Source organism: Nothobranchius furzeri, chromosome 11 (assembly GCF_043380555.1).
Source record: "Nothobranchius furzeri strain GRZ-AD chromosome 11, NfurGRZ-RIMD1, whole genome shotgun sequence".
NCBI lineage: Eukaryota > Metazoa > Chordata > Actinopteri > Cyprinodontiformes > Nothobranchiidae > Nothobranchius > Nothobranchius furzeri.
Window position 1 is genome coordinate 49,149,135 of NC_091751.1, and position 72,089 is coordinate 49,221,223.

General features: G+C 40.7%; 3 protein-coding genes, 1 long non-coding RNA gene and 1 pseudogene across 5 annotated transcripts in view; 1 reads left to right on the forward strand and 4 right to left on the reverse strand.

Annotated features, from left to right (window-relative positions):
* The window catches only part of thoc1 (THO complex 1), a 4,872-nt gene extending 3,249 nt beyond the window's left edge, over nucleotides 1-1,623 (reverse strand). For both annotated transcript variants that reach the window (XM_054741386.1, XM_015956674.2), the window contains exons 1-7: nucleotides 1,527-1,623; nucleotides 800-873; nucleotides 660-720; nucleotides 520-589; nucleotides 246-364; nucleotides 97-145; nucleotides 1-7 (exon numbers count right to left, since the gene is read on the reverse strand). The exon at nucleotides 1-7 is cut by the window's left edge and continues 89 nt beyond it. In XM_054741386.1, coding sequence (XP_054597361.1) covers nucleotides 1-7; nucleotides 97-145; nucleotides 246-364; nucleotides 520-589; nucleotides 660-720; nucleotides 800-873; nucleotides 1,527-1,574 — 428 coding nt within the window. In that variant the 5' untranslated portion in view covers nucleotides 1,575-1,623. The remainder of the gene's footprint in view (nucleotides 8-96; nucleotides 146-245; nucleotides 365-519; nucleotides 590-659; nucleotides 721-799; nucleotides 874-1,526) is intronic.
* A 10,784-nt stretch (nucleotides 1,624-12,407) lies between these two features.
* LOC107384425 (aquaporin-1) lies at nucleotides 12,408-15,995 on the reverse strand. Its single transcript, XM_070541882.1, has 6 exons — nucleotides 15,934-15,995; nucleotides 13,502-13,713; nucleotides 13,086-13,144; nucleotides 13,007-13,018; nucleotides 12,788-12,862; nucleotides 12,408-12,702 (listed from the first exon to the last, which is right to left on the reverse strand). The coding sequence occupies exons 1-6, from the start codon at nucleotides 15,993-15,995 to the stop codon at nucleotides 12,520-12,522; spliced, it is 603 nt and encodes a 200-aa protein (XP_070397983.1). The 3' UTR covers nucleotides 12,408-12,519.
* Nucleotides 15,996-20,155: 4,160 nt separating this feature from the next.
* LOC107383844 (aquaporin FA-CHIP) lies at nucleotides 20,156-22,116 on the reverse strand. The gene is made up of 4 exons (XM_015956676.3): nucleotides 21,670-22,116; nucleotides 21,063-21,224; nucleotides 20,847-20,927; nucleotides 20,156-20,635 (listed from the first exon to the last, which is right to left on the reverse strand). The coding sequence occupies exons 1-4, from the start codon at nucleotides 22,030-22,032 to the stop codon at nucleotides 20,456-20,458; spliced, it is 786 nt and encodes a 261-aa protein (XP_015812162.1). The 5' UTR covers nucleotides 22,033-22,116; the 3' UTR covers nucleotides 20,156-20,455.
* A 13,118-nt stretch (nucleotides 22,117-35,234) lies between these two features.
* Nucleotides 35,235-35,933, reverse strand: LOC129163509 (uncharacterized). The gene is made up of 3 exons (XR_008563377.2): nucleotides 35,845-35,933; nucleotides 35,568-35,661; nucleotides 35,235-35,446 (listed from the first exon to the last, which is right to left on the reverse strand). It is a non-coding gene; the product is annotated as an uncharacterized lncRNA (long non-coding RNA).
* Nucleotides 35,934-63,653: 27,720 nt separating this feature from the next.
* LOC139061937 (uncharacterized) lies at nucleotides 63,654-66,725 on the forward strand (annotated as a pseudogene).
* Nucleotides 66,726-72,089: the final 5,364 nt, after the last annotated feature.

The window sequence follows — 72,089 nt, forward strand, 5'->3', positions numbered from 1 at the left end:
AAAAGATCTGTACAGATGAAACAAAAGTCACTTGCACCTGAACTTTCTGAGAATAGAAAGTCTTTTGGATGACAGAGAAAAAGACAAGATTTTTACCGTTACACATTCTCAACAAATAGTTCTTTCCTGCTGTGTAAAAAGAGCTCTGGAAGAAAGAAACAACACAGGTACAATAATGAAACCTTCTAACAAAAACAGAGAAATATTTTTGTTGCCTTTACAAAAAAAAATGCCTGTAATTATACCGATTTCCAGGTAGAGACATTTTCTTCAACAAAAGAGAATATTTTGTCACACAAGTCAAGGGGAAGGCAATCCAGAACGTCTCCCAGCAGGACAAAAGGAGTCGTAGCAGAACAGATACCTGCATTAAAAACAGAATAAATGTTACACTGTCATTTGTTTTAAGAGACGTTTTACCAAAACTTATATCAAAGCGATCCTTTCAACATGTATGTTTAAAATCCAAAATCATCTAATCTAAAATAAATATCCACCTCAGCAGTAGTGATAACATACCCTCAGTAACAGCATTGATGCTCTGGTAGATTAGAGACAGATAGTCATCACAGCATGATTTCTGCTCAAGCTAGAGAGAAACAATCATTAGCGATTCTCACATATTTTCAAATTTAAATTAACTAACTTATTAAACTTACAATCTGGTCACCAAGAACACTCCTCAAAGCCTGATCCAGTGTGGTCTTCTTTTCCGTCTCACTGACAAAAACACACAAGTAGTAAATTTGTATTTCTGGATTATTTTGATCTGGAACCTCGACCCAGGAGCACAACTTACTTGCCGGGGAGTTGGTTAAACACGGCGATTAGGGGTTTGCAGGTTTTACCAGCTAGTGCTTGTGTGCTTGCAGCCTACGGTTGGGTGAGCATGGGAAAGGACATAATGAGAAACAAAAGACGATGCAGAAGTTTGCTTCCGTTTTCAAGCTTCCGATTCGGGAAATGGCTAAGGCCAAGGCCACTCTCAATTTTTATATACGGTGACCATCTTTAATCTGCTTCATCTTAAAAACTACAATACCTAGACAGTTCAAACCTGGACGGGATTATTCTAGACTAATAGCAAATTCCATAAAACAGTTTGTGATTTGTGAAACTTCAAAATCTGCCTATTTTAAGTTTCACAAATCTGAAAAAGGTTTCACAAATCACAAACTATGCTTTATGGAATCTGCTATTAGTCTAGAATATTCCAGTCCCGGTTTGAACTGTCTAGGCATTGTAGTTTTTTTAAATAGAGCAGATTAAAGATGGTCATAGTAAATAAAATTGAGTGCAAATGCTCTTTAGCCAATTTCCAAATCGGAAGCTAACTTCAACCTCGTAAACAACAGGACCGTTCAGAAGCGTTTACTTTAGCTTAGCTTCTTTGGCTAACTACTACACTAGTACAACAAGCACAACCATAAAGTAGTGAAGTTAAGATTTTTTACGGTTTTATCAACAAGTTGTCTTACATACAAATATATTATGGATGGAAATGACAGAAAGAAGCCACTTCTCACCGAAAATTTCTCTTTAGCGTCGACAAAATTAAATGAGGACAGAGACATCTTTACGCTTCTGAAACCGGAACCGCCAACGAATCACTTCCGGTTATGAAGTGGCGTTTTTGTACGTAAAGGGAATTATCTGACAAAATTATACATTAATACATATTATCTATAAACGGAGTTAGGATAAAACTAACTTTGTATTTTTTAATTTAGTTTCAAATAGTTCAGTCAGTCACATTTTTATTTCCATTTTGGATGAAAAATGGAAATAAACCGTAGCATAGCAATCTTGACCACACGATGGCAGTGTTGTACACCATTGTTGCTGTTAAAGTTTTTCATTATTTTTTAATTTGCTTACATTCATCAAACTCTGAGTGGCTGTAAGTGATGGATGCATGGAAACCTTCTTCAAATGGTGAGTTAAAATTAGTATTTCTACTTCCTGAAAATAACAGTATTAATATTTATTTTAATCCTAATTTCCCCACTGTATGGTTTAGTTTGCCTTTTGGCCAGGACTCACTTAAAAAAATCTTACACTTGATTTTTATTTTAAAGAGTCATGTTCCAAACTTTCTTTATAATAATAATTACAACAACAACAACAACAACAATAATAATAATAATAATAATAAGTTGTGTCAGCCATTGAATACTTGTAAAATAACGTCACTCTGTTTATATTGTATGCATTTCAAAGTTATATTTATTTTAACGGAAAGAGCGAAATAATTTTTGTCCTTTCTTGTTAATAAATATTTGACTTTGACAGGTCACAATGCACAGCAGTTGTAATGTGTTTGTTTTGCATGTGTGCCTGTCTTGGTGTGCACTTCCACATGTTCTAATCATGCAAATGAACATTCAGCTATGTGCTGCAGGCCTTGAATCCTTTGATACCATCTGCTTGTCTAACAATGTCCGATTTGACATTAGAATAACCGCTCCATTACCCTGAGACAACAATCATTAAACTAAAGATTTACTCAACCCATGTGAGAACACTGAAGCTTGTTTTGATCCAGGTCAAGACCTCTAGGATTTACATACAAGGATGATCCTTTTCAGCTCCTTTTGATGGGTGTTTGTAACCTTTTTGTGACAGTGTTTTGGTGGCTGTGCTGATGTTAAGAGAAGAACAATGACTTTGTGAAGTGGAGGCGTTTAGTGTCACATGGAAGCAGGAGAGGCTCTATTTCCTTCACGTGTGTGGTTGTAGTGTTCATGAAAAAGGGAAGTGAGGAGTGATTTACTAATACCTATTTTCTCCCATCCCTTATCTTACTCAGAGTTCATCAGATTGTTGCCAAAAACTGATGAAGAGCAGAAAGGGAGTAAGCACGATGAGAAACTTGGAGATTGTGCTGGGAGGCACTCTTAAAAGTGATTTGTGCGTGGTTTGAGGTTGTGATTAGGGCAAGAAGATTGAGAAATCTTCTACATTCTACCTAAAATGGGTGATTTAATTAATTAATTAAATAATTTATTTATTTTGTTCAATTAAACTTCCCTAGATAATTTGTTCAGCTTTTATGCAACGAGTTTTCAAAAATATACCTCCAATTGCACCAAAAAGTAAAATGAACAAATATATTTAGGTTGCATGCTGAGGCTTAGTTCCATGTTTGCGAGGCACGCTCATCCCGCTGTCCGTGCCTGTAACTTCTACAACCTTTGACATAGTTTTGATAAGACACTGGTCCATATAGTCTAACTTTGTGGAAAAGATAAGACGGTCAGACTAGAAAAGGAATGAAATAGGGAAAAATATTTGATTGAGCTGCCATGGAGCAAAGATTGAAGAGGTCCTTCGCCCATGTTTGTAATACATTTGCAGTGGTCTATTGTAGGAACAAATGCCTTGTAAGTTGTACTCTGGGGGAAAAAAGCTCCGGTGCACCTGTTTCAGCTCAGAGAATTCAGCCAGAGGAGAAAGTAGGTTCAGACGACAGGAATGTGAGTCTTATTTCCTGATATTGGGACATCTCTCCTCTGATTGGCTAACAGCAACATGACCTTACCACTGACTCTGCTCTGCAACATTGATTGTTTCATCTCCACAATCCTGTAGGAGTTCTGCTGTGTTGTAGAGTTGCTAATGCTAATGGTTAGCTTCTGCTAGCTGAGGCGTTCTCTACTCTCTCCTCAACAACAGCCTTCCCCTTTCTGAGCCGAGATGAGTGAGTGAATGAATGCTACCTGACAACATAGATCTGACTGGCTTTTCTAATCCGAGGCTTTCCTCATTCATTTTCTATCGACGGCTAATGCATGAAATAAAATTAAAGAACTATTTACACGTTGGCGTGAAACTCCTTGTAGCCGTACATATTTTAAAAACAACAAGTAAACGGTTTATCAGTGAACTGGCTCTTTAAATAGATTATCTGAGATAAAGAAAAATGTTTGCAAAACTTTGACACTTTTTGATAAAATGACTAGTTTGCGCCACAAAATGAATTTAAACTAGTTCAAGTTCCTCACGTGTTTACTTTTCCCAGATGAAGATAATGAGAGGTCCACCGACAGCTCTTTTCTGCCGAGTTACAGACCAATCAGTCAGGATGAGAGCCAAATAATTTGATGAACACTCAGACAAAATGACCGAGGGGCAACAAAGAGAGCATTGTCTGTAGAGACAAACTTGTAAACAAGAGGCAAAACACAATGCCCTGACCCCTGAGGTCAAACACACAAAGGAAGGAGTTTTTGGACTGCCTGCTGTCACGTGGTTTCCTCTGAGACTCCACTTTATAAAACATATAACGAAGACTTATTTTATTGTTAGGAAGATGAAAGTAAACACATATGAATGAGTGAACATTCTGATTAAGGTTATTACTAAATTCAGCCACACGTCACATTTAAATTAGACCTTTTTTCATCCCTTCAATGCTTTTTCAATTTTTTGCTTCAAATAAAAATGTCCCCACATGGATTACATTCCTAATACTGTATTAAAGTTAGTTAATTTATTCATCTATGTCAGGTGACAAAATGCAAATCTCAGTTGTGTCACAGGTCATCATAAAAATTATTTGGGACATTTTGCTGACGATTTTTTTCAGAGGACAACACATTGGGGATGCAGTGATTATCCTGACTTGTCTTGAAGACAGCTGGGACTTCTGTGTATTCAAACAGCCTTGGTTGCATTTCTTTGGTGATAAATGCTCGATTATGCAGTTTAAAGTCATTTGACAGATATGCAATGATTAGCTAAGGGTGTGGAGGCCATCAAATACCCACGAGCCATAAAACTGGACGTGAAACAGCCAGGCCACGTGTGCAGATGGAGAAGCAGCATTCTTGTGACGGAGCCAAAAAGGAAATCTCCATCATGACCATCTTGTCTAATCATCACGATCTTTTATTGGAGATTGTTTGTGTGCAATTACCCGATTTACATCCTGCTGTTTTAAAACAAAACAGAAAAGAAAAACATTCTTTTTAAATTAAACTAATCATTTATAGCATGTCATGTAAAAATAAAAAATGAATTGAATCACAAAATTCATGCAAAACTATAAAAAATGATTCTGATTCATTCAGATTAATTTATTAATGACCACACAAAAAGTTGGTGGAATTTGTTTCCGGTGCAGCATGACATGCTCACAACTCTGTTTACACATGATGTAACAAAAAATAAACAGACAGAAACATTAGGCAGTTAATTGATTTAGTGTCAGTATAGCTGTTGGGAAAAATCTGTTTTTGAATCTAGTTGATTTTGTTTGTAAGGACCTGTAGTGTCTTCCAGAAGGCAATAGTCTGGACAGATGACGTGCAGGGTGAGAGGGGTCCAAGGTGACCTGTTGTATGATGTGTCTACGGTACAGCAGCTGCTGATTCCGCTGTGGGCCAGCAGTGGCGCTATTTCACCATCTTGTAACTGCCAGCCACCAACAAGAAAAAGGTGACGTCATTTGCCTTGTCCAGTCATACTCACAAAGCATCGGTAAGCCTAGCTGCTAGCCTGCCACGTAGCAGGTCTGTTCTCCAGCATGTGTTACTATGGTGAATACAGTAGCGGTTTTAGGCACGGGCAGACAGGGCAGTTGCCCGGGGCGGCATTTTTTCATGACACAAAAGGGGCGCACAAGCGCGGAGTAAAAAAAAAAAAAGGAAATCTGCGCCGCAGCGAGGTTTTCTATTATCTGTCATATGACAGTGTCTGGATTGGAAACAGCAAGTTGGCGCCCCCTGCAGTTGCAGGCGCTCCTGCTGACTGAGAACGTTCACGTGCACCGTGTGTCTATGAAGAACAGGAAGGGGAGGGGTGCGGCGGGGGAATTCACCTCTGCGTCTTTCCCAAATGAATGAGCGTGCAGGGGCTGAATCAACTGTATTAGCATTGCTAAAGTCAATCACATCTTAACGTTCTTCCATATTTCATTCATAATATCATAAACACAGGCCTATAATTCTTTCAGGTTTCTCTGAATTGTGTGAAATGGCCGAATAAAAAAAGGAAAAACAAAACGATTTTGTGGTCACCCCCCATCAAGGTCAAATTGATTAGTCCTGACTAAAGGAAACTTACTGAGTCAGGAGACAAACAGAAGAGATGAACATAAAAAGGCTAAAACCACCAGGTGCCCCATTCAGGGGAAAAAAAGAAAAAAGAGCAGAAAGATAAAGGTATGTAGCTCTCATGATGCATGTTTTCAATTTTTTGAACCAGTTAACTGGGATTTTAACGGTTAAATGCGGTCAACTAATTGCTAACAGAGCTAATAGGGCTGAAATATTTAAACGAATATTCAAATGGTTTGAAAAAAGTCCTTGAATCGTTTTTTACTGATTCAAACTAGGATTTGTTAAATGCTCACTGCAGCTTGTGGCCTGCCTGAACAACAACAAACACATGTTGATCATGTTCACATAATAATAAATAAAACAACTCTTCAAGCAGAAGAAAACTCCCCAGTCACCACTAACTATCCTGTTTATTTATTGCAGATGGCTGCACTGATTATTTTTTACATGATTTGTTCTGTAAAAGTTGGCATTTTTGGTAGTCTACAGTTTTTTATGTCAGTTTAAATTACAATTTCAGAGGCAATTCTAAAATATTATGGATCATGATAAAGATCTATTGGAGATCTACCCCAACTTTTGGACTGCTCTGCCAGTCACTGTGGCTCCAGCTGAGAGGAGCTTTTCAAAACTTGATCAAGTCATACCTGAGGTCACCTATGTTTCAGGGGCGGCTCACTAACCTGGCTCTGATTAGTATCAATCACTCAGTAGGGGAGCAGATTTCATGTGATGACATTATTGATGACTTTGCATCAAGGTTAGGTTTTAATTTTAGTTTGTGTTTTCTATTCTAAGTGCAATGCTGTAGTGATTACCTTTAGTTTGTTACGTGTGAAATATTTTTGCTATTTAGAATATTTATTATCTATTATGTTCATATATTCTTAATATTTAGTTATTGTTTGTTTTTGTATATTTGATTCTATATATTTTGATACAGTATATAATGTATAGTGCTTTACATTCTGACAACTTCATAGTAATTAATGTAAATATGTGCAACTTAGAAAAATGAATGTTCAATAGTCGTTCTAATAAAACATGCCTGTTTGTAGAAAACATGCGTGTGTTCATGCAGGTGGGGTGGTGTGGTGGTGGTGGTGGTGGTGGGGGGGGGGGGGGGGGTTGGGGGGGGGGGCGCTCAAAGGGGGCCTCGCCCGGGGAGTAATTCGATGTAGAACCGCCACTGGGTGAATAGGCTGGGTTTCAGGCTAGCCACGTGCGTAGAACCGATTTAGGGGCGGTTTCCCTGGGAATCTCTTTTGTATACTTACTGCAAGGATATGACTTATAATTTTAGACGATTTGTCAGTTATGCGTTTTTTATGTGAGTAGGAGTCCAAATCATCATACAAGACTATTATGGATGAGGTGAGTATACTTTGAATGACAGCGGTATAGAACTCTACAAGGATGCTGTGCACCACACACTAGCAAACAAAAAGGGTTGTTAATGAGCTGCTGTCATCTTCACTGATTTCATTTGCCTTGTTTTTCTCAGAGGCCTTTAAGACAGCTTAAGATGATCTGATATTCAACAGCTAAACACCCTGCCCCACTAACGAACAATGACGCTAAGTATAAACCTTAAATTAAAAGCACAGACCCCCTGCATCATGTTCATCAGACATGATTAGGAATAAAATCAGTTTTAGACACATCATCAGGCTAATGACAGACTTGTTTAAGTTTTCAGGACAAACCTGACACTAAATGGTGACTTGGAGGCAACAAAAAGCAAATTTTCAGCTATAATGGCATTGAATTTGTCCACTATTACATTTGTGAATTTTGCTAATGTTCTTGTGCAATTCAGTCACAAAGCATCATATTTGTTTGCATTTGATCCTAATTGTATTTGCACTTGTGTCTGACTCTGAATTTCTTATTTATTTTTGTCTCATCAGCCCTTGTTTCATTAGGCTGAGATTGTTAGCTAGCAGCAACAAATGTGCAATATTTTTGTGACAATCACGCTCAATCAGTGTGTGAAATAAAATTGCAAGAAGCTTTTAAACAAATGGTCGAGTCACTTGGGACAAGAGGAGTATTTTCAAACATATTGTGCCAAATTTTTTGTCACATTTTTGCAGGAAAGCTTCTTGATCATTGTCCAAGATTTCCAAGTTGTCTTGCCACATTTCTATTTTATTTTTTGCTTGCTTGAAAATAAAAATGAGAGAAGTTTCAGACACAAACAACCCCGTAGACTTGAATATATGAAAAACTCCAACTATACTAGAGTTAGGCCTCTTGACTTGTGAGAAAACCAAGGGCGTCAGTTTGTTTTTAGAATTGCTGGGGACAATAACCATACACTTGAGTGGGGTTTAAAAATTGCTAGGGACAACAATTAAATAGGCTAGCATATTTAAGTATTCATCAGTTGGTAATTGAATCATTACATCCATATCATAGCTAGCCTAGCAAAAAAGATCCTTGTTATATTATTATTATTATATTATATTGTCTATCCTTGTTATATTATTGGTGACTGTCAAATAATAAGATTTTCTGAGAAAAATACCCATCTTTACATCAGGCTCCACTCTCTGGTCATCTCCACACTCCGACAGCCTGTCCGTGAACTACCGGATTCATTGATTCAATTCAATTCAAGTTTATTTATATAGCGCCAAATCACGACAAGAGTCGTCTCAAGGCACTTCACATAATAAAAATTCCAATTCAGGTCAGTTCATTAAGCCAATCAGAAATAATGTTTCCTGTATAAGGAACCCAGTAAATTGCATCAAGTCACTGACTAGTGTCAGTGACTATACAGCAATCCTCATACCAAGCAAGCATAAAGCGACTGTGGAGAGGAAAACTCCCTTTTAACAGGAAGAAACCTCCAGAGAATCCTGGCTCAGTATAAGCAGCCATCCTCCACGACTCACTGGGGATCGAGAAGACAGAGCAGACACACACACACACACACACACGCACGCACACACGCACACGCACACGCACACACACACACACACACACACACACACACACACACACACACACACAGGTCAGTCAGAATGCAACTGTGCAGCATCTCAGAAAGTGCACAGGAGAAGGACAGGTCAGCAATGATAGAGACTGTTAGTTCAGTGAGGTACCTTGCAAAACAGGGCCTAGCTCTCAGAGGTCATGACAACGATGACGAAAACTTCAAGCAGCATCTGGATGAGAAGGCTGAGAATGACCTCAATCTGGCAAGCTGGCTGCAGAAGAATCATTCCTACACAAGTCCTGCGTGTCAAAATGAGCTGCTGATGTTCATGAGCAACAACCTTATCAGACAAACAACAACTGCAATCCATGGGTTACCTGTACTGCAGTTCTCTCTGATAATGGATGGGACCCAGGATATATCTGGCACTGAACAGGTTTCAATATGCCTCCGGTATGTTGATTATGGCCTGGAACCTAAGGAGGACTTTGTTGGACTGTACGAGGCTTCTTCAACAACTGGCGAACACCTTTTTAAAATTGCCTCTGATGTGCTGCTCCGTTTAAACCTGCCTTTCTCAGGTCTAAGTGGACAGACCTCTGATGGAGCAGCCAACATGTCGGGGCACCTGTCAGGGTTACAAGCTCAGATTAGAAGAGAGCAATCATTGGCCACCTTTGTCCACTGTGGCCCACACTGTGTGAACCTTGTCACACAGGCTGCATGTACCTCCACACCTGTGATCAGGGATGCTCTGCAGTGGGTTACATGAGCTGGGCTGCTTGTTCGCTCAGTCTGGCAAATGCAAAACTATATTCAAACACATATGCATTTAAAAAAAAGGCTCCTTCACTTCCATCAAGCCTCTGTGTGCCACCAGATGGACTGTGAGCACACCAGCAATCAAAGCAGTCCTGACTCAATATGAGTCCATCTTGGCTGCCCTGGAAGAGATGGCATCTACAAATCTCACTGACAGTACTGCTTCTAAAGCTAACGGCCTACTTGACAGACTGGAAAAGGGCAACACCATTCTTGGCCTTCTGGGACAAGAGATCCTCATGATGTTGGAGGACCTGAACTTGAGTCTGCAGGCAAGAGGAAAAACCATCAGTGGAATGCTGAAAGCTGTTGAATACACCAGACAGGGCTTTCTCTCATTCAGGACTAATCATAGTTTCATGGGCATCTATGGTAAAGCTGTGAAACTTGTTGCAGACTTGGACCTCCAGCCAGTACACCCATCTCATGTCCGAATGCCATCCAGAAAATATGGTGGTCCAGCCAAGCATCATAATCCTGCGACACCAGAGGAGTATTTCCAGGTCCATTTTTTTCAGTGCCATTGACACGGTGATCACCCAGCTACATGATCGCTTTGACCAGCCGAGCCTGGAAAATCTGAACAAGCTGGAGGAGCTGCTGCTTACTGGAAAGACCAATGATATGGTGAGCCTGTACCCAGAACTGGACCTGAAAAAAATGCAAATTCAGTTGGCAATGTTTAAAGCGAACCATACCTACACTTCCTGCAAAGAGGCTGACCATATGAGGGATGCAACCAGAGGTCAGAGGGCTCTTCTCACAAGTTGAGACTCTGGTGAGACTGCTAATTGTGGTCCCAGTGTCATCCTGTGAGGCTGAAATGAGTTTCGGCGCTCTGCGATGGTTGAAGACCTAGCTGAGGTCAACTATGACACAGCTGAGGCTCAACAGCACTGCAGTCTGCCACATCCACAGGGAAGAGGCTAGACAAAAGATAAATAGCCACAGCTTTCATTGGTACATCTGAGAGACGGGTGTACATCTTTGGCCACTATTAACTCTCCACCTGCCTTGGAAAAATACATAAAACACACACAATCCACTTGTTTACTGTCTCAAACACACTCAAACAGCATTAGTTATTCAGATTACAGTTCTGACATCAAGTTCAATGTACATTTAATTTTGGTTCACCAATTGTTTTTTTTAGCTACATTTAATTGAATCGCTCTACTGTTCTCAGTGTGTTCACAATCTGTATTTGTGTGCATTCAAACCTAATGGTTATTTCCCTTTTCATTTTTGTTCTGTTTATTAAACAGTTAACTGATCCATCTTTGACTAAAGAACCCTTAATATTATTTTAAGCTTCAAAAGACTCATCAAGGCATCCAAACAAAATAAAGGGAGAACGGCTAATGTAACAGATCACCCTCTGATCTGTTCAGTAGATGTGGTCTGGACAATTTATGCCATCACTCTTGTGCTCCATATTCACCAAAAAGCAGATTATGGCACCAGATTATTCTTCAACATGCGTTTATTGGCAGCAATCTGGTCCAACAGAATACACACAATTTCCATCAATGTGTGTTATCCAACCTCACACAGGGGTCTCCACCAATTTACATGCAGCTGTCAGTGCTGCGTGATTGTACAGTGGTTATTAATATTACTATTCAAGTTTTTTTTCCCCCAAAAAGTATATTATAGACTATCTGCTGGAAGCAGACGTAGGTATAAGATCTGAGCTGGTAAATAAAAAAAATCCTCATCAGCAGGCTATTTGAAAGTGGGGGGGACACAGCTGCCAATCACAAATTTTGCCAGGGACATGTCCCCGGTTAAAATGATGCCTATGGAGAAAACTGAGAACCATACTGACCATTCTCATCAGTGGTGCCCCCCACTAGGTGGCTAGTGGGCCCAGGGCCACCCCTGGTAATTTTATGGGCACACCACTGGCTCCACCAGGGACGACCACCACCTGCCCACCTTTATAAATCACATTAATGTTCACAAAAACATTAGATTCAACTCCTTCAATCAAGACATAAAAATTAAAGCCAATAAATAAATGTATCTTAAGAAAATTTTACTATAGCATTTATTTAGTAAATCAACATTTTAATTCATACACATAACTGAGGCTTTCAAATAAAAAAAGATAAATCTCAACAGATTAAAAATTCTACCTTTAAAACCAAGCTCAGTCATTTTAAAAATTGATTTGCAGGTAGTCTCTGGTATAAATGAATGCTTTGTGAGTTTATATCTGTGGAAAAAAAGCTCTGGCGGTCCTGTTTTAAGAACTACAATTTAGCCAGAGCAGATGTGGAACAGAAGACGGCAGTCTTATTTCCTGATATTCTGACATCTCACCTCTGATTGGCTAAAAACAATGTGACTTTACCACTGACTCTATTTGCTCTGCAACATTAATGTGTTATCTCCACAAATAACACATTTCAGTGTGATGTATACTTCATTCAGAGCGACTGATCATATTTAAAAAATAACAAGTAAAAAATGGTTTCTCAGTGAACTCAAGCTTCAAGAGTTTCAGAAGTTGATCGACAAAAGTAAAAACAGCCAAACAATTTATTTATTTATTTTCTGTCAACAATCAGGTGCATGTAAGACAGTTTGTACTCAGAAAGAACAAATCTAAAACAAAAAGGTGTGCTAAATAAAAGTTTGGATGGATTTGAGCATTAGAGAGAACGATGAAACTAAGTGTTCCAGCTACTTTGATCCTTCTCTGCCCCTCACAGCCTCGAGGAGAGGTTCGGCGTCTGTTCCTTGGTCTGAACTGCAGCAGAACCAGACTCTTGTTTGTTCACCGAGGAGTTCATCCCTGGGAGTCAGTCGGTAATCACACACAAGTGCTGCCGCCACACCAGCACTCATCGGCCCAACCCAGTACACCTGGAGCACCAAACAACGGGAAGAGCGCATCCAACATGTCAAATGAAAATAACTCAGAAAATATCATTGTCAGCTGTCTTTATACATCATCAAAAGACTTCAGAATAACTGCAGGCCCAAAGGAGCGAGCTGGGTTGATGCCACATCCTGTCTGGCTGATCTGTAAATCACATCAGAGGAAAACAACAGTTTCTTTTCTAGCCAGGCCATACAAAGCCAAACTATTGTGTTTGCCTCAATACAGATGAAAACAATGTGCCAAATTATTGATAGCATATAAGAAGGAATGTGCTGAGTGACTCACCCTGGCAAGCCACTACGGAAAGCCCGTGACAAGAGGTGCAAACTCTCCAATGCTATGCCTTTTATCAGTGTCTGATTACACAGACAGGACCAGCTAGCGGCTGAGCTGGAACTCTGACCTTGATGCAGGCTGATTCAACTACAGCAGACAACAAAATCATGTTTTCAGTTGTGATTGAGGCTTCCTTTATCTTGGATTGTCTGCAGAAAAGAAAAGAAAACAAAGTTATTTGCATTTCTGCAAAAATCCTAGAGTTGACTCCTTTGTTTCCGTACTTAATTTCCTGCAGGACTTAGACCATCCCTTCCTACTTGCACAAAAACAGTAATTCAAGTTTAACATTTAAATAGTCACATGCACATGCAGCACTAAGAACCTGAAACACCACCTTCATGTTAACCAGATCAGGCTGAAAACAATTCCCCAAATACCAGCTGATATTTGCACCCAATGTGATTTAGATAACTCATTAATTGGACATGCATGCATTCACACTTGCATTGTCAACACAAAGTGAGGCTGTGGTTTCTGGCCTAACACCATAAACAATAGCACCAGCCACTGCGTTGAGAATCTGAGCTATCAGGAAGAAAAAGACTCTGAAGGCACTGATCACACAAACTACTGGGAGGTTCAGGGTGATGGCTAGGTTCAGGGGAGCGCCGCCACCATTACCCATGCACCGAGTCAGCGTGGCAGAGGCAAAACTGAAGATAAATGTCACATTTAACTCATGGTCAGCATATGATGTCTTATCGCAGCAGAGAGGCCATTCAGCCGGGGGGCTATTTTAAGCTAGTGACATATGGGCTCACTGTATTCAAGTTGACATCAGTCATTTGCTGATGTAAGAGCAATTTGACCTTTTGAATTGGTGAAAAGGTCAAACATTGTGCCTAATATCAGCACCTAACTCATGTAACATGTTCAAAAAGACATGTTTTTCAATTTTAGGGCAAAATGAGGGAATCTGAAATGTTATTCCTTTGTCCAGCTGCGTTTCATGAACCCGATGCAGGTGCAGAGGTTTCCTCTCTCAGGGAACGCAAAAGAGCACCAAATGCCGATCAAACAGAAAATTCTTATTGTGAGTCGGCAAACTCGCACTGAGCTTTTAGCACTAACTAAAAATGAATGTTTGGACACTACTTTTCAACACACTCACACACACACACACACACACACATACACACACACACACACACACACACACACACACACACACACACACACACACACACACACACACACACACACACACACACGCACCCACACACACACACACACACACACACACACACACACACACACACACACACACACACACACACACTCACACACATACGCACGCACGCATGCGCACACACACACACACACACACACACACACACACACACACACACACACACACACACACACACACACACACACACACACTCACACACACACACACACACACACTCACACACACACACACACACACACACACACACACACACACACACACACACACACACACACACACACACACACACACACACACACACACACACACACACACACACACACAGAGTCTAATCTATGTTTATTGTGTTTAATAGATAAGGTGTGATTCATCTAGGGATACTTTTATGCCAGTGTGATGTTTAACATTTTATGTTTTAAAAACTAAAACTAACCATGTTAGTGCATCTACAAGACAAAAAAATAATCTGACAGATGATCCATGCAGAGGCAGCATGGAAATCTGGTCAGTTGGGACTAAGGAAAAAATAGTTTGGTGGTCGTAGTGCCATATAAGAGCAAATGGTGTCAGGTGGGAAGAAAAAGGATGCAGTTGTGAAAACACAACCAGTTGAGGTCTGGGCTGCAAACAACATATCCAGGACAACATTATTACCCTTTATATAAGCCGTTCATTTCCAGCAGACCAAACACAGAAAGCAAAATTATAAAAGTCACCTCTTATAGTAAAATGCTCTCTGTGTGACTAACTAAAGTGCAGGTTATGTGTGAATTGTTGTGTGATTGTTGCACAACTGAAGGGGAAATAATCAGTCTGTTACACAAACTTTTGTGCAGAGCTGGTTTATTTTTGCTACATGAAGTAAAAGGAATTTGAAGCTTTAACTAATTTATTTGGCATCTTTTGGCTGCAAATCATCTGATCTTATTCACAAAGACGGCCGCGTATCATAAAGTAAATGCTAAGTGTTTAAAATAAAACAAATACATTTATTTTATCATTTCTTTCTTCAAATTGATAATTCAAAGCAAGCTACAGCTTTCATTGAAATGACTTTGATCCATGCACACCTTATCATACTCACATCCAACCACCCACCAAAGATGTGGACACCCTTTGCCTCTTGGATATAAACATTAAACTACAGATCCAGTCATCTAGAAGTAATAATCCTATCAAAACACAAGATCTCATGATCAAGCACAGCAATAACAGTTATCCTAACTATTCAGAAAGTCGGATTCCAAATTTCAAAATTGACTTTTTTGTGTTTAATCATGCAGAAATGAAATGAAATCATTAATAGAATCAATGCAGATGCTTGTTTGTTCAGTATTGTAAAATAGTACTTACAGCTTAAAAGGTTCCATGTGCTTAAAATGTGTTGAAAGTAGCTGAAAACGTGATTAATTATTATAGTGCACAATCTGCAAGTGAAAACACTCCAGGATCAAAAACAAAAGCACTCAACATGGTGACTGTGCTAAGTGAATCCAGTAATCCAGGTCAAAAGTTTAAATTGGGGCTCAAATGTTCCAGACGTGGTGACAGTGGTTCTCTGCAGGAAAAGACTGCTAATGCACCTCCGTTGTTTTCCTTAAATAAGGCTCCTAATCACATATTATCTAGCTATCTCACAGTTCCCTTTGCATGTTTCTTAGAACTGTTAATGGTCTGTTACCACCCATCAGGATATAAAGCATCACAAGGCAGAGGACTTGCGGGCAGCGACTGAATCCTCATCAAGACCAAACCATAAACACTCACAAAAGAACAAGTCTGGCTTGAACCAGTCAAAAATGATAGAAGAACATTTATTATCATAAAGAATTTTAAAGAACAAAAAGTGCGAGCACGAAGGGGTCCTTAGAACGTGGACTTGTCATTCTTGAATCTTCAACACTTCCTTTACAGTTTTTTACAGACGTTAGGACCCATTTCTCAATACTTAGGTCACATTTGCAAAACTCTACAGTGTGCACAACAGAAGTCTATGTGGGCCAAACTGAGGATCAATTATCATTGCTTTGGCACAAAATGCACTGAGTGACTACATCTCTCAAATGTCATGAAGTCCCTTCTCACTCAGACACAACAACTGCCAAAAATCATTGTACTAACAGGACATTTTGCACTTGCTTACATACTGTTCACAAAACTGTAAAACATGTTCAAAACAATAACGTACTGCAAAACTGAATATAACAGCAAAATCCAACAGCACTATGTTATTGAAACATAAATGCAGTTTAACCAGCCACAGCTTATGTTGCCTTGTGGATTGTTTTCAGAGAGTCATGGAGATTGAAGGCATGCAAACACACCACATTTTCATCTATGTGGATGAGGCAGGTTTCAACATGGCCAAAACACGGCGACGAGGGAGGAATGTGATTGGGAAGAGAGCCACAGTGAATGTCCCGGGCCAGAGGGGTGCCAACATCACAATGTGCGCAGCAATATCCACTGATGGACTGCTGTCACACAGACCAGTAATTGGGCCATACAACACTGGACGGCTCCTTGCGTTCCTGCATGATCTCTATGGAAGGGTTGTGCTAGGTGAGGAAAGGGATGTGGACAGACGGAATCAGCCAACATATATATGGGACAATGTGGCATTTCACCACTCCCATGCAGTCACAGAGTGGTTTGTGGCCCATCCCAGAATGGAGTCACTTTTCCTCCCACCTTACTCTCCATTCCTCAACCCCATAGAGGAATTCTTTGCCTCATGGTGGTGGAAGGTGTACGACCATCATCCACATGATCAAATGTCCCTTCTGGATGCAATGTACGCTGGATGCCTGGACATATCAGCAGTAGATTGCCAGGGATGGATCAGGCATGCCAGAAGATTCTTTCCGAGGTGTATTGCCCTAGATGACATAAGATGGGGTGTGGATGAGAACCTGTGGCCAAATGGAGAAGACCGAGTAGATTAGCATATTGAATCTGTATCAGTGGATGTTGTGTTGACAAAGTCTTGTGTTTTGGAAGTACTTAGTGCAAAAACAAATACCATTAAAAATAAATGAACAACATGAAATATTGACTAATTCCGCATCATGTCTGATTCATTCCAGTAACATCTATTGGAAGTATGAACAGAGATGTGTCCTTGTTTTACACAAGAAAATGTAATGCTACATGTTGTTAGTGTTTTTTAGGTCTTTGTTTTGTGGGTGACAAAGTGTGTTTGTCGGCTGTCAACCTTTGCTAGTGTTCTGGAGGAATGAGTTTATTTGAGGCCTGAATGAAGTGTTTTGGTGGTTGTAGTGCATTTTGAATGTGAAATGAACAGTTCTGCCAAGCTGAAACTCAGTTAGGAGAACTGTGTGAAGGGTCTAGCAAAAGTGACATTAGTATTGAGAAATGGGTCCTAACGTCTGTAGCTGTAAAACCGGTAGCTCCAAAAGAAAAGTTTGAAAGCTGAATAAAATTATAACTGTGAATTCAAAGAAGGAAAGGTTTCCAGTTGTGATGTCACACTGAAGCCCAGAGCTAAGCTGCATAAATGACAATCAACATTTGGTTTTAATGGGCTCGTAAATGCAGAAGTGTGTGCTGCATGTGGATGCAGAAAGGAACTGGGAGGGAAAGATAAGCAAGATAGAAAAACATAGCGGGGAAGGGAGGGCTATCCATGCGCATACAGCTTAGGTTAAACAGTGACAGAAGAGGTCACTCACTTTTCTTTTTGGTGGAGTGCAAACAAGTGAAAGCTGATAGAGCACAAATGTTTCTCAGAGTTTGGGAATGTTGCCTTGTCGTGAATGCCCCAGATGATTCCGCAGTCTGCAAATATCAAACCCTGACTTTTAAGATCACGTTTAATCATATTACAGTTCGGGTTATATTTGATGCAGACAGCAGAGAAAACAGAAAATTTAAAGAAAAAATTAAAGGATACAGAAAACGTAAAGTCATTCATCAGGTTAAATTCATCAACAGGTGAGAAAAAAAGCACAGTGGCAATGTGTGGTTTCCTGCCACTAGGGGGCAGTACATACATTTCAGGGAAGTTTTACACCATATTGCTGTGACTGTCGCTAGTTTATAAAACATTACGGTAAATGTTGTTACATGTGGAGCAGAGATTATGCAACCTGGGTGTGACTCCTCAGATTTTGACGGTCCTTCGGTTAATTTCATCTAGAGATGCGATGCTGATGTAGTTTTCTGGTGCTGTAGTTGCTGGATCTACTCGGGGTCCTGACGTCATCATACTACGACAATACCGCTCAGCCAAAATATATTGCATCTCTTTTTGTGATTCAGTTCTTTCACATATGTTTTGGAAAGAGTTTAGCAGTTTTGTTTAAATTCATGTTTCTTACTGCCTAAATGTTTTTGAACATGGTATCGTAACTTCCGTAAGTCGTACATGCAGCCAATCATCTAGTGTGATGTCGTCAATAGGCGCAGGACCCCGAGCCGGCCAGATGGAAAAATGGCGTCTAAAAGGATGCCTTCCAGAGACGGTAAGACCCGCACACTATGTACTTTAGACCCAACATTTTTGGTTTTATGTTACAAAGCCGCCAATATTTTTCACCAACTGAACATCATTTTCAACATTTTGATGACTATTTCCAGAAATAAATGGTAAAAATTACATATTGTCTCTTGAATATAAAAATAATTTAAGCTCCGCCCATTTTAGGAAGCAAAATCAGATGGATTTCATAACCAGCAAGTTCATCCTTATTTCCAATATAATAAACCAAACCTGTGAGTTTTCAGGGGAGATTAAACAACAACAACTGCAACAACAACAACAACAATGCTTTCTCTTTTAGAAAACTTTTAACACTTTTTTCAGGGCATAAAAATGTGTAGCTTCTTTCAGGAATAAGTAAATGCTTTTCGTCCCACGACTATTTTTCTGCTCCAAAGTCAATAAGTGAAGAGAATAAAAACAAATGCTCCGACTTAGAAAATAGGACATCCTGCAAGAATTTATTTAGCTCCATAGACTTCCTGAAAAGTTTTTTTTAAGAAAAAAGCAGAGCAGATTAAATAAGGAGTAAAGAGAATTATTTCTACTTGTCTATCTTGTCTCACTCACTGCTTTATTGACCACAAATGCTAAAATAAAACGTTGCAATGGAAACTTATGTACAATAAATGGAAAGAAACTTTTACAACGGTTTCCTATTTAAGGGTAAAAGCTCACACTAATCTTTTGCCATTGAAAATGTTGCGTCGGTTATCCTGCCAAAACTACACTGAGATTCAAAAACTTCATTGTTGTTTTCAGTTGATGCCATAAACTTTTGAGTCTCTGCCTTTAATTAATCTTTAGATTATTTTACAGAAAAACATAAACCTTTTACTACTATTTTCTCAAATGCTCAAATAGTCACATGTAAAGTTTTTATCCTGTTTTTAATCTGCTTTGTAAACATTTGCCTTCTTTTATCATCACCGTTCACATATCTTTCTTCTCATTGATCTCAATTCTTTTAGTTCTTTTATTTTCCAGCATCGGAGCATCAGTCTAATATGTTAGAGCATCTTGTGTCAAGTAAAGAAATAGGAAAATCCTCTTGGGTGTGCCAAGTGAAAGGTCATTTATGTTAATTTTTAACTCAAACGGCATTTTCCTTGTTTGATTTTGAATCACTTTACTTCTAAATTACATTCTAACCTTTATGTGGATTATAGTGCATATTCCGAATGCACTATACACGTTTTTATCACAGCAGCTCTTTTTTTCTGCGTAGGAGCAAACATTTCAGGGGTTGCTTGTGTCTATTGCTTAGAGAAGAAAGCAAAACTTTATTTATAATCAACAGAAAACACATTTTTACATCAAGTGTTTTTATTTTACGTAAAAAAATGAGACATTTAAGTGCACACTCAATACATCATCCTTCAGAAATAAAACGTGTTACAGATATGTTGAAATATACAAAAAATGGCTCAACATAGAATACTGATAAGGGAAACATGTTCAAAACGGCTGCTTTGTTAAGACTTTGAATCGAAACTTGCAAGAATGACAAGTTAGTGCTGGGTCAAAAAAAGCAAGCTATGACCTGTAGAAAATCCTCATTTGTATTTAAAAACAACACAAAAATGCTAAAATACATAAAATTCAAGAAATGTTTTAGCTTTTTTTTTCAAATGAATTTTATACATATATATTTTACAAGAGTTTAGACATGTACATTGGTAATAAAGGGTTTTAGCTGCAGCTATTTTGACGCCATCTCCACGGCGGTGGCATCATTGCCTCCATTGACATCATAGTCGCCCACTGGACCGCTGACCAGGACCTTCATACGCTCGGGGAAGTCATCAAATTTGGGCAACAGCAGGAAATCGTAAATGAGAGCCGCGGCTACTCCGCCACACATCGGACCCACCCAGTACACCTGGAATGGACAACAGATCATTCTCTGCACCGAGTCGTGTGCACAACGCAAAGATGCAAAACAGGATGAAGCAAATTCAAAAGGTTTCCTTTTGCAGAAATCTCATGCAAGATTGTAAGAAATTAACTTGTGCAGGAGGATGCATGTGTTATTAAATCATTTATTAGGGAGTAAATGGATTGTTGAGGGTTGAAATGTGAGGTAAACTTACCCAGTGGTCTGTGAAATCACTCAGGATCAGAGCTGGACCAAAGGAGCGGGCGGGATTGATTCCACAGCCCGTGTAGCTGATCTGTAATCAACAACAAAAAGAAAAATTGAGAGAAAATCTTCATCAAATTAATCCTGCATCTCAGCTGAAATGTCGAGTACCTAATTCTAGACTAACAGTTTGCTGTTTTCAGGTTGATGGTGAAGAAAAACTTACAGCTGCCAAGTGTCCCAGGCAGACCGAGAGGCCAATGGCCAGGGGAGCAGAGCCGGTGACATCACGCCGCCTTTTATCTGTGACTGCAATAACACACAGCACGAGCTGGAAGGTTGCCAGAAGCTCTATGCCCACGCCTTGGCTGGGGGTGACACCATTAAGCTGCGAGGAAGAGGAAAAAAACAACCGGACTCTGTTACATAGGTTTATTTAGATAGATGGTTTCCCATCACCACCACCATTCCCCATTTAGCTGCTGCTGGCTCCGAACCAAATGGCTGACAGCAATTTGGCACAGATGTCCCAGTGACAAATTGGTTATTCAGTTGGAAATGATCATCTTTGTCTTTTTACTTTGGTAGGAAGATATGAACAAATGAACTGAGCTGCTGCAGTCTGGTGTCCTTTAATTACGTTTCATCACTTCTCAGCCAAAAGTAATCAGACAATGTTTGAAAGAAAATATAAATTTGTCTAATTCAGCACTCACAAAGTTAGCTTCTTTATAAAAACACTCCAGCTTGAGACAACCGCAACTAAATACATGACTAATGTTTCAGAACACCTCTGGTCTCAAATCTGTAGCAGTGTGACTTTTTACACTTACAGCGTTGAGCCCCAGTGCACTGGTTGCATTTGGCCGCGTCCCAAACACGATGCCACTGGCCAGGGCTGAACCCAGCATCTGTGCTACGATGTACATGACTGCCTTGAACAGACTGATCTGGCAGCTGGCGAGCATCCCCAGGGTGACTGCGGGATTGAGGTGGGCTCCACTGATGTGCCCCAAACTTTGAGCCAGCGTTGCGATGGCTAGTCCGAAGGCCAGCGACACCTTCACCTCCTGGTCTGGGTTGGCGTTGTTTGGGTTCCCGATGGCCGTGGAGATGCTGAGAAAAATGAAGAGGGTCATGCCAACCAGCTCGGCCAGGACGGCCCTCCAGAACTCTTTGCTCTTGAACTCTCTCATGGTGGCTGATGGTCCGGCTGTGGAGTCGGAGCTGGTTCTCTGCAAGGTCTGCGTACTCACAAACAACAGCAACGGACTGCATATATAAGGCCCAAGCTGATAATGGTCAGTGGGCGGGCTTTAAGAAAACTGAAAGAGAGGGCCACTCTGAATTAATGAGAAATCCAACAGACTGGTCTCTCACATCCCTCCCTCTGCTTCCTCACCCTCCTCCTCTCTGTGCTCTCCCAACACCTCCCAGTGCAACACTCTGGTCTTTGGACTTTTGTGAGTACTAGAGCTGGGTCTTTAAATAGCTGCATCCAAAGGTAGATTCTCCTCTCAGACTACAGTTTTGCAACAGAACTTCTTTTCATAGTTTATTCAATTAAAACTTTTGTTTTAAGCACTTAAAGTTCAATTTAGTTACTTTTTTCTTAACACTTACAGAGAGGATCAGTGACAGCACATACGGAGGAGCCAGATAAAAGTTAAAAACAACTCCCAAGTGGTTATTTCAGGTCTCACTAGGACCACCCAAATCCTATCTCACACACCAGCCCTCCAACCCTCCAACAAAAACACCAAATCATGAGTTTTTAATTCCAAAGCTTTCACTTAAATCAATTTTTAAATTGTAATTTTCCTTTTTGTTTCTAATGGATGGAATGACTGTGTATCATTAACTGGAAATATGTTCTCGACGTAATTATTATTTGTTTTGTTGGGCGTTAAGTGAAACATCAACTCTGTGAAGGAAGCTGGCTGTTGCACCTGGACACCGACTCATGGATGTGCTCCAGCAAACATGAGCCAGACCTCGCTCAGTTCTGCAAACACAGATAAAGGATGCAGCCCAAACTCCATTTGGATCATTTTATATGTTTTGATTATTTTTCTGCATGATTGTTAACTTGCCTGCTCAATTTTTGCTATATATACAAATAATTTTCATTTTTTTAATTGATCGTTTTTCATTCTTTCACTTCCTGATTTATCTTATCCACCTGACTTACTTTGCATCTTCTCAACAAAACCTTTATTTTAATTATAATTTTGTCTCAAAAATGAGCTAAATGGTTTCAGCTCATTTTTTTAAGTATGGCCTTTTACTCATTAACTATCAGTTTTATAAACTTGGTTTAAATTTAGATGTGACAGAGGGACAGAGCTGAATGAAACACCCCACAAATGACACCCAGAACACTGAATCAGCCTCAAAGACTAACGCTGGAAACGGATGACATTCAGCATTTCTCAAATATCTGTATGTATTGTCATTCAGCTGAAATATTGCTTTGATATTTTTAGACATAGCTTTAATATATAAGACTATAATATCCACATAGAAAACAAAACAAAGCCACTGCGACATCAGAAATGTCAGTAAATATATCAAATAAACCAAGAAATGAAGAGTATTTCATATAGTAAACATTAAATTTGATGAACATTGTCAGATGACATTTCATTTAACTAACCCACTTTAAGTGGACGCAACAAAAACAATGAACACTCATAACCTCATGTTTAAATCATCTTTATTTTGTCACAATTTAAAGAGCAAGTCACCCTAAATCAGCTTTTATTTTCAATTCAGTTCAATTCAAGTTTATTTATATAGCACCAGATCACGACAAGAGTCGTCTCAAGGTACATTACATAATAAACATTCCAATAAGTGACTAGTGTCAGTGACTTTACAGCAATCCTCATACTAAGCAAGCATTTAGCAACAGTGGAGAGGAAAACTCCCTTTTAACAGGAAGAAACCTCCAGAGGCTCCTGGCTCAGTATAAGCAGCCAGTCACATATTGGCATGTTTGGATTTTATACTGTTGCCATGGAGGTTTTTTTAAAGATTGTTTTGTTTTTTTGCCTTTTTTAAAAAAAATATCACATTTGAAGGTTTCTGCACCAGTAGATGCTGCAATCTGGACTTGATCATCTTCCTCTGCTGGCATTGGTTTTTTTGCCCTCATGCATGACAACATTTGTGGGAAATTTTCATATTCTGCCTTTCTGGTGCAGCTTGACCTTTATGCAACTGTAGTTTCATCTCTCATTCATCACATTTTTGTGATTAAAGATTAATTTACTTATTTGTTTCACCTGATTGGAAGTCATTAAAATGAGAAGTTAGCCTCTCCTTGATGAGGTAACCCATCCACCAGAGAAATGCTGAAAGGCCACGACCAAAACACGAAACTGCAAATGTTCCTGACACAAAGCAACTGTATAAACCTCCACATGTTAATTTAGGCCAACTATTACAACTAGATCTCATATTAGTTTGATTGCCATGATGATTAAAATGAGATCCTCACTGAAACATGGCTTAATCTATTAGTTGAGAGAAAAATATTTTAGTTTTTGATAATGTATCTTCAGTGTGAGAAAACAAAATCATAAGATGGGAATTTAAAAAATGTTGCACACAAAACAAATCTTTTCTCGCCTCCTTATCTGTGTTTGTTGAAGGCTTTCCCTGTATCAGAAGAGTGTGAGGAATCTGATCAAGGTGCATGAATTCCAAGAGACTTAGACAGATTGCCTAAAACCCTAAAAGAGCTTGGTCATGACCATCCCTCCGACCCATAACGAGGAGCGGGAACTTCAAGCACGACTTAATTTATTTAACAGCCCTTCGTGTCGGCATTCAGTGATGATTATGTAACACAGAGGAATGTCCAGGACTATGTGTGCTTTTTATTGAAGAGCATTTCAGACAAATTCTTCCATTGGAGGCTGATTCTGTATACTTGATATCTGATAACCTATAAAACAATAAGTTCTAGGACAGACAGGTGAGGTCGTTTCATTCGAAGAAAACTTTACTGAACACAAATGGTGCACCGCCAGTCACATCTGAGAGACTTTAAAATGTTATCTACTTACATTTTTGGTGAGTCTATATCTGGTCAACTGAATTTCAGGTTACAAATACCCCAAACTGACATCAATTATTGTATTTTTTTTTCTAAGATTATCGTGTTGCAGGTGCACACAAAGGTGAATCAGGAAAATGTAACAAATAAGATATTAAATGCAATATTTAAGAGAGATGTATTTGTTAGGTGGAACAAAAATATCATCAATTTTTAAATTCAACTTGTGATGGAAATTGCAAATTGAAGCAAATAAAGGATGAAATCCAAAAAGAAACTGTAAGAATCTGCAGGATTTTGTTTGCCGTTAAGTATAAAAGCTTTCTAAGCTTCACACACAAATCATGTTTTATGAAAACAAATCTTCCACGGTTTAAAGCCTGACACATTCTGCATATTTCTGCTTTCTGTACTGCATCAACAACACCTGAGTGATCTTTCTGCTCACAACAAACTTCATTTCAACGGATTTCAACTCAGACCGATCCCTGAGCGGGTCTGATAAGAATGTAAAACATTTTTAAAAATGATCTAAACACAGGTGTGTGATGTCGATTGATGAAGTTTTGTGTGGGAGTTGAAGCTCAGAAACCTTTTAAGATGCTTTCGCTAAAGGAGCTGGTAATTTACAACAAATGTTGGAAGAAGGGGACGGTCAGAGCGGATTTGACCATCATTTTAGTTTTTCTTCAAGCCGATAGGAAACAGAATGCTTGACATTAATATTCAAGTCAGAAAAACAGGTTATAGATACAGTCATGTATGGTTTTACAAAATGATTAAGGATAAACAGGTGCTCGTCATAAACTGAGAATATCAAGACAAAGTTGGTTTATTTCAGTAATTCCATTCAAAAAGTAGAACTTGTATATTGATTGATTGATTACACACAGACAGATATATTTCACATATTTATTTCTTTAATTTTAATGATTAAAACGGACAACTATTGAAAATCCCAAATTCAGAATATTAGAATAATGTGAAAAAGTTCAATTTTGAAGACCCCTGATGCCACACTCTAATCAGCTAATTAACTCAGAACACTTGCAAAAGCCTTTAATTGGTCTGTCTGACCCCTCCTTTCTACCGGAGCCGTCAGCAGCACGTTACTGCAGCAGCACGTCTTGGTCACGTAAGCTGCTGCTTGGCCCTCCCCACGAGATGCGTAGCAGCAGCGGAGCAGCTGTCACCGACAGAGCACGAAGTCACACGAGTGACTTCGTCAGTAAACACAACAACAAGCAGGAGAAAATTACAACATAGCTCCAAAAGGTTTGTGTTTTATGTTCTGTCCATTTTATAATCGCCAATACGGACCTGAAAAACAAAGGAGACCGCTAGCTACAGTAGGTGATAACTTCTCACGGGGCCGCACAGTTAGTAACTTTTTTTAAAAGTAAAGCAACCGGAAGGCAGTACGTTTCCTTATTCTGAAAATCTCGGGAAGCTTTTTCATTTTCGCGTCAGATTTCCTGTCTTTCCTTCCCCAAAAATGTCGAACTTGACCCGTTTCAGAGGCGTAGCGCGTAGAAAATAGAACCGGCGCGTAAAGGCCGCGACATGCTGCTCCTGAGACGCGGCCGACTCGCGCTGCTGACGGCTCCGGTGGGAAAGGTTCTGTTAACCACAGCGGTTCCTAACAGCAGCTATGACGTGCTGCTGCAGTAACGTGCTGCTGACGGCTCCATCACGGCTCCAGTGGAAAGGAGGGGTAATTCTGTAGGCTACACTGTCATGGGGAAGACTGCTGACTTGACCATTGACACCTTGCACAAGGAGGGCAAGACACAAAAGGTCTGGCTGTTTACAGAGCTCTGTGTCCAAACACATTATCAGAGAAGTGAAGGGAAGCTCATGATGTGGTAGAAAAATAGTATACAAGCAATAGGGATAATAGTACCCTGGAGATGATCATGAAACAAAACTGCAGCTGGAGTCGGTGCTCCAAGAACCATCACGCACAGACCTATGCAAGACCTGGGTTTCAGCTGTTGCATTCCTTGTGTCAAGACACTCTTGACAAGAGACAGCACCTGGGCTAAAGACAAAAAGGACTGGATCTCTGATGAAAGTAAATTTGGCATTTTCTTTGGAATTCAATGTCCCAGAGTCTAAAGGAAGAGAGCAAAGGCACAGAATCCACATTGCTTGAGGTCCAGTGTAAAGTTTCCAGCCAGTGATGGATTATGGGGTGCCGTGCCATCTGCTGGTGTTGGCCTATTGTGTTTTCTGAGGTCCAAGGTCAAAACTGCCGTCTACCAGGAAGTTTTAGACCGCTTCTTGCTTCCTGCTGCAGACCAACTTTATGAAGATGCAGATTTCATTTTCCAACAGGACCTGGCATTTGCACACAGGTCCAAAGCTACCAGTACCTGGTTTAAGGACCATGGTATCTCTGTTCTTGATTGGCCAGCAAACTGGCCTGACCATAACCCCATGGAACATCTTAACATATGCCAGACTCAACAATTCAGAAGAGCTGAAGGCCACTATCAAAGCAACATGGGCTCTCCACGCCGCATTGCTGCAGTAATCCAGGTCAAAGGAGCCCCAACTAAATATTGAGCGCCGTATATGCTCATATATTTCTTGTTCAAACTTTTCAGTTGGCCAAAATTTCTAAATTCCCTTTTTTACATTGGTCTTAATTGATATTCTAATTTTCTGAGATACTGAATTTGGGATTTTCATTAGTTGTCAGTTATAATCATCATCAAAATTTAAGAAATAAACATTTGAAATATATCAGTCGGTGTGTGTAATGAATACATCTAATTTACAAGTTTCACTTTTTGAATGAAGTTAATGAAATAAATCAACTTTGTCATACTATTCTAATTTTATGACCAGCACATTTTAATATAAAAAGGGCTGCAAAAGTTTCAAGTTTTTCACATCTTTACACAAACCACATGCAAAATTCTGACCAAAGAAAAATTCTTCCTGTTTGATGCAAACATTTGCAAGGATTGTATTTTTATGAAAAATCTAAAGTAACAGAGAAAAGGATTTTGTGACTTGAAGCAGAGCATATGTAAAATACATTTGATATGAATTTACAAGAAACTGCAGATATTAAACAGTTTCTGTAATGTAGTTGATGCATTTATTTCTGCAACAGGATTTACTGAATGTTTCTAATTCTATTAAGGAAGAAATTTTGAACTTTCCCCTTTAATTTGCATTTCTGTTATCCAGCCTGGTTGCTTTTAGTAAGGCAGATTAAAGAGCTTCAAGAGAGGAAATACAGAATTTAGACATTTTGCGAGTGTTGGGAATACTGCATGATGAATAAATAAGATGAAAAAGTGATGGTTGGAAAGCGCAAACGAGACAGAAATCCAGTGACCTGTGAAACTGTTTCAGACAGTGCTGAACTCGTTTACTAATTGCTCAAACTTATCTAATTATGCTTTGGCCACAAGGTATTTTGTCACCAAAGGAAACTTTCTTTGTGGAATAACAAACTCATTTTATCCCGAGAGAATAAGAATTAAAACACATAAATAATCAAGTAAAAACTTAAATTCATAACTACATTTTAAAGGTTGTTTATGACACTGATTTCAGTCTGATGAGGAGAATTTCACTTAAAGCTCAAGAAAACACAAGAAACAAAGGGTATAAAGGATTTCCCAGGATGTAAACGTTTGACAGTGAGGCGTGACCGACTCACACTCTGAAATAATCCATGGTCAACAACTTTCTTCAAAGGCTTCCACTCAGTCCCAGAGGACCGTAGCATCAACGTGGAAAACCAAAACTGCTGATGTGAAGCTAGCTTGAGTCTGAGCAGAGCTGAGACCCAGACTGGGCTGTCGGTTACGTAACAAACACCAACTATCAAGACCAGTTTTTCTTTTTTTTTTTTGCGTACCAATGCAAGGCAAAAGGCAGGTTACGTTTTTGCCTGTGTGTGTGTTCATTAGTAAAATTAATAAATCCTGGGATGCATGTTAATGGAACGTGTGTATTTTGGACTGCTGAGTGTTTTCATGTTTCAGTTTTATGTCATGTTAGTTTATTTTTGTGTAAAATAAAATTATTTGGAAAATATGAAAATTAACTTTTTGTGTTTTTGTCATAGGTTTTTCCCCCTTTTGCCGTTTTGGTTTCCCTTGTGTATTTGTTCAGATTCAGACCCTGTGCAAATGTAGCCGGGTTTCACACGAAAGGCAAATATTTTCTATGGTTGGCCTGTCATCCGTGGTATAAACGTGAAGATGTACGGCAGGGGCATTCAATTCCGGGCCTTGGGGGTCCGGTATGCAGCACGTTTTAGTTTTAACTCAGTTTCATCTCACCTGATTTCAGTCAGCAGGTGATTAACAGGCTTCTGCAGAGCCTGATGAGCTGCTGCACAGCCACTGAACCACTGAAACAAGTGTGTTGGAGAAGAGAAACCACTTAAATGTGCTGGACACCAGCCCCCCAGGATTGGAATTAAATACCTCAGATGCGGCATAAAAAGTTATTCATTCAAAAACCTTGACCAGCGTGGAGATTTGCGAATTCTCTGTTGTCAGGATTTGGACATAGATAAATAACCAGGGTTTTAGGCTTCGCAGTGGGACCTGTGTCTACACTCACTTACTGCTCTAGAAGACCACATGCAAAGGACGACATTAAGGATGGTAATGTTACCTTATTATTCCAAGGAATGTTTTTTCGGCAAAGATGCCAAAGAACTACTGCCACCTAAGGCATGCCTATGAATATGATTCCTAATTCACAGACTTGTTGCTGAAAACGAGGTGATGTGGCCTAGATGGGCGGGGCCGGATGACACCGGTTTTGCAAAAACCCAGCTACGTGTGTACATGACCACTGAGTGTGGTACGGATGTGGACCAGAATCCGTGCGGCTTCCGTATGGACTGCCATTTACACCAGCTGCGGAGAGAGTATGGAAAGTCTCCACAGCTATGCTCACAAGCTTACGCAATAACAACTACGTGTGTAGATGAGAGAACTATCACACACTGGGAACCAATAACCCTGGCATTAATAACAATAGAAGCCGACAGAATGATGCAACACAAATTTTATTTTGAAATAAATCAGATGCACCCCACTGCCACGCATCTCACTTCCTGTCGAGTTCATACAGTATCTTCATCTACATGAAAATCCACATGTAGTGTCCGGAAAAAAACAGAAACCATGCAGAAAGATTTTGCAGCTTCGCATCCGGATCTGCTCCGCTCCACAGTCGTTGTAAATACTCTGATTAGACTCATAGATTTTCGGTTTTGCGGAAGCCATACGGAATCTGATCCGCGTCCATTCTGCACTCTGTATAAATGAGGCTTTAAACCTCCTTTCCACCAGACGTGAAAGTGCAGTGAAACAGCCACGAAACATACTTTGCAGCAATTAGCCACCGCTGGATGTGTCCCAGTCAAACTCTGCAGTTTCAAGTGGGCCAGACAGGACGCCAAACACGAAAGCAGTGTAAAACATCTGGAAACTTTCAAAATAAATCTCACGTGCGGATAAAAGTACGTCATTTCCCATGAAACCCCCGTAGCCGTTGTAAACAGAACAGACCTTTTTGGATACATTCAGCCATCTTTCTCCATGCTTGTTATTGTGTGGACTTCTGAAATCATGCGTGGTGCTGCAATTCTTCTGTGATTTAGTGACTTTGCAGAACCAGCGGTGTGGAACACTTTTGCTCCTGTTTCGCGTCTGAAACTCTCCTGGTTGGAAGCGAGCCCGCAGGCAAAACGCTGCTATGATGTCACACGTTGCTTTCACGTCTGGTGGAAGAAAGGCTTTAAGTCTTAACCCTCTGGAGGCAGGCTTTGCACATTTGCAACAGTTAAAACCTACCTACCTGGTTAATTCACATACGTATTTCATGAGTATTTTTTAACTCAGAAGTACCCCTGAAGGACTTAGTTGTTCATCCTTTTATCAAAAACATATTTTGAGCCTGAGAGGGTTAATCTCCCCTCAGCTTCACAGTCACTGACCATGTCCCATTAACTCACCTGTCCCTGTTTAGCAGTCACCTCCCTTAGTAAGCACCTTGCTTCATGCTCTTGTGTCAGATCCTCTTGTATTATTCTGTCTTTTTCAATTTTAACAAATATCTTAAAACTACCAGCCAACCTCCTGGAGTTCTCACCTGCACCTTGGGTTGCACATAAGTGCACACTTTCAGAAAATCTACAATTAAAGATGGCCGCCATAGCATATCAAAACTGGTGAAGGTCAAAACGCCTTTATACTGAATCTTCAGACGAGTTAAATCATTTTGGAGATGTCACGTTTCCTCTACATGTTCAAGTTTTGTAACCTAATGTTCTTTTAATGTTTCTTGGCCTCTGTCACTTCCTCAGTTTAACTTCAATCGGCCATTTTTAAGGTGAAGAGGTTATTTTCGATACAGGACATCCTCTTATTCTACATGTGTCTTTGGCACAAGGTCAGGTGTAGACCTTTGCTCGCGCACACTGCTAATCAGTGATTTTGGCAGGACTTCAATGCACGAATTCCATCCAAGCCTGCTACAATTTGTCAGTGAAACAAATTCCTAAGAAAAACAAGTCTTTGAATAATTCGCAATTTGCACATTGTAACTTTCTGATACTTGTTCATTGTGATTTATCTAAAAAAAGCAGAAAATGTTGTTCTTCATGCTTTTATAATTCGGTGCAGCAGTTGCAACACCACTGAAGTGGCTTATCTGTTTTTCTGACGTTCATAGAAGTTTAAATTTTAACCGCTAACTCTTTGAAGGCATTTAAAGCACAGAAAATAATCCAGCTCTGGCTTTTAAAGAAAACAGTTTCTCTGCTGTTTTTTTTCTTCTTAAGTTAGTTGTATAAACTCATCTTTTTTGTGGTAGGTTTCCTGAAAATGACAGACTTAGGAGGTATTTTATTAGGAGGTGAGTTCCCCTCAATTGTTAGGTGAAGTTCCTGACTGGTTTTTATTACCAGCGTAAATACCTTTGTTTGTGTTCTCAACCTCTACAAAACTCCTTCAAAAACATTTCTCAGAGGGTTAGTTTGGGGTTTCAGATGCCATGGCAGCAGCTCCAGCGTTACAGATGAGTTTAAAACGTTTCACACGTCTGTGTAAGGAAATCAAAAGGCATTACAGGGGGCTGGTGCAGGCTAAATTAACGAAATAAAGAAATTAATTAAAATGATGCAAAATGAGCCACTTTAAGGCCTTCACCAAATAACAGCTTAAATAAACCAACATCTCTGTTATTCTTTGGAGAATTTTTACAAAGACAATAAAAATCTTTGTATGAAGACTGACAGATTGTAGAAAAACAATGACCTGTATGGCAAACTCGTATCCCAGTGAAACCAGTGTTCTCCCAGATAGTGATGCTCTTTATTGGGCCTTTATTGTGCTCTGCTATCCTGGGCGTCTCGTTAAGAGTAACTGGTGTGAAAACAAGTTTATAAAGTCATAAAATACAGAATGTTGGCTGATAAGGGGTGACTTTTGTACCGCAGCTAAGCTCATCCTTGCATTTCCACGTTCAAAGATGAAACTACACAAGTGGGAAAGTGTTAAAAATATTTCCTTTTGCATTCTTTAAAAGGAACATTCCCTAAGAATAAACTTATGTTAGATTTTTGCACCATTCTAACTCTGAATGTTGTTATTTTGTACACGTATCTATATGAACTATCTTTTCCAGAGACATCAGTTTTCATGAATAAGCAGACATTTTACAGATGTCAGCTACTCTCCTGGATTTACTCATGCGGGAGGTTGCTGTCAGGAGGCTGTTAGATCATATTTCCATCAGATTCTGGGTGAGTCGTTCATTCCAGACAATCCACAACCACTCATTTAAACTCTTCTGCTTCTCTGCTTGTAAGCGGTGGTGTCTCAACAACTCACACTAAAACTACACCTATATGTCTACAAGTAGTGTTTCATTTTTCAAACACTGGTTGCGTGACCTTTTTTAGTAAAACTTTTAAAAGTAAAATTTTTTTGCCCTTGTGTCGGACAGAAGTTACTAGAAATATGTTGGGATTGGACCATGAACTTCCTTTACACAAACCCAAGCCCTTACAGTCTCTTGTTTTTCCGAGTTTGTCAAGAATTCACAAAAATCAAATGATCTTTATACTTCTGGACTGAACCCTTAAGTCTCAGCACACCAACCCAATGGCAGACTGAGCTCTCAGACCTAGACAGAGCTTTAGTGAGTCCTGAAACCACGAGACTCTAAACTAAAAGTTTTTATTTTAAACCTCTAAGCTACAACATGCAGATCTCACTGCATCTTACTGGTGGTTCGCAGGTTAAACTTACTGAAACACTTAGCTATGAAAAAATTTATGTAAACTGAATTTAAAATTCAAACTAAAAAAACACGTCAACTAACCTTTTTTAATGATTTGAGATTGACACGTGTTAAATTGCACTTATTTTAGACTCTTCTGTTTAAAAAAACTCCAGAAATATTTAACCTTTTCCACTACACTGAATATATACTGTAGTACTCTAATCTCCTGATGTTTTTCAGAGTTAGGTTTTCTGTGGTGTTTGTATAAACCCTCTTTGTGCATGTTAAATTCTGATTCGCCAGTAAACCAAAATATGACAATTATAAAAACTATTCCACGCCACCTTTTCTTTAGTTCAAGTGTTCTAGAGAGGTCTCGGACAGGCCATCTGGACTTCCTCTTCAGCCAAAAGAACCTCGACAAGCTGGATAAAATCTGTTGCAAGTTACACCTGACCGCAACGGTTCCTTCAGAATAAAAGCTGAACCTCACGACCCCTTCAGGGTCTCGCTGATGCCAACTGTCGTGACCTGGAAGCATTCCAAGACTAGTTTGGTCGGCACCGCTGCTTTTCTACCGGCTTCAGTTTCAAGGAGGGTCCAAGAGGACCTTGACATTCTGGATCTAACGGAGGCTTCCTCTGGGTATGTAGACCGACAGATGGCGTCTCATGTGTGTTATAAATCTCCAACCATAGTTTAAAGCAAAACATTCCCTCCCACTCAGAACTAAATGCTTCTCTGGATCCATTGGTTCTGATAGCAACATTCCACACACACACCATCATCTCACGTTTCATTCCACCTAGTCCATCAGAACACAGAGTGTTTAAGTTAGTCTTGTTTAAATTGTGTAGAAATAAATTTCTTAACTATTATAAACCTGACTCTCTTTCTTTCCTCGGAGTTAATACGAAGTGCCACTTAATCCCTGCAATAAAATGATCCATCAGACTGATATTTCATATTTCTATGGAATCTCACATTTTATGGTTCATAAGTAAGATGTAAACTACCCATCGTTACACTTCTCACATTTTAGAATGAAAATAAATTACTTGAACCTTGCCACATGCGACCCCTAAGCATTATACTTCTAGAGCTACCCAAACAAATCTAGCATGTCATAGTAATGATTTCATTACACTTTCAGAAAAAAAAATCTGTCCATCTGTCCGTTCGTCTATCTATGTTCCAAGCTGACTGTGAGCAATGACAGGAAGGATGGGATCATGGAAACAATCAGCCAAAATGAGTTTCCTCCGCAGGGTGGCTGGGTTCTCCCAGAGATAGGGTGAGAAGCTCCTCTGGGAGGGGCTCAGAGTAGATCCGCTGCTCCTCCACATTGAGAGGAACCAGTTGAGGTGGCATCTAGTCAATGGCTGTGTCTCAATTCAGGGTCTGCATCCTTCGAAGGACCCAGCCCACCCGGCCGACGTGGGCTGCGTCCTCCGTCGGCCGGGTAGACCGGATGTTAACGGCTGTGAATTTGGACAGGCCTAGCCTTCATGAACTCCCTCGGCGAACGTTCCGTCGCCTAGCAACCGTGGAACCGCTGGGCAGAAGGCAGAAGGAACCTTAAACGATGGAGCTCGACGTTTTATTTAGCTTTTTAACCCCCAGAAACCCAAATTTAGAAAACAACTGCAAAATATTTTTTAACCTTTCACATGTTGTTCTAGGAGGCCAGATAAACGAGCCTATTTACACATTTTAACAGCCAATAGTGTTGCAGAACTGAATAGGACCTATTAGCAATGTAAATGTGGTTTTAAAAAGAAAAAAAATGGGGAAGGTTTATTTTTGTAGACTTAAATCTGATGTTGTAATACTACAACCGTGGGTCTCTGGGGGTTAATCATTTCCTTGACTGTTGGAGAGCTAATTCAGAGAAAATACTTTAGACTAGCTGAGCCTGAGCAAAGATGTGATAATAGTTTTTAATACTTTCTAAGGGTCTTACTTTGACCAAAACCGATTTATCACCTTTTAAGACTTTTCAAGACCCAGCGGATACCCTCTAGTAAACAATTCTCATTTGTAAACAAAAATAAAATTGAAGAGTTTAATGCAGAACTGATTTTATTTAGATATTTCTTTTACATGTACATGTTTAATCTTCATTAACCATTTTTTTCTAGCAAAGTAAAAAGCTGTCAAAGTTCTTCCTTCTCTCCTGTGCTCTCTGCTGCTCTGCAGCCTCATGTCCTCCCAGATCAGCTCCAGAAGCTCATCGCTGGCACCTTCCCCTGGATGCCCATTTTCTCCAGAATAGTCTTAACAAACATGTAAGAAAAGAAACAGGAAGAGAAAAGAGGACAACGGGTTATTCCTTTCATGTTTTCGCAGAAAAAAATATACTCAAACGAGTTTTTAAAATATGAGATGTTATTGTACCTCCATGCCACAGCCGCCGAATACTTTGCTCCGGTGATCATGTGGTCCATCTCCGCCCTAAGCTTAATAAATTCCCTGGTTTTCTCTTTTGGTCCTAAAATACAAACTTCTATTAAAATCAGGGGGAAACGTAGCGGGAGAAGTACGACACCGAGCGCGGCCGAACATACGAGCCGAGACCGCAATACAAGCACTTTTACTGTAACATTTCTAACTAAAATAACGTTCATGTATCACAAAAAGTCCTTAAACTGACAGTTTTCAAGTTTATACTTACATTTATAAGCGCAATCCTCTCCGACAGCTCCCGCTTCACTGTCCGCCATTGTTTTTAAGTTTTTCTGCTGGCCGGCCCGCAAGGCATCTTGGGAAATGCTACCTATTGAAGGATACACCCGACCCATCCTTCATTCAGGCGAAAAGAAGGCCGCATTCGTCGACCGCATTTGAAGGAGTCTTCGAATTGGGACAGGCCGAGTCGCGGCGCTGTGACGTAACCGGCCGACGAATCCGGCCGAGGTAGGATGCAGACCCTGAATTGAGACACAGCCAATATGTCTCCCGGACGCCTCCTTGATGAAGTTTTCTGGGCACGTCCAACCAGGAGATGAACTAAAGGAAGACTCAGGAGGGACTATGCTTCTCGGCTGGCCAGAGAACGTCTCCCCGGAGGAGCTGGCTCAAGTGGCTTGGGACAGGGAGGTCTGGGCCTCCCTGGTTAGGCTGCTGCCTCCGTGACCCAATGCCAGATAAGTGGAGGAAAATGGATGGATGGATCCTCTCCTATCATTTCTACACTTAACCTTATAAACATACAGAACAAGTAAATCCTCCATGACTGACTGCTGCTTTTAGTGCACATCTAGTTTACTTGCAATAAAAAAAGGTTATATCCTAAACACCTTCTGTTCCAGACAGTTATTTATTACAATCTGAATTTTATGAAATGTGTTTTTAGGCAACAACAACTGACCAGGGGGGTCAGATGTGAGCTGATTGGCATCAGTAAGTTTATTACATCGTAAATTGTTGCAGAGCCTTTTCTGGCCAAAGTGAAATTCTTTAAAGACATTCCAATCTGAAGTAAATCCTCAAAGCAGGAAAAGTATGATTACATCTTTATTTTTTCACCCAAATCAACTCTTCACCTCTAAAAGCTTCAGAGACAAGGGCGTCTCTATCTCTGTTTTGACGGATTTGATAGAAACTTCATGTTGGTATAAAAATGTTGCTAAGATTCAGTAAATAAAATCAAATCTGAGTGGAATAAAGGTAATCTGTGTGAAATAAGCACAGAGTCACATTTTCTGAAATCAGTTAAACAAGTCAACAAGTTCCAAAATGCCTGTGCAAGAAATTACTTAACACTGTTAAATGAGACAAAGCAGGCTTTTACGCTGCAACAACGGAACATTTTCACTTGTGCAACAATGATGTGTGTGTTCAAAAAAAGCTTCAAAATCATCCAAACTTTCAGCAAATTTGCCCAACTGATTATTTAGATTTTTGCCATAAACCTCCGTTTTTTAAAAACTTTTTTGTCTCTTTCAAAATAAAGGTCAAAGCCATTTTGCTGATGTGAAAGCTGTGGTCTTGTTTCTGTATGAGAGTGGAGGCTTGGTGTCAGGAGAGTATGTCTCTAGCTTAATCTCCTGCTTACAGAGACTTGGCCATTTCAGGCTGGTTTGGGGATGCAGATGGAAGGTGTGAAGTTTATTTATGGGTGTGTGAAGCCATCTGTTGTCGTGCAAAGATAGGAGGTAATTAAAGTAGGTCCAGAGAGACAATAAGTTATGAAAATTGAGAATAAAACCTTTTGATTTTGTACCAGAACTTGATATTTCACACATTCCAATGGCTAAGCAGCACAAGTGTTTCTCTTTTCCTTTGGAGAAGAATCGATTATTCAGAATTCGAGCTGAATCTGATGTCCTGGTGTTCCTCTTAGCCCAAGCTTCTGAGCTTTTAATTTTGAGTCCTGAACGATTCAGTTATGAGACGTGAAAACCCTTCAAGAAGCTGACATGGCTTGTAAATGGTCACACAAACATGAGCCTTCTGAAGTTAAATTTGTGCAAAATTGTGCAATTATTTGGTCAGTTTTGCCTGAAGTTTGACCCCACCCCCACCCAAAAAATATGCTGACTTTAGGAATGAGTGGTTGGAAGACGAGAGAGCTGCTGAGGTCACATCCTCAAATACTTTCAGGTTCTAAGAGAGAACTTGCAGTTTAATCTGGAAACCCACTCATTAAAGGGCCATAAATTTTATTCCAGAGCTGAGAAAACGTTCCCATAACAATTATGTTTTTAACTAAATACCATGAATGTTGTATGAAAATTGCCTTCGACATTCCTGTTCTTTAAATTCTTAATGAAATTTTCAAAAAGGAAATCAGACAGGGATCCTGTTGTTGACACCTAAAATATTAGTGTGAATGTATTCCTTTTAGACTTTATGCAAAGAAACACAAAAAATCCATAAGTGCTGGAAATGAATGACATAAACTCACAAACTGAAATGTCATAAAAACAAACAAAACGTAAAAAAATGCCTTTTTAAGTGAGTGAAAATAATCTAAAATGTTTTTACCCAACTAATCTAACATGTTTTTAATCATCTGTGGGATGTAATTCAATCCAGATGACAAAAATCTGATGTGTCAGAGGGTCACGCTAACTGGACATTTGTTTTCTCATGTCTGGGGCAAAGCTGTTGGCCTCAGTCAAGCCAATAAAAACAAAATTTAACAACTAAGGAAACTATTTGTCTATGCACCAACTGTCCAAAGTTAAAGGTTAATCTTCTGCAGGGCTGCCAAATGCGTTTATAAAGGGTTGGTGATGAGACACCGATGGCTCATTCAAATATGATTTTAACAAGATGACAAATGCCAAGAGGAAGACATCAACATCTGAAAAACTTCCCTATAAGATTCAGTCCTACAAACCAACCCGGACACATTATTTTATCCCATAAACTCAACGATCATCACAGAAATCCAAAAGTAAAACTATGCTATGGATGCTACAACGTCGCCACCAACAACAGAAAGATTTAAAATCAGAAAACTTCACAATAAACCAAAGGTGAGAGGCAGGTGAAGTACGTGTAGATCTCTCAGCACCTTACTACAGCTTCCTCAGAATGCTGCTGTATCACAGCTGTGCTAAGAAAGAGCTTTTAAAAGTAGAGATAAAAACAGGGAAGCAGTGAGTAAACAGTCACGCAGGACTAATGACACCAACGCCGTAGTCATAACGTATGTAAGGTGCAGAGGGAGGTGAAATTCTTAGAAACGGGGGCGACAAAACGTCACAGAGAGACTGGCGAGAGAAACAGAGGAAGCTGCAAACTGTGGAAACTATGATGGAGCTCTGCAGCATGACCGGGATACTGTCATGAAACAATGTCAGGCCAGAGGGACTGGTCAGGGAAAGATAAGGACAGATCGTAACACTGATGGAGCGGCCACACACACTACTAATGTTACAATATGTTGGTTCGTTTGATTTTTTAGTGGCTAGATTTGGACGTTTTGAGACACGACGTTTCCTTTTGTAGATAACTGTAGGAAGGTCTTAGCTTGGAAAATAGTTATGGTCTGAATCCAATCAGGACCGAACTGTTTTGAAAGCAGTTCCCACCTCTAAAATATATAGCATGTCACATAAACACGGGTGGTTACCCCTTTGGACCCTAGGCTTTTGCTGCTGCACTTGCTTGTTCCTGAGTGAGGGGACTCTCGGGCTCAAAGGGTTAAACCACCATCAGTTTATGTTAGTACATGTTTTTGTTATTTTAAGATAAAATATCAGCCTACGGTAACTTCTGGGAGGACTATTTTATAGCCTAAAAAATCCTTGTAATGCAGCACTGACAAAGGTATAAAAGTTGTCGTTTGATTTGCAACTGAGAAATTTACTTTCATTTAGTGAAGAATGGACTCTAAGATGTGAACGGCTGAATATGGAACAATTTAATAAAAAGAAATATATGCATCTCTCTCTCTCTCTCTCTCTCTCTCTCTGTATATATATATATATATATATATATATATATATATATATATATATATATATATATATATTTAGAAATAATGCCTTCACAGGAGCTTTTAGAGGTGTGCAAAATGAAGGTAAAAAAGCTATACTTGAATTAAAAAAATAATCAAATATTTATTTTGACGAGCACGAGGTACGAGCACAGGGTTTATGTTTACATCTACCAGCCAGTAGAGGGCACCGTTGCGGGTTGCCCAACAGTCCGCTGGGCACAGCTCGGCAAGTAAAGCAGCCGCTTCTGAGCCCAGAAGATGTCGTTATCCTTTTCTGAAGAGGAGCGACCGTAAAAGATCTAAAACCAGAGTGAGTTTAGGAGAAGCCTGCAACAGATGAACCCAAATAAAACATTTTACGTATCGGCAGCAAAACTGGTATCTTGACGGCTGGCAGCCTTGTTCTATTGTTCAACAATCTCCACACACTAGATGTCGCTTTGGTGTTCCATATTCCACCTTCAATTTGCCCTTTCATGAAATAAATTTTTGTTGTTGTTGAAAAAATGCTAACTGTTCCAGAGACAAGAAACTTAAGTAAAGTCAGTTTGTCAGACAAGTTTATTTCAAGACCAGGGCTGGACAACCGTCAGCAGGAAGGTAGGTTCTCCTCAGTTGCATTGCTTGTTTCCATTTGTGTGAGCTGGAAATTAGTGGAAATAAAAATATGGATGTTTTTGTTTAAAACCCCACACACAGCAACTTTTTTATGCGTGCTAGTTTAAATATCTAGAAGTTTCATTATCTGATAACAACAGGTCCCATTAAAACTATACTGTGAAAAATGTCTATTCAATGGCATGTACTCTGCAATGAAAATGACAGGAGTATTCACATTTATGAAATAAAATAATTAGAAATGTTTAATTTGAATCGGTTTTATAACAGCAGCATTACTCTTTGTAGTTAGCCGGTTTGAACAATCCTTTAGCTTGTCAGTCCTGTAGGATGTAAACACTGTATTTTTAACAGAGACTCCTCTTCTACAAGTTAGAAAATTATTTTTGTCACTTTTGCGCAGAAACAAATCAAAGTGCATGGAAATCCCCTTTAGAAAAACTAGAGTGGTCAATTAAACATGCTGTAAATGACTGGTTGCTAGTGATAATGGCTATGTGACAGATACGATGTTTAAGAGTCACTTTTATTGCTGAGAAATAAAAATTTTAAAAGATTTATGTTTTTTACATGCATTTTTACACTTTGACTCTTGTTACAAAACAAAATCTGCACTCATGTGCATCTTTCAGCACATTGTAATGTCCCATTGAAGACTAGACAGTTTTGCTGATTTTATTTTTTACAGTTTTAAGCCCTTCTATCTTATTGACACAGTCGGGTCCGTAGAGGAAGTTGGCCACAAATCGATGACTGCGTCTCTTTACGTCTTTGGCCTGAGAATGTGAGGGATGTCACCCCACTGATCAGGAGACAATGCAAGGAATCGGGATGCAGATGTGCAAGGTCGTGAGATCTTTATAGCAGCAACAGATCCGATGGCACAATGGAAATTTACGTCAGAAGGGGCTTTGGATTCATTTCTTTCTTTTCCCATGAGAGTAAAGACAAAAAGGCCATTGCACACATAAAAACAAAAACTAATGTAAAAAATGTCATTGAAAGCATGGAAAAATGAGAAGTGTCAAGCAGATTGTGAGAATAAAAAGACAGCACTTCAATTGAAGATGCACTTTCTATTAAAATAGTAAGAGTTGAAATCTCACCCAGTCAGAAACAGGAAAGCAGCAGTCTTAGAGGAAGGTTGAGATGGACGGAGACACTCAGACAGGATGTAGATCAAATTAAGAGCTCTAGTTCTGTTTGGACAGGGCTCTGGTTTTCCCCTTTGGACTCACTAATATGTCATCTTTTTATCATTTACTGTTCTAACGTGGTCAGCAACTGATGATCAGTGAGGTTGGAGCATTAATAAGCAAGTAAAATACTGTACCTCTGATGCTGACCACATGGATGAATCTTTTGGGTCATTCCACTGAAAATGTGCCATTTGCTTGTTGTCAATCTCTAAAAAGAAAACAATTTTTATGAAGATTTTCTAAATTTAATCAAGTAATATATGTATCTCAATATTCCAAATGGACACTGAAAAAATAAATAATATCACTTGAGATTGGCCAAAGATTTTGAAACAAAGATGGTTACATTTCTTAAGATTAACAGGACTGACATTTTTTTTGCATAGAATTAAATAATAAATGATACAATTTTAGACAAATGATAACATGATAGAAAGTTAAGATTGATACTTTTGGTATTGTTTGAATATTATCGAATATATCCCAAAAAATAAATAAATGAAAGAGCTTACTTTGGTCCTCCCAAGCACAGACATGAATACATAGATGAATTGGACGCTGGACAGCGTAATAGTGTTGCTGCCATATTTGATGGGTTCCTCACTCTCCAAACCCAACTGGACTCAACACAGGGTGAGAAACTATCCCCAATTTTTTTTTGTGCAGCCTACAGTTGCAACAACTGGTGTACCATTGAACTGATCACATGGGATTACTATAAACTTTTCAAGCCTAACCGTTGGGATTTTATATTTTGATTTATTGTATTTAATCAAATTCATGTTGTAACCATCATGCCGCCATACCATATGTCTGACTTTGTGAAGAAAGCATAATAAAATGTGTTTGTAAACACCTTCCTCTGGAGAAATGAATGCACTGGTGGTAAATGGGAACCCATCCAAGATGGCAGCCCAATGCTACACCAGCTCGAATAGGCAGCGCCAATCTATGGGGCGTCTACGTAGATGGTGTCTGTGTTCCCGTGGCTTTTAGATGATGTAAATTCCTGTCGTGCATGTGACTTCTGGAATGTTCCAAATTTTTTCGAAGCATTACAGTGATACACAGCTACAATGTCTATTTTCATACAATATAGATTATTTAAAAAATTATGTAAAGTAGCCTACACATTGGATATGTTAACATACCTAAAAATCTTAAATAACATTTTGTTGGAATTTCATCAATTTTGTTTTACAGTAAAGTATGATTTTATAGACTGAGGACAGATGACAAATGTAGTATATATTTTTTATTTTTATTAATCCCTTCAATCATAAATCTTAAAGTTACAATTAGATCATATGTCTCACTTTGCTAAATGAAAAAAAAAAGTACTTTACTGTCAATCTTCAGGCACATTTATGAAAATAATTACCAGGGGACAGTAATGGTACCCATTTGGTGGAATGACCCTGCAGGTGAAACTCTAAAAATTAGAAAATGGTGCAAAAATTTATTTATTTCAGTAATTCAAGGGAAAACTAGTGCATGAGGTAGGCAAAGCCAGATATTTCAAGTCTTTATTTGTTGTAATTGTGATGATTATGGTTTACATCACATTCTAAATCTCAGACTATTAGATTACTGTGGAAAGGTTCATTCTAATCAGCTAATGAATGCAGAACACAGACAAAGGGTTCTTGAGTCTTTAGATGGTCTCTCAGTCTAAGTTGAATTGCTGAAATAAATTGACTTTTGCACCATATTCAAATTTTTGTGTTTCACCTATAATTCTTAAATGATTACATTATTTACAAAAATGGGATATTATGAAGGTGTGTTCATATTCCTTAAATTTCTTTTTTGTACTTGGGCCCAGAAACAAACAAAAATATATTTATGCCCACAGGAAAATGAGAGTGAGCTCGTCTTCCCTTCCCATGCCCCTCTCCAGGAGATCCTGTCCCTGGTGGTGGGGCGTCAGTGTCTTTGATCTGATGAACAGCAGCTCCTAGAACAATGTCGGGGAATGCTTCTGTTTTGGGCAGTGTCCTGTGCTGTCTACCAGTTTCTGCGTAATGACAAATGGAAGAATTCCAAGTAGTCTTCTGGTCAAGGAAGAGAGTCACATTAGGGATTTGGGTTCCTCCGAGTGGCCTTGCTATCAGAGGAACTGCCCTTGAGTCATATGGGGAAAGTGGCGAGAGCATCTGCATTAACAAGCATCTGACGTCCTTAGATGGCTTCGTACAAGGTCCCACATCCCTGCCACACCCTGGCCTGACGCAAACCCAAATGCATTTCACAAAAGGGGACGGAATGTTTAATAACCGGAAGAGCATATTGGGTTCATCTGATCTGACAATCAGTACAAACATCAGAATCTATGGAAGCCATCCAGAACATTCAGACTTTTAATTTTACCCTGCTTCACAAGGATTCCTCTGAATAAAGAGATAACAAGAAATTTAGTGATCATAAAAACAGCTAAGGATGATATTTGGCTAATAAGAAAGTAGAGAGAAGGTAGCTGTTACGATAAACATTTAAAAATGCAAAAAACATTTAACCTGCAAACACACACACACACACACACACACACATCTGTATATATATGTGTATATATGTATATATGTATATATATATATACATTATATGTGCCTACCATATATATATATTTTATTCAATTTTATTCTATTTTTAATCTTATTATTCATGTTATATGTAGCACATTAGTACCGAAGCAAGTTTCTAGTTTGTGAATCGTTTGTTCACTGACAATGGCAATAAACCTGATTCTGATTCTGATATATATATATATATATATATATTTTTTTTTTTAAATATATATTTAAATATATATATTTGTGGATATATATATATATATATATATATATATATATATATATATATATATATATATATATATATACATATATATATATATATACACACACATATATATATATATACATATATATATGTATATGTATATATATATATATGTATATATATATATATATATATATATATATATATATATATATATATATGTATAGTTACAATTGCCCTCTCCTCCCAAAACCTACACATAGACAATTGCATCACTTTGCATTTCCTAAATGCCTCACTAGCAGCCTTAAATCTTCTGTGCATCTATTGTGTGGGGTGTTGTGGAAACCACTGAAGGCTGCTAATCAGTGGGTGGTGGACTTCAAGAACTCCAGCAGAACTTCATGGGTGTCTACAGGACAGGTGTTGGCTCCAGAAGAACAGGATCTTCTCACATGGCTACTCCCCTGGGTCCAAAAATGGCTCTCCCATTTCCTATTTTGTAGTAGTGGCGGCCCTATCGAAGGAAGGAAGCAATCTGGGAGCTGCTTCCCTGCATTGTGTGTTATTGTTTCCCCTACTGAGCAGGGGCTGCATTAGTCAGCAGAGTAAAATAATGCTTCAGGACCAGCTCTAAGTATATTTGCTTATGCTTTTGAGGAATTTTAAATGTTTTGACGCAACAGGAGGCTGTAAAGCAGCTTATCTGGAGATAGAGGTGGGATTCATTTAAAGGAGGGAAATGTTTCCTTTCATCTCATTTACTTCCTTTAAAAAGCACTTAAACACACAACAATCAAGGCAGGCCAAAGTGCTGCACACTAATACGCGAAAACAAAAATAAAAAAGTTACAGTTAAACGTAAAAAAACAACAACAACCAATAAACCAATAGCTTGCTACTTAAAAGACAGTGAAAGAAAATCAAAGCTCTTCTAGGAGGTGGCCTGCCTGGTATCCAAAGGCAGCTCATTCCAAATTTTTGGGGCCAAAACAGAGAAGGCACTGGAAAGCCATCCTAGTGCTGCACTTTGACCTCAGGACCACTAATCTAAATGACCTGCATAGAGGAGGGACCTTGGTGGAATATCAAGATTCTTGTTGCTCAACAAAATTGACTTTGTGCTCACTAGACAGCTCACGTAAGAGGTAGCAAAACAAAAGTAAAATTAAATAAGGCTAAAATTGATGTCACGCACTCTCTCTCTCTCTCTCTCTCTCTCTCTCTCTCTCTCTCTCTCTCTCTCTCTTTCTCTCTCTCTCTCTCACACACACACACACACACACACACACACACACACACACACACACACACACACACACACACACACACACACACACACACACACACACACACACACACACACACACACACACAATCAGTTTGAGCTGCAAAAATGTAAAAGTATAAATGTAAACATGGTAATACAACAAGTCTAAAATATAAACTGAAATAAAAAGTAAACATTATATAAATGTAAACAGTCGCATGTTAAGGTGTTACCTCCCAGCAGCAACATTCATGATGGCTTTTGCAGAAAAGCTGTTAAACAGCCTGGTGGAGCATGTTTTTATTGCCCTGTATTGATGTTAAGTGTGTTACTTTGTGGTGATATTATCAGAAAACCGTTTCTGCAGTCTGGTCCTTTCTGGAAATGACCGGTATCAGCTCGACTGAGCCGTTTACATGCAGATGAAGTTGGTTTCCTATCGCATTATCTATGTGCTTCACCATGATTAGTGCCAGTTCATCTTCAGCAAGACTAACGCGTTGATGTGCATTAAATAAAGAAAACAAAACAAGCGGCTAGACTAAGCCAGTCTATTTAGGGCAATAATTTGGTCTTCTTATACGCATGTAAACAAACGCACTTAGTGGTCATTTTAAAATGTGGACTTCACCTTATTCTTACACTATCAGCAGCTTTCCCTCCTCTTTAAATCTGTTTAATTAGTGAGCTGTGTCGCTGCATAGCAAGAGGCAAACCCTTTCACTTCCACTGGCAAATAAAGATGCCAAACCCCCAACTTGCCAGACAGGCAAAAGAACAACAGGGGTTCTTTCCCATTCATTTGATAGATAGCTGTGGGCTGTTTTATTACACCACAGTGACTTTTAACATATCTCCAAACATTATGTAAACATTTTCAGGTGTCAGGTATCTCTAGAGGGAAGTGTAAGGTGGGTGAGTTGTGTTTGGAGCCACCAGCGCCTTTAGGCATGCTTTTAAAAAGCTGAAATCTGTGTTAAAGTTTACTATTTAATGACATCCTGGGCTACGGTGGAGATAGCACCATGCTGACACTTCCTCTGAGAGCTCATGGATCCTCTTTAAATTGGCCTCAAGTTGTTTCCTCAGACAGTTGTAGTTTGTTTGATTTATCAGTCTGTATTGTTTGTTCTGGAAGTGATTTTGTAGAGTTTCACTGAAGGGTTCAAATTGTCCCTCCAAAAGTTAGTCATCGGGGTCACAAAGAGGCTAATAGTAATACTACTTGCTCAAATTTTTAAAATCTGTTTAAAAGTTTCCCTGAAACAAAAAATCTGATGTTTCCTCAGCATCTGTTTTTGTAAGCAGTGTAAACCTCTCAAAGGTACCAGCTGAGAATCTTTTCTGCAACATTTTTTACCATATTACTTGAAATGTCAACCAATAAATTAAATGCTTAATCAAAAATTTGAATAATTTAACCATCTCTGAAATATACAATCTTAAAAAAAATCATTAAACCAACCCTGGCCCCCTAGCTGTATTATTGGCCCACCCTGTTGCACCCTCTCTGCAAGAAACGTTCGTTATCGGCCGAGTAGTAAAACAGGAAGCTAGCTTAGCTGCCAAATGTCCTGACTGTTTACAAATCTCATTTTGGAAGTTGTTGTACATATTTGGTTTAAAATTTGGTTCTGTTCTTTTTAGGATGGAGTTATTTTCTGGGAAAGTCTCAACTCTTGTTTGCACGAGACGCGAGAGGCAGAAAAGATGGAGTTCTATATGTGTTCTGAACATTTTGTTAGTGGTGGGGATTCCCAGAGTGTCAGTGACACTGAGCACTGAAGTTGGGAATAAATCAAAAAAGCTAAAAGCTGTCTAGTCTTTCATCAGAAAAATACCACATGCTATATATGCTAGCGTACTAAACCGGGGGTGGGGGGTGAAATCAGTGGGAGGAGGTTTAGTTCCGCAATCTTGTTCCTCAAACAATTGTCACCTGTAACATGTTGTTTGATGCCATAGACTATGGCTAATAGGTGGCTTTACTAATTTTTCTCCCTGCCATGTCCGATTAAGTTCACAGAGTAACCATTTTTACTTGTTATTTTTTGAATATGATCATCCACTCTGAGTGTGACATGCAGGCTTGAGTGTAACATGCAGGCTGAACGTGAAAAAAGTCTTCTACCCCTATTTCCTGCATTTGCTGCCGATAAACGGTGAAACGCTCAGATTAGAAATGCCTGTCTGATCAATGACTCACTGAAACTTAGCATTATGAACTCACCCCTCTTGGCTTGTGACGGGGAAGGCGGTTGTTGTTTTAGCACCCAGGAGAGAGCAGAGCACCTCTCGACTAGTAGAAGCTAACTGTTAGCATTAGCATCTGTGCAACATGGCAGAACTCCTTCAGGCTGGTGTTATTTGTGGAGATAAAACATCAACGTTGCACGGAGTACAGCCAGTGGTAGAACTGTGTTGCTGTTAGCTATAAACAGAGGTGAGATGTCTGAATTTCAGGAAATAAGACTCCAAAATCTGCCGTCTTCTGCTCACCTCTCCTCTGGCTAACTTCTAGTACCTGAAACAAGAGCACCAGAGCTTCTTTCCCCACAGAGATCAACTCACAAGGCATTCACTTGCTCTAGAGACTGCTGCAAAAGTACTGAAAAACATGAAGGAACTTGGTCTTAAAAGCAATTAATTAATAACATTCTTTGCTTTCTGGTTGTAGGTTTGAAGCCCTTCCCTGCAGTCTAAAGTGGCTGCAGTCACAAAAGTCGTGTTGCAATTGTGCGACCATTCAGAACACCAACCCACCCCCTCACTTTTCCAGGTAAATTATTTTAGTCTCAGCTGACTGACTTAATGAGGTCCAATGGGTCAATTTTTAAAGCCACCGATTTAAATGTCCAACTTTTTAATCTTACTGGGGTTCAAAGCAGTAACCACGAGTAAGGAAAGGTGTGTGTTTGTTTAAAACATGTAGTTAGACAAAAACGATCAGAACACTTGTGTGTTTATCTGTTTCTCATCTCAAAGCATATTAATGAAAGAGGTTTCATGCATATATTTGTTAAAGCTTTACAACAAGCCCCCAGAACTGTAAAAGTGAAACTGTTCTTACTGCAAGTCTCGTCAAATCCCCTCAAATGAAAAGAAATAAAACAGCTATTGATTCAGTTTGGGTGTAAGGCCCCTTCGCTGAAACGGGATCAAACGTGTGAGCAGAAGGCTGTTTCAGAACTATGCTAATGAGAAAGACCTGCCAAGAGGATGAACAACACCCAGGCTTAAATCCAGAGTGAACACATTTGTTTATGAGCTCTAAGAAAAAAAATTCCACTGAAGTTTGCGTTTCACATGCAGGGCAACAACACAAACATTAGTAACGTTTCTGCAAAGGGGTGACTTGAAATAATTAGTGTCTTTTGCTTTATTTTATTTTTTTAGTGGTTATTGTTGAAAAAAAAATCACTAATTATAATTGTGAGGCTGCTGATAGTACTTGTAAATAAATCAGACGGTTTCATTTGAACTGAACATCTTCAGTCTGAATCAACTCATCCTTCAAAACCATTCGATTAGACACGTCTGTAGATCACAGAGCATAAAAATAGAAATTTATTGTTAATATTTCATTAATTAAAGGCTGCTTGACACACATTTTGCAGATGTGTCCATGTGCATAGGTGACAAAGGTTGTGTTTTCCACTGGGTATTCTGCACAATAGGACAAGGTATCAACAGACTACATGTTGTCTACAAATCTTGGCTTATTGGGCACGAGGCCAGTCATTGTGTTTTTTTGCCAAGTTCAAAACATGCTTTTTCCAGACTGGACTGGTTGACTTGTTTACTTTCGCCAAGTCTGATATGTGCGTTGCATCCTGTCTTAGTGTGTAGATGGTGTGTTCTTTACGTCTCGTGTGTGTGTGTTGTTTCCGAGCAAAATGAAATAACTTTTTTTTTTCATTATTCATGAATTGTACCAAAAACTTCATAGAAAATGTGATAATTTCCCCCTCCCTGTTTACAATTGGGCCTAAAAAAGACAAATGAAGCCACACTTTCGTCCATAAACTCTTGGTCTTGTTGAACTTGCATCAGTCTTTGTGTTTAGGAGACAGATAAAACCTTATCATGCTCCCTTGCACAACTCCACCCCGGGCAGAGCAGAACAACTCTCTCACATCAGATAATTCGACCATTTCATGCAGAGGAACTCGCAGCCGTAGAGAATTGGTCCAGATAATCCTTTGTTCCACACAAACATTTCAGAACGTTGAGTAAGTAAACCGTATCAGTGTTTATGCTGAAAATAGGCTCACGGTTCCCATAACAAAGGGAAATATGTTTGGTCATTTTGGGTTGACATAGAATTCCTTACAGGTGTGTTTTTAAACTTTTCTTTATTTGAATTGATTTGAGCAGGTCAAGTTTAGATTTTTCAAATTAAAAAATGCAAGTTTAACACAAAACTGCAACACAAGTCTAGGGTTTTAGAGCTTGTCTTTGATACCATACCACACACTAAATCACTATAATTCAGCACATACAAAGATAAAAATGATAAAAGTTGTAAAATACGAGCTTTGTCATCCACACCCTGTTTGTCTGTTCAGGCAGGAATTTTTATTTGGTCCGTATTCTCATCTGATATTTTTGGGGGAAAGTGAACTGGGTGGACAGGAAGTGTTAGTATTGACAAAGCACTTGTGCAAATATTAGTGTAACACACTGCTGAACTCAAAATAAGGAAGGTATGGACTTCATGTTATGGTACTACCGTATCCTGCCATTGAAAGACGGGATGAGAAACATGCAAAATTCATAAAAAGTTATTTAAATACCTTTTATTAATTAGCACAAAAAATGTTTTTATTCAAAGAACGTCTTTAGGACATCAAAATGATAAAAATTCAAAAGTTGAGCCTTATGTCTATGTAAATTCATTCAGATAAAGATTTTTTACAGCAATTTTAGCATCATTATCAACATTTTATATTAAAATTTGTTAAACAAACCTTATTTTTGTAATCAGAAAACCCCTATAGGTCAGGAAGTTAATTAACCCTTACAAAATAAAATGCAATAAATGTATTTCATGCTTTAAGATTTTTCTGGAAACATGCTTAATGTTTCTGCTTAGCAAGGCTACGTTTTCCATCAGCAATAACAAAATTCTTCTTGTTTGAAAAACAAAACAGCAAACATGTTTTTATCTCATGACTTCTAACCTGTCTGAAGCAGATGATGCTGACAGCTCAGACAAGGGAAGGTGACACATCTGAAGCCGTCAACATGTTAGAAAGGTAAAGAAAGTAAAGAATCTGCAAACATGCACTAATGTAAAATTCCTTTTAGCAGAGCGTCGATTAGGATGTTGTTAAAGCTTGGTGGGCCTCCCCCTATGCGGAGGGGAACACGGCCTTTTAGCTCTCGTGGGAGGATAGGTCCATCAAGAAAATGTTTCCAACTGTAAATCTCCCACTTAGATGTTTGGTTCAATCTGATAAAAGTAAAATTCTTCCAAGAACTTTAAGAAATTGTGTCTTATTCTGTTTTCACATCATGTTTGTTGGGAATCGCAGCAACATCTTGACCTCCTGACACATTTTTGCACATTTGTTTTGCAGCTTTGGATATTATGCACTTATTTATTTCTTTAGCAAACCTCAAGGAAATGAATATTTCCTTAAACTGAGTGAAACAACTCATACAGGAATAAGCAGAAGGGATTTTAACCACCTCCCAGCAGCTGGTGAAGCCATCAGAGTACATGGAGACATTCCTAGCAAGGTGGGGTCTGACGTGCAACGTAAATGTGAGCGTTAGGATATGGTGGTGCTGCAGCCACTCACAGCTGCCGTGTGACCCAGGTCAGATGGATAAACAGAAGGCTCCACACAACCTAAGCTGAATGGATCTCATTGTTTACAAAAACTTTAAATAGCCAAGAGTGTGAACTTCCTCCACGTTGAGCTCTGTAATTGCTTGTAAGTTCAAAACAAGTTAACAGATGTTGCTAGAACGTCAGACGTATTGCAGAAACTATTCTAAATATTTACATAAAGAGCTCTAGTAATTCTGGGTCACCTCTTTGAATCTTAGCCTCTAGTCTCACCATCAGGCGTGTTTCCACTGTCTGAACTTCAGAGTAGTTTTATCGGAACGTTGCGGCGTGTGTCTGCCTCCATTTAAGTGGGTCGGCATCAGGCCCCCACAATGCAGCTCTGAAATTGAGTCAAACCCGGAAATGAAATAAATTGCAGTTCCACCCTCATCCGCTGGGGGCTGGTGTCAGAAACGAGCAAATCCTCATTGACTCCCATGTTAAAAATACCAATTTCACAGCAGAAATAAACATGTTTACAGCCTGGTACCAAAACATGTTTTTTGTTTAAATTATCTAGTTTACACTAATGACAACTCTGAGGGGGGTGAACTTTTTCTCACTCTTCTGTTTAAGTGTATTAAAAGCCTAAAATACTGTATAATAAATTTGCATCAGACCCACGTGACCACAGAGCTAGCTCCGTGGAAAGGCCTCAGTAGAGCCTCGGCCTGGCTTGGAAACTGCTCCGGGATTTTGAGTCTCTGTGTTTGTGTTTTCTTTTTTGGATATTTTTAGTGCATTTGTTGGACAAAATGACTTGCTGTGGCATTAATTGCACTAATAGAGCGTCCAAGGAGTCTCCACTTCATTTTTTTCGGTAAGTAAAATTATATTTATGTATTTTAGGTCACTGCCGAGCTGAGCTTAGATTTTAACATGTACTGTTTAACCATGAAATTTAAATGTAATAGGGTAAAACCCAGTGCATTTAACATAATGCTGCACTTGAGAAAATGGGTTGAAATATAACATGTTGGTGGAGCTGGGTTCTGACTATCGGCTTGTGGAGCTCTCGGGAGACCGATGTTTTCCACCCTTATCCCCTCCCCGCAGCCCGGTCCATCTCTGTCTGATCGCAGCTTCTGTTTGATGCGCGAGCTGACGGCTTGTGGAGCTCTGGGATGGAAACCTTTCCACCCGGTTCTCCCCAGCGGCAGCTCTGCGCATCTCAGATCGCAGCGGCGCTTGTCTGCTGTGCGGCTGCCGGCTTGTGGAGGTCTCGGAGACCTCTATGTTCCACCCGGTATTCCCAGCGGTCAGCCCGGCGTATCTCTGACTCAGAAGCTCTGGTGTTGTGCACAGTTAACTCCGGTTGTAGCTAGGTTGCTACCTCTATTAGCTTAGCTCCCACCTCCGCATTAGCTTTGGGTTAGCTTCAGGTTAGCTTGTAGCTAGTTCGACTGGGTGTCGTCAGTCGATCCCAGCCTTACAGCCCCACCCTCAGCTCCACCTCTCTTCCCCTTTATGGAACTGTCTGGGCTTGACGGAACCTGTGACACGGTCAAAATGGCGGTGGTGGCAATCCCATTTTAGCAGAAAAACTTGTTATTGGAGCTTGTGGAAACCCATTGTCCATATATTTATGTCGATGGTCGGCATTAAGGACTATTTGCCGGGCCACTTTCAGGAACCTGAGCTAGGGTAGGAAAGGCCTGGTAGAGTCGCTGAGCAGAACTTGTGGTTGAGTTGTGTTGATTCAGTAGGAAATGACATCAACAGACTTCACCAACCAGCATTTGTAAAATAAATGCTGGTGAAGTGGAATATAAGGAAAAGAAAATAAGCTGCTTTAAAATTGCCATTTTAAACTCCCAAACACGGAAAAATACAACGTAATTCACAGGGCATTGTTGTCCCATAGTGCACCATAAAAAAAAAACGCTTCTTTTGGTCATTGAACGCCACATTTTACATCGCACAGCAGCTCTCCTGGTCCTCCTAATGAGTTAAATTTTGAAAGAATAAAACCTTTAAAGAGCAAGTCACCTCCTACCAGTCTTACTCCACTCCCACTTCATGTTTGAAAAATGCAACAAACGCTGTTGCCTGGCAGACTGAGAGGGCGGAGCCACTAACAAATACACACATGCAGGCTCACAATGACATTGTAACATCATAACATACCAGCTAACATCATAGCGTACCTCTTAGCCAATAGCGGTGGCAGATTTAAATTCAAATGCAGTGCAGAGTTTTTACCTGACGACGGTGCAACACTGACAGTTTTAGGCTAAATAGTATTTAAAAATTAACTAAGATGCACTAAAGTGCCAAATTACTGACCACATGTGTCTACAGTATAATTAGACACTCATTTCTATATAGTTCGTCAAAAAAGGTAGATTTGGGGGTGACTTGCCTTTTAAAGTCTTTAATGTGAATGGACGCTTTGTGGCATTGATGACGTCATCACTGTCGAAACACTCGCATTATGCTAACGTCCTAGCAAAGTTCTGAAGTGGATACATTTGTAAGGAGACACAACAGCTGAGAGGACTGCCCCAGCATATGTCCAGATCAATTCCCCCCTCCCTGAAATTTCCTGGTACTTCGATAGTGGAAACATGACTATTGCCCTCTAGTGGAAACTCAAAAGGGATAACCATTTCCAAGTCTTCCTTTCAGCACCTAAAATGTTGAAAAAACATGTTTTTTACCTCAAATACGTTATTCTTTTAGGAATTTGGGGGATTTACTTGCAGGACTTTTAGGTCCATCTAGTGGAGACTACATGGGTGGGTGAAGATTTGATGAATCCAAGCAAAATCTTAAACTGGACATTTTCAGCAGGAGCATCAGGTGCTGTTCATGATTTCAAAATACAAGTACTTTATACTCAGTGTGTGAATGTCCCAACAATCTGAAGTCAGATTAATTCCTTAGTTTGACCTCTTTTATGTTTACATCTGCAATAAAACTCACCTTAAAGTGTGCATTTTTATTTATGTATGGCATTTTAGTGAGATTCTAACATTTTATCAAGCTTTTTCGATTTTTATTTTAACCCTGCACTTTTCTATTTCCATTATAAACCAGCTGGCCACTCAAGATTCAGCCCAAAACTGTGAATCTGTAACATTTTCAAGCAAGCACATTTCGTTTACTTTCATTTTTTTGTTACTGCATGAAACACCAGGTGGCAAAATGTGGATGATCAAATAACGGGTCTTCATACAGCTGTCACTTCGGGTTTGTTTTACTGCCACAAGTTGAGCTGATGTCACTACTTTGTATTAGCTTGCTGTAAAATTGATTTCATTTGTCTGAAGTCTGTTTGCACAGATTATGATAGACTGGAATTTAGTATGACAGAAAGCATCATGGCAGCTGGTTGACACGGGGACAAACCGCTGAGCTGAGATCAGTGGAGGAGACAAAAGGCACATTCTGTGTTGATGCTGAATGAAAAAACAACATTATTTAGATGTATGAAGCAGGAGAGCACTTCTCTGACACAGCTGTCCTCCTACATTGTCAAAACTGTCAGAGGAGTCATGCTGCACCGAAGCATCAGATCTCTGCTCACAGTAAACACAACCACTGACTGACTGACTGGGAACAAAAAAAAAGTCCTATAAGAGGAAACATGCATTGGCATTGTGTCATTTTTCAAAGGTTACTTAAGTCTGTTGTAATTATTTAACCGTTTGGATCACACTAGCATCACAAACCATCGTGTGATCAAAAAGTGAAATAAAATGAGACAATGCACTATTAAATATGGGATTAAAATGTTCTGCTGATGATGAATCAAACTAATTTGGGATTATTTTGTTGTGTCCACCAGAGGGCAGTAGTAATTGAGCAGTATTTCCTCAACCCTCCAAACACTGAATGTGCTCATATCCACTCCCATGATCTGTACAGGATGATATTCCATGTTCATTTGTTGTAATGCATTTAGTGTTTGTGTTTTTTTACATGCTTATTCGTCCAACATTGTCTTTGCTGCCTCATGACACATGCTAGAAATCCAATCTGGCATGTTAATTTCTCCCTTTTTTAGGAATAACAACAGAAGGAAAAATCCACATTTGTCAGATTTTCTTTTTTCTTTTAAAAGTCTTGTTTTTTAAGGGTTTCTGTGTACAAAACTTGTACAGATCCACATAAATAGTGAGATAAAATATAAATATATAAATGCCAGACTGGGAAGGAGACTAATACAAACCTTCTGTTAAGATGATTATTTGTCCCCTCCCACATAAAATCCTCATGACTATAAAACAATCTTCTTTTAAAAAACTGGAATGAGCATCCATTCATGCATAGCCTACATCCATTAGCTCCTCTCGATGGTGTTTAGCAACATTCTGGATGAAGTCACAATAAAAGCGGAGCGTGGCAAATTTGCAAAGTACAAATGGTTTTTATGGTCACACAGAGGATGGTGGTGATATATTTTTGTTTCAGTTACAAAGATCAATTTTTAACACAGATGGGAAATGATGATTTTTAAAATGCTGTGATAAATAAAATAGTTCATTTCAAAATGTCAAATCTACTTTTTTTGTTGCCAAAATAAAATCGCCATCCTCCTATTTGTCTTCGATCTTTAACCTCACCCTAAAATATCTGCAATATGACTAAAATACACAAAACCATATTGTTATTGTGCTTGATTGTGGATTATAGTAAAATATCCTACTTCACCATCCTGATCTGAATTCTTGGATTATTTTAACATTTGTTTTATTTCCATTGAAATGGTAAAGAAATCTTCCAAATGACCAAGTGAACATCAGGTTAGTTTGAATGTCCTGTCTAGATTACAGCATTAGACATGCTTCCATATTCTCCTATCAGTAAACTAGAATTATATGCTGCTCATGTTAATCCAGCTTCCTTCCTTCTTCACTCTGCTTTTGCTCCGGGGTTTAGCTTCTTGTGTGTGTGTTGCAGTTCAGTTCTGGCTTATTGCACTTCTAATCAGACAGAAATAATCTGTGTCTCACCCATCAGCTTCTGTCTCCTTGTCAACCATTTTCACACCAATCTGTCTCCTGATGGCTGGATAATCTGCATCAAATGCTAATCCAGTCTGGTGCCATGTACCTGCAGCACTGCAAAGCATAAAAAACCCAGATGATATCCTTCACATTTAGGAGAGAGCAGCAATTAGACACACCCTTGCATGCACATAAACACATTTACTCCAACACAAAAGTTCTCCGGTGAGAAAGAATGCTTCCCATGATTAAATGAAAATTGTTTTAAAGGTTTTGAATTTATTTATTTATGAAAACAACCTTTGCAACCATTTTGTTAATGGCGCACAAAGTAAAACTGACATCTTGTGGACAAATTTGGTACTGCAGTCCATGAATCACCGCAAACTAGTCCGCTCTCAGAAGCTGTTGCCAGTTATGGATCAGCACCAGAACGTTCTAGATGAAGAGCGAAGACGAGTCATACATAGTGGGTTGATAAGTAGATAAAGACATTTCAATGTAATAATGAGTTGTTGGGAATTGGAAAAAGTAACTTGAGAAATTTTTAGAGCTGACTATGTGTTTCTAATTTGCCATTGTTAGCTCAACGTTAGCCTTTAGCCTTCTTTACCCAATATTAGAGTAAAGACTGCTCCTTTTACCTGCTTCCAAACTTTGCAACCCTGTGAGCTCACATATGATTGGCTCTAGAACAAGGATGGAGGCGGGACAGATTGTAAACAAAGACTATGTCCCTCTTTAGCCTTTTCTAAAGGAGAAAAACTGGCAACGCCCCAGCCAGCTGAGAAGGAAATCTGTTTGAATGTAACTATCCTTCCAATTTGATTGAGACATTAGACTGTTTTGTGATTATTTCACTGCAGCATTCTTACTTGTATCTTTAAAGAGCAAGTCACCCCCAAATCAACTTTTTTTCTGATAAACTATGTAAATGTGTGTTTAATCGTGCTGCAGACATGTGTAGTCAATAGTTTAGCACTTTAGTGCATTTTAGTTAAAAATTTAATTTTCTGCTTAAAACTGCCAGTGTTTTGCCATTGTCAGGTAAAAACTCTGCACTGCAGTTGAATTTAAACCTGCCATCGCTATTGGCTAAGAGGTACCTTAGAACGTTAGCTGGTACAATATGATGTCACAATGTCGTTGTGAGCCTCTGTGTGTGTGTGTATTTGTTAGCGGCTCCGCCCTCTCGGTCTGCTAGGCAACAGCATTTGTTGCATTTTTCAAGCAGGACGTGGGAGTGGAGTAATACTCTGGTAGGGGGTGACTTGCTCTGTAAGTTATTTAGAAGCGGGGGACCAAATGTTGTCTATTAATCAGCTCAACTGAACCTGCTAATTGCGTTTTATTTTACAACCACAGTTGTAAACTACTACTACTAATAATAATATAAGTGCTGTTATTGTTATTATTAGTAGTAGCAGTAGTAGTATTGTTACCGTATCTCCCTGACATTGGAAATGTTCTGACCTATCCAGAAGAGATGGAAATAAGATGTCTGACATTTGTCTAGGGTGTCCCTTCAGTCAGTCAATCGATCAGATTTTATTTATAAAGCACTTTTCAAGCAAAGTGCTTTATAAAGAGACCCCAAATTCCCATAACAGTTTAAAAACATTAACAGACATATACAAACACACACACGCACACGCACGCACACACACACACACACACACACACACACACACACACACACACACACACACACACACACACACACACACACACACACACACACACACACACACACACACACACACACACACACACACACACACACACACACACACACACACACACCCATTGACCGATGGAGGTAAGTTCCAGCTCTCTGAGATTCTGAACAAGAACCTGAGGCTGGAGAAAATGTTAGGTAGGATTTGTTGTGTAGGGCTGAAAATTAAAAGGTCTCCAATTATGATACCTTAGACCGGAACAACATGAAATTGTGTGTGTGTGTGTGTGTGTGTGTGTGTGTGAGTGTGTGTGTGTGTGTGTGTGTGTGTGTGTGTGTGTACATAGCTACTCCTTGCCAAGCTTCCTGCAGAGGTTTCTCTCGTTAGCGACATGGAAGTTGTGATTCATTTTGACCCATAAGAACTTTATACCAGTACCGCCTGCCTGCAATCAGATTAAATCACTAGTCTTTCATATTTATTTTTGTCAATCACACTTGAGTTATACTCGTCACACTGAAATCACTTTATTAAAATATCATCAATAAACATCAAACACATTATCCAGCACAATACACACAAAAAGGTTACTGATGAGCTGGGGCCTCGTTTATCAAGCTTGCTTACGCATAAAACAGGGTCTGAAAACCGTGTAAGCAACATTCCACGCAAACTTTGGGATTTATCAAAGAAAACTTAGCGGAAAAATGTGCGCAACTTTAAGTGGACTAAGGACCTTGCTAATGCACATTTTGGACATGGAGAGCACCTGCAGTGCTGCTGCTGAGGATACAATTATGAAATCTTGCAGCATTATCACTTGTACTGCTTCGTTTTCACACAAAACAAGACCCCCCACACGCTCACACAGCACGCGTACACACACATACACACACACACACAGCCTGAAGCGCAGGATACGGAATGCTGAATATCAGCAGGGGGACAGATTGAGACAGAACGTCATGCGTCTGTGACAGTGAGTGTCCTGTCACTGTGACCCGATTGATCATACGCCCTGGCTACTTGGACAAGGAAGATCTCTGTTTGGCTGACTGGTTAGCGCATGTGACTTTCACCTGGGAGTCTGGAGATCGAACCCCGATTGGACCATTTTTTTTATATCCACCACAGATCTCTCTGAAGAATTCACAACATTGACGGCTTCAGCAACACTGTGCCACTCCGTGGATTTTCTCTTATTTGTTTTGCAAAAGCCCTTCTTTCATTTCTCCACCTCACCCACAGGTACCTCAATTTCTGCTTCTGTGAAATTGCGCTTCCTTGATCTGCCTTGATCTACGGTCGCCATCGTCATTGGCGGAGCGCTGCAACAGCCCACTTATGTATATGCATGAGATCCACAAGGCACTTTGCACTGACTATTTATGGGAGTAAGTGGGCGTGGTGAGGGCGGGATGTGACTAAAATGCAGCTGAGAAACATTCTTGTTAGTCTCCAATTTATGAAGCGGAGATTGCATGCGGCTGTGCGTACTCCATGTTTGATAGATCACAAACCTGCATGGCGTAAGTACTTTTTTTTGCTGAGCTTAAGTACCTGGAGAGCCTTCAGATAGAGCTGGTGTGTGTGTAGTAAGAGAAAGTAAATGTTTTAAATTCATGTTTGATTTTTTTGGATGGATGGATGGATGGATGGATGGATGAATTCAAGTGTGGATAGATGGATGAATGGATGATGGATGGATGGATGGATTGATGGATGGATGATGGGTAGATGGATGGATGAATGGATGATAGATGGTAGGTAGATTGAAGTGTGGATGGATGGATTATAGATGGATGAGTGGGTGGATGGACGGGTAAATTGAAGTGTGGCTGGATGGATGGATGGATAGATGAATGGATGACTGATGGATGAGTGGATGGATGATAGATAAATTGATTGATGATACATAAATGGATGGATCATATATGGATGGATGGATTGAAGTGTGGATAGATGGATGGATGAATGAATGGATGGTGGATGGATGGTGGATGGATGGATGGATGGATGGATGAGTGGGTAGATGAATGGATTATAGATAAATGGATGGATGATATATGGATGGGTGGATTGAAGTGTGGATGGATCAATGGAATGATGGATGGACACGATGCACTACCCTCAGTGTAAATTTACCATCACATTTTCATATTTGTTATTTAAAAATATGTTTTAGTTTAAGCCATAACAATACTGCTGGTTGACCAAAGCTGGGGAAGTTTAGTATTTATTTTATTTACTTTTATATTGAAGATTAACAAAAATAACCTTAATGTATTTAATGGCTGCTGGATATTAGAATAAATATGGTGGCAAGAAGAAAAGATTTTTGTTTTTCTTGTTTGTTGCAGAGTGATCTGGGCTTCATCACGGTTTTTACCTTCAGGGATTATTTCCAAATTTACAAGCCGTAAAAGGCTCTCCAGAAGCACCGAGTTTGAATCCATTGGTGCTGAAGAGACCCACAAGAGCCTCTTTACTTCATGGCACCATGAAACACAAGTGTTAAACATACTTAATGGAAATATCTCACTTTTATTCATCATTCAGTGTTAGTTCATAAAGTGGCAGAAGAGATGGTGGTAATGATCCAGCTGTTGTTTAGATGTCTCATCAGGGTTATTTTTGTAATTAGGCCAAAAAAAAAAAGAATCATAAAATTGGATATGCAAGTGTCAGGAAAACACAAAAAAGTGAAATAAATTACAAACTGCTGAGCAAGAGTTTGTTAATTTATCTTACACCCACAAATATTAGATTTCCCACAAATTTGGGATTTTTAATTAATGACAAATGCAATGAAGGGCATGTAAAGAAAATCATCAAATTAAATTATAGAAAGCTTTAAAATTAATGTGACAACCTGCCCAAGCAAATGTTCATACTTCACAAAGGATAATTTCCCTGAAGCATTCCTATGCATTCAGCACTGATACAAAATTCACTAAATGAACAAAAAAGGAGAATGTTGCTTACTAAACTCACAATAAAGTCATTAAAATCAGTATTCCTTCTACATACCCAGGGAGACCAATAAACCCAATTTTCATATTTCCAAACCAGCGTGATTGAATATCTCTTTTTAACTGAAAATGATCCTTCTGACAATTTCTCAGAGAGTTAATGGTTCTTAAACTGAAATTGATTCTCAAATAGCCACAGACCTCCTTTGTGCCATCCATCATAAACTGTAATATGATAGAAGTAACAAAAAAACTCGTAACTTGTATCCTGACAGGCTACTGCAAAGCTTGAGGGGAATTGGTTCAGTATTGTTATTACTGAAAATTTCCCTTTGCTGCTGCCAGAACACAGTCAGGGTCACTCCTTCCTTCCGCTGCACGAGAAATTAGCTGTGAAACAGCCGCGAAACGTACTACACAGCAATTAGCTACCGTGGTGAAGTTAGCTTGAAGTTGGACGTTGGATATTGGAAAGATATTGGTTTACACGGTCAGCGATAAATCTTCATGCCGTGCACTGCGGCACAGACAGCGATAACCTGAGTTCTCTTTCTTAACATTCGTTTCGATGTCTCACTATGGGATACACCCCTCCGCGGATTCCTCAGAAGCACTTATCTCAATACGCCAATCCTGATTGGCCAGTGACCGTGATGTACATGTCCCTTGCTACTATAAGTAGCAAGCGTCCCAACGCACGCACTATTCAATCACCTCTTCTCGCTTCGTTGGTTGCTTATCTCTCAGGTAAGTTAGCTCAACTGTTCACAGACGGAGCCAGCTAATATTCTCTCTCTGTCGCCGAACGTTAACTTACTGCCCTTCTGTCCTGAACTTCACCATAGGCTCGGGGCATAGCGAGCAGCTTCACACTCCAGTGCACCTGTTTGTTCTCTTGCTAACACACCAGTTAGCCCACATGGAAGCCGCTCCTCCCACCAGAGGAGTCAACGGCGCAGGAGCTCGCCTCTGTACCTGTGGGAACAAAATCTCGAGCAAAGACCCACAAAAGGTCTGCTCGAGCTGCCTCGGGCTGGAACACGCCCAGCTGGCATTGGAAGTCCCCGGGTCATGTGAGAGCTGTGCTTGCTTCACCCTGAAGAGCCTTCGCCGGCGGCTAGCGCGCCAAGCTAGCCTGTCGGGGAAGGACCGTTGCCTGCCGGCCCCTGGGCCACCGCCTGGGGACGCCAGCGAACATGCCCTCCCGGAGCCGGAACCGTGTGCCGAACTCAGCTGGGGCTCACAGCTCGAACTGGCCGGTCCGAGCCACCCCGTTGAGGACGTGTTGGAGTTGGACTACGGAGACGACGAGGACACCTCGGAACTCCTCATTTCAGAGGAGGACGAGGATGACGACGTTTTTCTCCCCATCGCTCAGGCCTCCATGCCTAGCTTTCCGTCCTCTCCCAGGGATGGAGCGGCTTCTCCGGCCGCCCATCTGGACATGCAGTCAGTCTGCCGACGCGCTGTGACCAGGCTCAACATCCCTTGGCCCATCGTGGTCACTGAAGCTGTCAGATCCCGCTACAAGGGAAAGAAGCTGCCTCAGGCCACAAGGGCGGCAAAGCCCCTCCTTCCCACCTTCCCGGAGCTTCTCCAAGAAGTGAGGTCCTCCTGGGACAAACACCCTTTCAGCTCCAGGTCTCCTGTCCAAGGAGCCTCCTCGCTGGACTTCGAGGGGATGGAGAAGGCTGGCATGCTTCGCATGCCGCCGATGGAACCGCTGATTGCAGCCCACCTGCACCCACAGCTCTCGGCAACTTCCTCCAGGCCTCCCGCTCTCCCTGCAAAGGTGGACCGCTTCCAGTCAGCGCTGAACGAGAGGGCGTACAAGGCTGCCGCCATCTCGGTCCGAGCTTTGAATGTCTCCTCCATGCTCTCGGCGTACCAAGGCGAGCTCTGTGAGGACATGAATACAAAGCCGGGCCCGGAGGTGCGGGAGGAAATCACCGTACTGACCGACATCTGCCTGCGTGTGCAGCACTGCGGGGTCCAGGCTACGGCTAAAGCTATGGGCATGATGGTGCTTGAAGAATGTGCATGATGGCTGAACCTCACCAACCTCTCTGATAGAGAGAAGGAGGACATTTTGGACAGGCCAATCGCGCCTGAAGGCATTTTTGGCTCTGTTCTGGCATCAATGCAGCAATGGTGTGAGGCCAAAAAGAAGGAGGATGAAGCCCTTCAACTCTGCCTTCCCCGTAAGCCTTCAACGGCTCTGCCGGCTCGGCCGAACCTTCCTCAGGCAGCGGCCTGAGCCCAGCCTCAGTTCCGGATCCCAAAGCGCCTGAAGCCTCAAGCAGTCCAACCAGCTCCTTCGGGCTCAGCGCCTCGACCAGTTTGGCCTCAGAGGTCCGGCAACCAAGCCGCTCCGCCGCCTGGACAACCCACCCGACCCGGCGATCAGCAGGTGAGGAAGAAGAAGAGAGTAGCCTGATGGAGTTCTTTCCCTCCCGACACTGCAGCTGGCTGTTCCCCGTTTGCCAGCTCCTCCTGTTCGATGTTGCCATGGTGCTTTCTCTCCCCCTCACGGAACCCCTCCGGCAGAGTCCCCGAGTGGTTCAGGGTTGGGCCAGGATGTGCAACCGGCTGTGCCGGCTCAAAAAACACACGTCACAAGCACTCACGTTGTTTTTTACAAACATGTCACGCTCAAGGAGCATTAAAAAGTTTGCTGCCGCATCCAGACAGAATGTCAAGGGTGCAGCAAAAATCAATAAAAATGTTGCCCATGAGCGGTTCCAGGCGGGGGTGGCCCCTGGCGGACTTTCCCACCAGCCATGGGTCGTCCCCGTACGCCAGGGCCGTCAAAGCACAAAGCCCCCGCGCATGCGCAGTGGCTGCCACGAGCACCGCTGCCCCACAACCTCTGGAGAAAGCTGCTGCTCCATGTGTCACGGCTGTGTCACCGCTCTCCACTCACATGGAGGAATGGACAGCGGTTTCTACTTCACATTGGGTGCTAAGAACTATTTCGAGAGGTTACAGGCTCCAATTCGCTTCTGTTCCTCCTCGATTCTCCGGCGTTGTGCTCCCACGCCCAGGGAACATCAGCTCACATCCTTCAGGGAGAAATCTCCTCCCTGCTGGAGAAGGGAGCGATATGCATTGTGCCTCCCGATCGGTCTCAGAGCGGTTTCTACTCCAGGTACTTCCTGGTCCCGAAACGGGGAGGGACCGGTATTCGCCCGATCCTGGATCTGAGGGCCCTGAACCGATGCCTCAAAAAGTACAGATTCAAAATGCTCACGCTCTCATCCCTTTTGCGTCTGATTCACCAGAACGACTGGTTCACCTCAATCAACCTGAGGGACGCATACTTTCATATTCCCGTGTTCCCTCCACACAAGAAATTTCTGAGGTTTGCCTTTCAGGGAGTGTGTTACAAATACACCGTGCTCCCATTCGGCCTCTCGCTGAGCCCGAGGGTGTTTGTCAGGTGTACGGAGGCGGCGATTGCCCCTCTGAGAGGGAGGGGCATTCGGCTGGCCACGTATTTAGACGACTGGCTCCTGCTGGCACGGTCCAGAGAGGAGGCAACGTCAAACACGCTGGTTGTGATCCATCACTTGTGTGGTCTGGGTTTCAGAATAAACTGGCAGAAAAGCATTTTACTCCCCTCCCAGAAATAACCTTTCTAGGTCTGAATCTGAACTCAGGGGCGTTCACGGCCTGTCTCTCGGCACCACGCGTGAACACGCTCTCGTTCTGCCTGGCGCGCTTCCGCCTACACAGTTCAGTGCGGTTTGCGTTATGCCTCAGGCTTTTGGGTCTCATGGCGTCGGCTATTTCAGTGGTACCACTTGGCCGTCTACACATGAGAGATTTTCAACGCTGGGTGGCTTCTCTGGGTCTCTCTCCAGTGCGCCACAGAGCACGCCGTGTGACGGTCTCTGCAGCGTGCATCGCAGCGCTCCGCTGTTGGCGTCACCCCTCCCTCTTGGCACAGGGGGTGCCTTTGGGGTTGGTTCTCGTGAGGAAAGTGGTCATGACAGATGCAAGCTTGTCGGGTTGGGGGGTGGGGGGGTGGGGGTGGGGGGCTCCTGGAGGGTCGCTCTGTCAGGGGTGTGTGGAACAGAGAGCTCTGGGGGACACACATAAATTATTTGTAACTCCTCGCGGTCTTTCTGGCCCTGAGGCGCTTCCTGCCTTTTCTCTCCGGCCATCATGCCCTAGTGAGAACAGACAACACCACGTCTGTGGCTTATATAAACCACCGGGGGGGCTGCGCTCCATGCGGTTACACACGCTGGCACGTGTGTAACCGCATGGTGCAGCAGGCATCTCCTCTCAATCAGAGCCACCCACGTCCCGGGTGTTCTGAATCGGGGGGCGGATCTGTTGTCCAGAGGGGCACCCCTGTACGGGGATTGGAGCCTGCATCCAGCAGTGTTGGAACAGATTTGGATTCGGTTTGGCACAGCCGTAGTGGATCTTTTTGCCTCCAAGGAGAATGCTCAGTGTCCACCGTTCTTCTCCCTGCGCGACTGAGACGCTCCACTCGGCGTGGACGCGCTGGCGCACGACTGGCCACGGGGACTGCTTCACGCTTTTCCCCCAGTGGCCCTGATACCACCCACCTTGCTGAGGGTACGAACCCAGCGCCACACTCTCATTCTGGTGGCCCCATACTGGCCAGCCATGCATTGGGTGGCGGACATTTTCCAGCTCCTGGAGGGCCAACCCTGGAAACTGCCGCTTCGCAGGGACCTGGTGTCCCAAGCGGGAGGCTCAATCTTCCACCCTCATGCAGAACGGCTGGCCCTGTGGGCCTGGCCCCTGAGGGGTGCGGGCTAGGGTCAGCAGAGCTGCCCCAGGCAGTCATTCGAACCATTCAGAATGCTAGGGCCCCCTCCACTAGGTCCTTATATGACTGTAAATGGAGGGTGTTTGAAGCCTGGTGTCAGGGCAGGAAGGTCTCACCCTTCCAATGCCCTGTGAACGTCATTCTGTCTTTCCTGCAAGACTTGTTGGATGGGAAGAAGGCTTTCTCCACCATTAAAGTGTACCTAGCAGCCATTTCCGCCCGACACTTGGGTTTTGGGAAGAAATTGGCAGGTCAACACCCCCTGGTGTGTAGCTTCATGAGGGACGCGCACAGGCATCTCCCTGTGTCTCGACCCTTGGTGCCCTCCTGGGATGTGTCCGTGGTGCTGTTGGCCCTCTCCGGGCCTCCATTTGAGCCTATGGACGGCCTGGACCTTAAGATCCTGTCTCTTAAGGTGGTGCTTCTCCTGGCTTTGGTATCTGCAAAGCGAGTTAGTGACTTACAGGCTCTCTCTGTGCACCCATCCTGCACCCAGTTTGCACCAGGTGACATGAAGGTGTCCTTGAAGCCCAATCCTGCCTTTGTGCCTAAGGTAGTGGGCTCCTTTTCTCCTATTATCCTCACAGCTTTCTACCCACCGCCCTTCTCCTCTCCTGAGGAGGAGCGGTTGCACAAGCTGTGTCCGATTCGCGTGCTCAAGGAGTATGTTAATCGGATGGAGAACCTTCGCAGGGGGGACCAGCTTTTTGTAAGGGGAAACCTGTCACAAAGCAGCGGCTTTCCCACTGGATTGTGGAGGCTATTTCTATGGCTTACTCCTGTCAGGGCATTCAGGCACCTGTAGGGCTCAGGGCCCATTCTACTAGGGGCCTGTCTGCTTCTTGGGCCCTTTTTCGGGGGCTGTCAATCTAGGAGATTTGTGCTGCAGCAAGTTGGGCTTCTCCACTTGCATTTGCACGCTTCTATAAGCTTGATGTTTCGGTCCCTGCAATGACTCACACGATTCTGTGTGTGGGGTCTGGATAAGCTGTCTGGCAATACGGGAGTCTCCATATCCCATAGTGAGACATCGAAACGAATGTTAAGAAAGAGAACTTTAGGTTACTGTCGTAACCCCGGTTCTCTGAGTAACATGAGTGAGATGTCTCACCAGACAACCCTTCTTGCTGGGCGAAGCAAGAAGAGGTGTTTATCTTGAATGGTGCGTGCGTTGGGACGCTTGCTACTTATAGTAGCAGGTGACGCGTATGTCACGGTCACTGGGCAATCAGGATTGGCGTATTGAGATAAGTGCTTCTGAGGAATCCGCGGAGGGGCGTATCCCATAGTGAGACATCTCACTCATGTTACTCAGAGAACCGGGGTTACGATAGTAACCTAAAGTTCCGAGGACTCGCTAATGGGAACGGTAGTTCGCTTAGGGACTATCAATAAATTTGTAGTCCTTTGTAAATGAGTACAAAACAAGCCCCCACAATGGAGCTCTAAAATTGAGTCAAACCCGGAAGTACCAAAAATTGCAGTTCCACCCTCATCCGCTGGGGGCTGATGTCAGAAACGAGCAAATCCTCATTGACTCCCATGTTAAAAATAACAATTTCACAGCAGAAATAAACATATTTACAGCCTGGTACCAAAACATGTTTTTCGTTTAAATGATCTAGTTTCCACTCATGACAACTCTGAGGGGGGTGAATTTTTTTCCCACTCTTCTGTTTAAGTGTATTAAAAGCCTAAAATTCTGTATAATTAATGAGCATCCGACACATGTGACCGCCGCCTCAGACCCACGTGACCACAGAGCTAGTTTCGTGGAAAGGCCTCAGTAGAGCCTCGGTCTGGCTTGGAAACTGCTCTGGCATTTTGAGTCTCTGTGTTTGTGTATTCGTGTTTGGATATTTTTTGTGCAATTGTTGGACAAAATGACTTGCTGTGGCATTAATTGCACCAATAGAGCGTCCAAGGAGTCTCCACTTCATGTTTTTCGGTAAGTAAAATTATATTTATGTATTTTAGGTCACTGCCGAGCTGAGCTTAGATTTTAACATGTACTGTTTAACCATGAAATTTAAATGTAATAGGGTAAAACCCAGTGCATTTAACATAATGCTGCATTTTAGAAAATGGGTTGAAATAAAACATGTTGGTGGAGCTGGGTTCCAACTATCGGCTTTTGGAGCTCTCGGGAGACCGATGTTTTCCATCCGTTTCTCCCCTGGCTTTGCGCTTCTGTTTGCTGCGCAGAATGCAGGCAGTTTCTCCCTGCAGCTCGGCGCATCTGTCTGATCGCGGGTTCTGTTTGATGCGCGGGCTGCCGGCTTGTGGAGCTCTGGGATGGAAACCTTTCCACCCGGTTCTCCCCAGCGGCAGCTCTGCGCATCTCAGATCGCAGCGGCACTTGTCTGCTGTGCAGCTGCCAGCTTGTGGAGGTCTCGGAGACCGCTGTGTTCCACCCGGTTTTACCCAGCGGTCAGGATTTTATTCCAAAATTACGGGACTTTTTTCAATAGCTCCTGGGTAAATCAGTTTAAATCCACAAAACCATTTCTCAACTGTGTTACTAAGCCATACTAATGAGACACCACAGCTTATAACACATTTCATACAACCATGATATTTTTTTTATTAGAATTAAATTCCAAAATTAAGGGCTTTTTTTCAATAGCTCCAAGGTAAATCACAAAACCATTTCTCAATTGTGTTACTAAGCCCAACCAATGAGGCACAGCAGTTTATAACAACTTTTATACCATCTGATCTTTTTTATTAGGATATCATATTACCCTAAAATTAAGGGACTTTTTTCAGTAGCTCCTAGGTAAATCAGTCAAAAAACAAACAAACAAACCATTTCTCAATTATGTTAATAAGCCACACCAATGAGACACAGCAGTTTATAACAACTTTCATACAATCTGATCTTTTTTATTAGGATTTTTATACAAAGTTACTGGATTTTTTTTCAATAGCTCCTAGGTAAATTAGTGAAAATACCAACATCCATTTCTCAATGTTGTTACTAAGCTAGATCAATGAGACACAGCAGTTTATAACAACTTTCATGCAATCTGATCTTTTTTATTAAGATATTAATCTAAAATTAAGGTTTTTTTTCAATAGCTCCTAGGTAAATCAGTCAAAAACCCAAAACCATTTCTCAATTATGTTAATAAGCCACAGCAATGAGACACAGCAGTTTATAACAACTTTCATACGATCTGATCTTTATTATTAGTATTTTTATCAAAAATTAAGGATTCTTTTTTCAATAGCTCCTAGGTAAATTAGTCAAAATACCCCAAATCATTTCTCAATGTTGTTACTAAGCTAGATCAATTCAATTCAATTCAATTCAAATCAAAGATACTTTATTAATCCCAGAGGGAAATTAGAGTTTCAGCACACACAATTCAGAGATCAGACATACATGGGCAAGACACATGACAAGAATTGGTCACTGTGGTCATTCGCAACCCTGAGTCGCGCTACCTTAATAGAGATCAGAGGGTTACATGAGGATTGGTTCAGGTGGAGGGGAAAAAAAGCACTTCAGAGTTACCCTCCACCAGGAGGGCAGCTTTGCGCTGCAAAAAAAAAAAATCCTCAGGCAGATATGAAACAAACTTCAGACATCACACAACATAAGTGTCCACTAGGTGGGGTGGTAGGATTGGGACTATCCACACTTCAGTTCCTGCAAACACTATAGGCAGCGCATGTCACCTCAGTCTGGACAGGGGGAGGAGCATTGAGGGTTGGAGTGTGCAGTGACCCTGGAACGATTCGGCGGCCTTCCCACAGTCCCGCCCAGGCTGGGATAGGAGACAGAGTTGCCATAGTGACAGCACATTCCACATTTCTTCTGAGGGAGGAGTCTTCATTGGAGCCTAGCAGGCTCAAGGGCACGAGATTCAGATTAGAAATTGTTTTAGGGCCAGACAGAGATAATTTCCTCTCTGTCTTAGAGTTCCTTGGTCCTCAACCTCTCAAAATCCCAATAATGGACATTAATCTATCCCAATCTGTGCTGATTCGTCCACTCTATCCTAGATGGCATCCATCTTTTGTGCCAATGAAAGAATCTTGGCCAAAGTTCCAAGCTTACAATTCATCTCGACAATTATGTGAGTCCATGAATTCACAGTGCAGTGCAATCCATCTCTGAGCTCCGGGAGCAGGCCAATATTCCTTGACAGCTCGTTAATTTTCCGGTAAGCCAGGAAGCCTCCAAGGCCAATGAGCAGGAAACCTGACACCAACACCACGAATATCCACACGTCTTCAGAATCCTCCACAGACAGCTGAGATAAACAGATCAAGCTCCACTGTTTCCAGGAGTCCATGATGTGTCCAACTGGGTGTGTTCCGGAGGGGCATCCGAAAGCCCCTTCTCCCGTTCTCATCGTTGAAAAAATTTTACCAATCGCCTTGAGTGACCAACTGACCAGGTTCATTTTAGTGATTTCAGTTTCTAGTTTCCAGAAAAAATGCAGAAAGAGCCGTACACCCAGCACACAGAGACAGACAAAGGGCCTTGAGGATAAGATATGGAGGAGCGGAGGAAAAAAATGTCTGCACCCTCCAAGAGCCGGAAGAAGAATCAATGAATCAATGAGACGCAGTAGTTTTTAACAACTTTCATGTGATCTGATCTTTTTTATTAGGGTTTTTATCATAAATTAAGGATTTTATTTCAATAGTTTCTAGGTAAATTAGTCAAAATACCCTAAATCATTTCTCAATGTTGTTACTAAGCTAGACCAATGAGACACAGCAGTTTTTAACACCTTTCATAGGATCTGATCTTTTTTATTAGGATTTTCATCAAAATTAAGGGATTTTTTTCAATAGCTGCTAGGTTAATTAGTCAAAATACCTAAAACCATTTCTCAATGTTGTTACTAAGCAAGACCAATGAGGCACAGCAGTTTTTATCACATTTCATACAATCCAATCTTTTTTATTAAAGTTTTTATCAAAAATTAAGGGATGGATTTTTTTCAATAGCTCCTAGTTAAATTAGTCAGATTACCAAAAACCATTTATATCTGTTGTTACTAGGCTAGACCAATGAGACACAGCAGTTTTTATCCCATGTCATACAATCCAATATGTTTTATTAAAATTTTCATCAAAAATTAAGGGATATTTTTCAATAGCAAAAAACATTTGTCATTTATGTTCCTAAGCTAGATCAATGAGAAACAGCAGTTTTTATCACATTTCACAAGATCTGATCATTTTTATTAGGATTTTTTTTTATCAAAAATTAAGTGATTTCTTTCAACAGCTCCTAGGTTAATTGATTTTAATACTCAAAACCATTTCTCAATGATGTCACTAATGGAGACTAATGAGACAGCAGTTTTCATAACATTTCACAAGATCCAACCTTTTTTTTTAATGAATTTTGTCAAAGGATGAAAAGCTGATGCTGATCCCCCTTCACCTTATGTAATATGAAAGCTGTAAATGTCTTTGTCGGCATCTTGGGTGAGGTTATGCACTCTGGACAGGGACATCTTAAACATCCATCTTCAGGCAAATTGTTGTCTCTCTCTCTCTCCCAACAGTTGAGTCAAATGATAAGTTGGGCCCTCGCTTCTGGAGGACAAAAAGGAAATACATGATCGCCATTTCAGCTAGAAAGAAAGACAAACAAATACCATGGACCATTTATTGAAATAAATTGTTGTGATCCACATCCTCAGTTTATTAGAAACCACTGCAGATTATCTGGTTGCTACGTTTTTTCCCCTGTCACTCCAATGCCACTCATATGTAGTGGTGGAGATGAAAGGGAAATAAAATGACACAAACATCACAAAATGCCTTTTGTTGTTATTATCTTTAATGTAAATTAAAGACATCTGCATAATCACTGAGATGCAGATGGTCACGTTCTGTGATAGCCACTATCATATTGTGTGACCTTACTGTAACTTCAGTTATAATGACTTTTACATTACACAGACTGTTTCTGGTAACTTCTCTGATGATGTAGTTCATAAAAATGTGCATTTGACCTCTGACATCTGCATTATTACTGAGATGCAGATGGTCACGTTCTGTGATAGCCACTATCATATTGTGTGACCTTACTGTAACTTCAGTTATAATGACTTTTACATTACACAGACTGTTTCTGGTAACTTCTCTGATGATGTAGTTCATAAAAATGTGCATTTGACCTCTGACATCTGCATTATTACTGAGATGCAGGTGGTCACATTCTGTGATAGCCACTATCATATTGTGTGACCATGGCCCGCGCCGCACAACTTCCTTAAAGCTTACGTAGTTTATGGTTTTAACGTTGCATCTTCTTCTTTTATGCCAATTCAGGATGTACAGATGCAACAAAATGCAACACTGCCCCTTGGGGTCACA

Bases quoted from the DNA above. Each gene is read 5' to 3' on its own strand.
- LOC107384425 (XM_070541882.1), bottom strand. From the start codon at position 15,995: ATGAGGATTCAGTCGCTGCCCGCAAGTCCTCTGCCTTGTGATGCTTTA. The intron at 13,145-13,501 runs GTGTGAATGCAT...TGTCTGCTGTAG, and splicing joins ACTTTGTGTTGACAATGCAA to TTGAATCAGCCTGCATCAAG. The intron at 12,703-12,787 runs GTATAAAGACAG...TTGGTGCTCCAG, and splicing joins TTCTGAAGTCTTTTGATGAT to GTGTACTGGGTTGGGCCGAT.
- LOC107383844 (XM_015956676.3), bottom strand. From the start codon at position 22,032: ATGAGAGAGTTCAAGAGCAAAGAGTTCTGGAGGGCCGTCCTGGCCGAG. The intron at 21,225-21,669 runs GTAAGTGTAAAA...TCTTCCTCGCAG, and splicing joins GTGCACTGGGGCTCAACGCT to CTTAATGGTGTCACCCCCAG. The intron at 20,636-20,846 runs GTAAGTTTACCT...TGTCCATTCCAG, and splicing joins GTGATTTCACAGACCACTGG to GTGTACTGGGTGGGTCCGAT.